A 72,089-nucleotide genomic window follows, 5' to 3' on the forward strand; every position below is an offset into this window, starting at 1 on the left:
GAGCATCGCAAATCAAGGCAGACTGAGACGGGAACACATCGCAACACAATACTTTGGAAGGTACGTGTCAACTTCAACCATACTCACCTAATGACCAAAAACTCCATTTGTTAAGTGGGACAAAAAAACTATTTAATATGAGCAGAAATTGAACTATTTACAATGACAAACTGTTCAGGGACTTAAAAAAGCCAACCGTTCATGGGGCACATTGCCGTCATGTGCCCCAACATCAGGGACAGGGTTTAGTCTATGACCTACGGCGGCCTCTGCCAGCCTGGCTGGTCCCAGGTTGTTCTGCAGTGCTCTGCCTGGTACTCCCACTCCGGAGCACCCTAGTGTCACCAGCAGAGACACTGCTCACAGTGGAGCCCTCTTCGCTGTCCTGGGGGGTGTCCCCTGTACCCCTGGACACATGCCGTGCCTCCATTAGATCGATCACATGGGTGATCCGGCCCAGGCCTCTTGCCACATCCCCTGCAAAGTGGCCCATTTCCACTTGGAGGCCGACTGTCCTTCTTGACAGGCCAGTGGTGTTGACTGCCAGTCTGCCAATTGATGAGGCCATCCTGTCCAGCCTCTAGAGCAGCTTGCGGTCCCGGCGCCTCCCACCCACGCTCTGTGACAGTAGTCCAGCCACCAGTTCCCGCATGGACAGGGCTAGGTCCCCAGTGTTTGTGCCTATGACGTTCAATTGTGCATGGAGCTGCTGCATGCTGGTCTCATTGCTCCTTACAAAGCGGTGCAGAACCACACTAATTCTCCCTAACATTTGGTTCTGCAGGCGCTGACCACGTAGCAGTTGTGCCTCGGTCATGGTGGTCGATGGACGCCCGGACTCAGCCTGCAGCCCTGCTCTCCTCAACCTGCGTCACCTGCGCAGCGGTGGATGCCCTGTGAGCTGTACCGTGGCACTCCTGGCTGTTGCTGGCGCAGCCTCCGGAACCACTGTTGCAGCAGGTGTAGTCATCAAGGGGATGGTGTTGGTGGTGCAGGTGGGAGTGGTAGCAGCTCCTGTGCTTTCCTCATGGGGCTGGCTGACTGTTGGCACCTGGCTGCTGTGGCTTGTGGTGGTGTCTTGTGGGAGACCTGTGGGACATGGGGAACAGACTGTCAGTGTCTACTATCTGTTGCACACTTCCTAATAAACATTTGCCTATTGACTGCCTACTTGACTACATTGCCCATAATGCATCATTCTGGTGTTTGCTACCATGAAATGGAGCTATCTTGGTTATACATGCCCCTGTGTACATGTTGGGTGGGGGTATGGCATTGATGGGGGTACAGGCATATCACATGGTACTCACCGGTTGATATTGTGGGCTCAGAGGTGTCCAGATCTCCGAATCCTGTAATTGACTCCTGCTCCAGGGTCTCCTCCATATTTCCTCCAGGGGTGTGGGTGGTGGTACGGATGATGGTCCCCCTCCTGTGCCTCTCATCTCCCGGAGCCTTTCTGCCACCCTCTCCTTGGTCCGGGAGCAGAGGTCATACCACCTCTTCTTGATCTCATCCACACTCCTGTGGCTGACCCCCAGGGAGTTCACTTTTTCCTGAATTTCCAGCCAGAGTTGTTTTTTTGTTGAGTCTGGCACATTGAGGGCTGCCTTCCCAAAAAGATCATCATAGTGCTGACATCATTCTTCTGTCAGCACCTCCAGCTCCTTCTCAGAAAATTGTAATTTCCTCTTTCTGGGTGTTTCTGCCATTGTAGCTGCTGTTCCTCCTGTTGGCTGTTCAGCAGTTTAAAATGGGTGTGGTCCTCCTCCTCCCAGGTGTATTAGTAAACTTCCTGGCTGTGATGTCATCATCATGTGCCAGGAAGTGTTTCCAGAGTTTTCTGGAGTGGTTTCTGGAGTGTTCTGCAGCACCTGCAATCAATTTACATGGTACTCGCAATTTGCGACACCCACTCGCAAATTGCGAGTCCGTTTTTTGCGCGGTCGCAAACAGCGACCTCGCAGACAGCGGACTCGCTATCTGCATTGCGACTCCAGGTGCGAGTCGCAATTTGTCCATGAAAATTGTACCTGCATTCCTATTAGCGACACGCAATTTGCGAGTCGCACATGCTCGCAAATTGCGAGTCGCTAATTTATTTGTAACTACATCTGGCCCTTAGTTTGAACTGGTGTCTTTTAGAGTAGCGTATTATTTTTAATCTGCTCAAATAAGTGTATGCCATTTACTCAGACCCTTGCTCTATTGCCCTCTGCAACTATTATTGACCACTAGAGAATGATTGCCCTTGCCTATTTTGCCTACCAAATCCCAGTACACACAGACATCATCTTCTTCAGGTGGAGTTAAATACTAACTAAATAAGTTCACTTCAATCCATAGTTCTTCTCCTACCTGAATAGATGAAGAAAGGGACTTTTCTTCTTACTGCAGGGTTTTCCCAAGATGGCATCTTAAAGGGGGGATAGGTAGGTAGTAGTAGTAGCAGCAGGCTAGCACATTAACAGGGAAGACATAACTTGACAGAAAGTGCCACTCCCATCTATGCAAACTCCAACTAAAGGGTTAATCCAAGGGTTATTCATTACAGTCAACTCAATTGAAAGAAGACTTAGTGGGTCATCATCATATATCATAACTGTAGGAAGACTGAGACCAGACTACCAAAATGACAGAATTGACACAGAGCAAAGAGGACCTGATATGAAAATAAAATATAGGAATATCAATTTCTTCTGAGCAATGGTGGAGAGCCATAGTATAAAACTAAACTTAGGAAATGAGCTCATGGAGTCAGAAGTGGGCTCAGACTCAAGAGTGTTTGAACCAGGTTAAGCATTTACGGAACACACACACACACACAAGGCATGCATGATGATGTTGATGGGGCCAGTGTGGAATATAGCTCAGGTAATAGAAGGTAGAAGGTCATGCAATGAGCTGGTGTTGCTTTCACCACATCCGCCCTATCAAGTGTGTGATTCATTTATGGTGTAAAATTAGGTCACACCGCAATAAATCACACAGTCTGGGGGAAGAGGGTTAGGGGCTCAATGAATGGATGGGAAAGGGGGTTTGGGGAAAGGTGTGACAAAGACAAACACTACACAAAAGAAACCATGACAATATTTGTTGGGGCATTGAGCAGCACACCATCATCAACATGTTGTGGAAGGAAACAAAGGGATAAGTAAGAAAGTATGACACAGTTCAGTAAATTAATTGGAAACAGTCATTCTGCCCCAAGACATCCAGATAGTATATCCTAAGTGTTATGTCTTCTAGTTTTAAAATATGGAAAATTGAATGTGACTCACCCAGTTCTAAAAATTATGATTGTTAAAAGGAAAATTATACTGTATTGCCAATTTTGGTGATGCATCTCCATTCTTCTTGGAATGCCCATCACTCTGGTGCGTGTCTGAACCTGTCGGGTAGGTAAGCTAGAGTCTTGAACTTTTTACGTTTTGTTTGTGCAGGAGAAGATTAGGAGAAGGCCTGTGCATTGAAAGAAATAGTAGCTGTATTATAGAGTGAAGGAAAAAGACAAAATAAAGCAAGATAAGCTTTATGAGGAGTCAGAACTCAGTAGTGTACCAAGAAGACTCAGGCAGAGCAAGAACATAAGAGAAGTTTCATGTTTGAGCTACCAATGCAGCAACCACATACTCAGCAGCATTTCTGAATCAATGCACCTTTCTCCACTTCACAGAGCTGATTGAGTACTAGGCCTCAGAGTTTCACCATCATCATGGGTTCTCTTTGAAGTCGAAAACGTTCTCCTTTCTAGCTGTTGAGGTAGTCCTGCCCTGAGTCCTTCCATCTTCCTCCTCCAGATTCAGAGTAACTCTATCCCAGTCCCGAACTGAGCAAGGTAGACTTGTGAAGTGCACTACTGTTAAAGAACAAATAGAGAAACAGAAGCACTACTGTTGAAGAACAAATAGAGAAACAGAACTGAGTATATTTGGGTGTAGATTTGTGTTTGGTAACTAACATGGCTGGCTTGTTACAAGGATCCAGAAAAAAGGAGTAGATCCTGCGAGTAAATTTCACTACTTTTGAAAGGCCATTCACTTTCAGGAAAAATGATCACCCATCAGCCCTCAAACATTGCAAATCATTGGAAACAAGTTTACAATACTGTTGAACTCGCTCCTTCACTGTCAGCCACCACTAACATCAGTCATCACTCACAAATTCACAATCAATCAATATATCACCACTCATTGGTGCAATAGCTACTTAGTTATCTTTTCCAATCCAAACATGGTGGTTGAACAAAATAATACCTCCTCTTTGATGGTATCCACACACTGGAATTAGACATTGGCACTGGCAGTCTTTTAATCAATGATCTTCTAGGACAGCCCTGCTAGGTAATGTAAAAATAGGATAGGCAATGGCATGTGAGGGAAGCAAGCAGCATTTCCAATGTCCGGAAGGGTATGTGGGGGCTTCTTCACTGCACATGAGTCCAACTCCAATCTGGACTTGTAAGTGACTATAAAATAAATGGTGGGGCAGCATAAATCTAACACAAACATAATGTTGCACTAGAACCTTTTGCAAACAAAGAAAGAGGAAAAGAAGCGGAGTGAGAAATACTGAAAAAGTTCTATGGTGGCACTGGCATACTCAATCCGGGAAGTAGAGTTCATCCTCAGACGCTGGTGGTTCACCCAGACCTTGGTCAGCTAACACGCTTGATTTGGACCAGTCATCCTCTTCCTCCTCCTGTGGTGTTTCAGGAATGTTATAATCAGGTGGTATAAAATGCTGGTTCATTTTGATTATGGTCAATCTCTCTCTATGAGACTAGTCCTTCTCACTGTAACAACTGCACCAGCTGCACTGACCACACGTTCAGAAGACACAGTGGCTAAAGGACAAGCCAGAAACTTTATTGCCAGCCTGCTCAGCTCTGGCCATTGGCATATCTTCCCATACTAAAACACAAATACACAAATGGGTTTTGATCCACATACACCTCTTTCGTGTCATTCAGATACTACTGGAACATTCTCTGAATGCTCATTGTGCTGCCACCTGCTTGACTGCTTTTTCCTTCACCTCTTCACTGGAACTGCCACTTGAAACCAAGCCAATGAAGAGGTTGGATCCGATTTGTCTGTTGCTGTTGTCGCTGGTTTTATTGTTGGTGGGGTTGGCAGATGTGAGACAAGACTGCCCTCTCTGGAAGTTGAAGGCGGCACTCCAGAACTGTGGAGTGGGACTCTAAGTTCCAAATGTTCTTCTTCCAGTTCTCCTGCTTGCTCAACAATCCACCTCTTGTATTGTGAAACATCCCCTTCAGAAAAAGGAATAATAGCAGGAAGATTTGTTTTGAACTGTAGATCAAGTAAGCTGGCACAGATGTACTCTTTGGACGGGGTGATGTCATTTTGCAGCCTTGCATTACAAGTCAAGTGATAGCTTAGGTTAGTAACCAAGCCATGCGCTTCTGGGTTTAAGTTTGTACCCCCCCAAATGCAATCCTTTCAGACACCTTCTTTAGCTGCTCCTGTAGCAAATGCAATAAAGGGACAGTATGGCCCATTGTACTGTCCTCCTTGCTAACTTCCCACGTGAAAACTTCAAAAGGGAGCAGCATCTGTGTGAGGCATTTGACTAGGCCCCATTTGTCTGCATCCATGGTCATAGCTCTCCCAATTGTATCAGCTCCTCTTTCAATGACCTAGTCACTGATCGGTTTATACTGCTCAAACAGATGTTTCAACATATAATAGGTTGAATTCCAACATGTTGGCATCTCCTGTATCAGGGCTTTAACTGGTACTCCGTTATGACACAGAATAATCTACAACTCTTTCCAGGCTTTAAAAGAATGGCTGTAATGAGTTCAAATGCAAATGCAGGTGGTCGGCATGTTGCAGTCGGTATGTTGCTGACTATGTCTTCTTTTTTAAGAAAGTCTTGCACAACTAGGTTGATGCAGTGCGCCAAACACAGGACCCTGAAATAGCCATCGTCTGCCATGACCTTGATTATGTTACTGCCATTGTCCGTGCCAACAAATCCAACTTGAAGACCTCTGGGTCACAGGTATTTACACACCTTGCTATTAAATTACCCCAAGATGTTTGCAGCTGTGTGTGACTTCCTCATGGTAAACATGCTACTGTTGCATGCAGCTGAATGCTCTTAAAAATTTCTTCAGGTCCAAGACCTGTAGATAGCTTTTGCTTTACCCCAGCAAAGAGATCCAGTGTGCAATGATGCACATGTAATTAGTCGCCTGACAACTGGCCCACATGTCTGTAGTCAGGTGGATAGTGTGGACAACACTTTGCTGCAAAGCTTGTACAACCAATTGCAGCACATCATGATGCAGTGCTAGAACAGCAACTCTGGCAAAATAGGTCCGGCTTGGAACCTTCCACTTCGGGCTGAGGGCTGCCACATACTCTAAGAATCCCACTCTTTCCACAAAATAAAAAGGGAGGAGGTCCAATGCTAAAATTTTTGCGAGCTTGACATTGTATAAATGTGCCATTGGGTGGTTGCAGTCGTATCCCCCTCCTGCCTAAACATGCCTGTAATTTTAGCCTTGATTTTCTTCTTTTGTGGGGCCACTGACGCAGGCGACTTTTTGGATGTAGTTGATGGTAGACTCAATGCCCGTCATGGTGGTGAAGCCACCGGATGCTGTGGTGTCTCCATCTGACACGGAGTCTTCCTGTGCCATTGTGAGGTCACTGAGGTGGGTGATTCTGGTGCTTTGCAAGAGGATGATGTCACCCTCTTCTTTCTCACCTTCCATTGTGATTCGACCAGGTGTAGCTGATGTTTCCTGGCTCTCCTCACCTTCACCACTGCGACCACATTGAGCTGTTTGTTTAAGGTGTGCTCCCACCAGATTGCGTGAAGTTTTTGTATATGGGTCATCTCACTCCAGTACCATAATGTGAACCAGTCTTACCTAGACTAACACTTGCGTGGCAAATGGAGCATATGGCAATGTTCTCCTCTTCTTTGCTAATCCTGAAAAAAGCCTAAACTGGGGAGGAGTACTTTCTTATTGAGCCACTGCCAATGCCTGAAGAAGAACTGGATTTAGGTGGTCGTGGGTGTGTATATTGCCTCTCTGCAGTGCATACTTGTACTGAGGGAGGGATTGGTGCAGGTCTCTTCTGCAGATTTACAAATATGGGAGCTGGTGCTGCTGTCTGTGCCACATCCCTCAGAGCTGTTTGGATAGTAATGTTGGACTCCTCTATGCAAGCTTCTACAATGACTGTGTCATCGTCATCATCCTTGTCATCATCCCCTTTCATGATTCAAAGGCAGTCTGGAACGTTTCTTTTCCCTTGCCTCTCCTGGCATCTCCCAGACTCTGCCGGGGTCCCTCCATGTCCCTATCATCCTTATCAGAAGTGGTGCTTGGAGAAGATGGTGGGGTAGTAGTACCCTTACTTTTTCTTGCTGGAGATCTGGTAGTCCTTGATTCTAAAAGAGGAGGTTCTTGCTTGACAGAAAACTCAACCTCCTGTTCTGCTCCAACTTCAGGAAGATCTGTCTGTGGCTGCTGTCCATTTTGCTCAGTTTCCTGAACCGATTGGGTACAACTCTAATTCAACATTACTGCTCATTTGGGTCGCCATGATTGCAGTGGCTGCCTCACTGACAGACATCATCTTGGGCTTGGGTTGGGGTGGTGCTGTTGTAAAACACACCAGTACATGTCCTACCTTTTAAATACACTTTACCCTGCTTATGGGGCTGCCTTGGGCCTGCCTTAGGGGTGAGTTACAGCTGCAGAAAGGGAATGTTTGGGCCTGGCAAGTGGGTGCACTTGTCAGGTCGACATGGCGGTTTAAACTGCACACAGAGACACTGTAATGGCTGGCCTCAGACGTGTTTGCAGGGCTACTCATGTGGGTGGCACAATCAGTGCAGCAGGCCCTCTAGTAGCATTTGATTTACAGGCCCTGGGTACACCTGGTTCACTATACTAGGGACTTACTAGTAAATTAAATGTGCCAGTATTGATAAAGCAATAACCAATATATTTTAGAAAGAGAGCATAGGCACTTTAGCACTGGTTAGCAGTGGTAAAGTGCCCAGAGTCCTAAGGCCAACCAAAAAAGGTAAGTAAAAAATAGGCGGAAGAAGGCAAAGGTTTGGGGAGAACCCTGCAAAAAGGGTCAGGTGCAACACTATGTATATGTATTTTTTTATTAAGTGACGTTATGGTTAGGTATGGTAATAAGATCTTAGCTTATGTTAAATAGGCCCCAGAAATTCACTCAAAGTTTTTTTGGGGGGAAATGAGATAAGGATTACATTTTAAAAAACAAAAACACTCTGAAATTCACCAGTTATAGTTTACTGAACCAACAAGAGTTGTGCTCCCATCATGCACTGCTTATGACCTTACCTATTACATCACTCATGACATATTAAATTACATCAACCCACCACAGTACGGCCAACCTCCTCTGCAAATGACCTACAGCCAACCCCCTGGTAGCAGCCAAACCTGGCTATGTACACACTTCGGCTGTGCCCATTAGTGTTGGCCACAGGACTTACCTGCAGTTAGTCCCTGTGCCGAACCTGCAGCAGAACACCCACTGCAGAAGGCCAAAGCCTTGCAAAGCGAGGGTTGGCTGAAAGGCCTAGACTTTAGACTTACCTTTAGCCAACATATGGGAGTGGACATTCCCTGCATGTACAGCCAAAGGCAGCCCACCCACCCTGGGACGGCCACCCCTACTACAAACGGCCCACTTAAAATGTTTTGATCATTTTTGGGGGGGCGAAGTACCACAGGGGGTGATGATCTGGGTACTAAAATACTGGGTATTGGTATCTGCACCCTAACATATATTTTTTAATTTGACTTTCTAATTTGATTTGATAATCTATCTATCTATCTATCTATCTATCTATCTATCTATCTATCTATCTATCAATCTATCTATCTATCTATCTATCGATCTATCTATCGATCTATCTATCTATCTATCTTTCTATCTGTCTAGTAGTCTGTTTGTTGTATATTAAACTATCCATCTATCTTGCTATCTGGAATAAATTTAAAAAGAAACTTCATAATGATATCGTTCACACTGAAATGTTGTCCAGAAAAGGAATAGAAAACTCTTACACATCAGGAATAATATGTGGCTGTACTGGAGAGACAGACGCCTGGGCTGCAGAAACAAAACTCAATCAGACTCTAAACATAGAGCAGAGCAAAGGTCTGGCACGCTCAGCTGTTTCCTATTTTGCAGCATTGCTTGTCCTAATTCTTCTAAGAACTGATTATATTAATGTGAACATGCACATCACATATTCTTTTCAAAGCTTATGGTTCAACACTAACAAGTATGCTCTTTGTTTTTAATATGCTTTTAGTCGATGGCAGTAATTTAAGGTCAGAATGGTATGAAAAGACATATGTGGATTACACTTCTAATATCTGCAATCGCGAGATAGTTTAGTAAACAATACTTAGGTCACAATATTTATGTCAGACAATATTGTGTCAACGATCTTCTGGAACAACACTCAATGGACGTTTGGCACTAGGGTTGAAGGTCATTGTTTCCTTCATCATATCACAAGTATTCAATATTTATATCTCACTGTACATGTCCTATCCTCACTACAGACCCTGAGCAAACCTTTTACCTTTCCGTGAAAATGGTGTTTTTTGACTGATTTAGCCATATTTTGGCAGATTATGGGTTTTAGATTGAATCATCTTTTGGTGGAAGAGCAATGCCTCATGCCTTGCCTGCATCATTTCATAGTCTATGTATTTATTCTGATATTTAAATAGCGCAGGCAGCACCACATCGGAAGTCGACAGCTTTACATAAAACAACATACTACATGGAAGTAGCTAAAAACGGCAATACGGTTTATAAGCATAATAATAAGTAAATCACAATTTCAAGAAGAATAAAATCAATTACACAGATACAATTGTAGCCCCCTAGCTGACTACATCGAAGCCAGCTCTAACCACAGAAAAGAACTATTCAACATCGCAAGAGAGTTCTCTAATTCCTCAGCCCTTAAGACATCATCACCCCTTCTCAGGACCTCTGTGACACCATTGCGAACTTCTTCCATGACAAGATCTCCACATCTACAAAAACTTTGAACCCCAACCCACACTGCCGACACCCTCAGCCTCCTCACTCCCATGGATTCAAACCCTGATGCTATCTCTATCCACCTGCTCACCGCCTGGGACCAGCTCACCACACAAAACACCACAACCATCACGAACTCTGTCCATTCAGGAGCACCCATGGACCCCTGTCCCCACCACATTTTCATCAGCAGTGAGCTCACCGCCAGCTTCAACTCATCCATAATCAAGGTCACCTTCCCTGAAGTATGGAAACATGAAGAAGTCAACCTTCTTCCCAAGAAATCTTCCTCCGACTCCAGCAAACTCAAACACTACCATCTCATCTCTCTGCTCTCCTTTCCTGCCAAAGTCCTCATAAAATCCATCAATCTCCAACTTACAGAACAGCTGGAGATCAACAATCTTCTGGTGCACTCCCAGCATGGATTCCGAACCAACCATAGGACCGAAAACACCTTGATCGGTGCTACTGATGTCATCAGATCCCTCCTCGACAGGGAGAAATGGCGGCCCGATCCTCCTTGACCTCTCAGCACCATTCAACACTGTATCCCACCACACACTTAATGAGAGGCTACACCACATCAGCATTCAAGGAACCACCCTCAAATGGATCACATCCTTCCTCAATGAAAGAACCTAGAAAATCCACCTACCACCTTTCAACTCAGAACCCAAGAACATCACATGCAACGTCCCCCAAAGCTCATCCGTCAGCACTACACTGTTTAACATCTACATGACTCACTTGACCAACATTGGCAGAACATACGGAATGAACGTCATATATAACTTACGGAGAGGACACCACGTTCATCTTCTCACTCTCAGAAGACCTCTCCATCACAAAGGCCAACTTCCACAGGTGCATTACGGGCATCGCCGACTGGATGAATAACAAATGACTAAAACTCAACACAAAGAAAATTGAAGTGCTGATCTTTGGGAACAACACCTCTCCATGGAATGACTCATGGTGGCCTACTGAACTAGGACCAGCACCAACTCTGACAGACCGTGCTCGCAACCTTGGCATCATGCAACAGTGGAGGACGCTCCTTATCCTACTTAACTTAACGGAAAAATCCTAGAACAACCTCCTCCTTCACCTACGGATCTCATCCTCTATTCTGGAATTCACAAAAGGACTCAAGACCTGGCTGTTCAACTGAACCCCTTAGCAGTATATTCTCAGTGAATGGACACCCTCGCAGGTGATTAGCCGCGCTACATAAATTCTGTTTGTTTGATTGATTGATTGAGGTGTCCCAACGTTATCTGGTTTCAGATAATGTGACTAATTGAGCTTTTTCAGCCCTGCCAGTGGCTCAGAAGTTTGAAGTACTTCTGAGTTCTTCAGAAAGCTTGTTTGAGAGTTTTAGATTACTTTTCTGTCAGTGGAATTGCAAGAAGCTATGCCTATTTGCCTCTGGTGGCCCTCTGGCTTTTTGTGATTTTAAGTTTATTTCTTACATAGGATGGGAGACCAAAGTGAATCGACTTGTGCATGAGGCAAGACATTTTTAAATCACTTCTGGACCACAAGTGGCATCCATTCAAAGACTCTTAATATGGATGCAATAAGGTCTGATTCGTTTGCCCTTTTGACCAGGCATGCAGCGGAGTATAAGGTGGCTCTATGAGGTGCAACTAAAGTTTTGGGTAGACCCGTTAGCAGGGCATTACTACCATCTGTGTGAGATAGATTGAGAGATTGGACTGCTTTTCTGAAGGCTGATGGAGGGATAGTGTGCTTAACCTTTTGGAGGCGCTAACGTTGGAAACAGGCAGTTTTTACCACATTTGATTTGTGGAATTGCATAGTTAATTTCTGTTGATAGAAAAATCTAATCACTTTGCTGATGGGACGAAATGTGTGGAGATGCCAAGAGAGGAGAGTGTAAAAGTGTAAGCCAAGCTTGTACTGCGGGAAGAGGTTGTCTTGAAAATAGGAGTAGGAAGCATAATTGATGTTTCAAACCAAGGGACTAAAATAAGGTGTGGAAGTGATAATGTTGATCTTTCATTGTGGGGTGCTTAGTTGGCCTTAGAGGAGGATGAAAAAGGGCAGGAGTGTGTTCGCATTTTGGGTGAACAGCATCTGATGTGGAATGTCTGCAATGAATAATTGCTCATTTTACCATGGTGTGCTCTCTCTCTCTCACTTTCTGTCTCTTGCTCTCTTGTTCTCTCTCTCTCTTTGTCTCTCTCTCCCTCTCTCTCTCTCATTCTTTGTCTCTCCTATGCCATTTATTTCTTGCTGTCTTAGTCTCCTAAAATGTTGGTAAGAAAAAGACTCAGTAACAAGCTTAGGAAAAACCTAGGGATGCATTATTTCATTCACCAACCGAGCCAAAAAATAAGAATCAGGGCAGCCAAGCATACCAGGTGAAAGGTTTCCTATTATATACTACTCTCCTGTTTCACACTTACACATGTTCTTTAATTAAAGTAAATTGCATCAGGTAAACATGAATTCCAGATATACACACACATATATATATATATATATATATATATATATATATATATATATATATATATATATATATATATATATATATATATATAGTTGACACTGAGACCTAGAGCCAGTGGCAAGATCACGAAACCGTTGTTGTAGATATACATCATAAAGAAGAACTACTTCTAATCTACCATAACCAAAATGGAGATCTTGATCATGGCTTACACCAAAAATTCATTTCTCCCTGGTGTATGTAGTTTTATAGAAAAACGGTTTCAAAAATATTAACTCAGAGAACCTTTTCACATAAATTGTATCAGCAACATTTTTAAGATTAATGTTTTCTACTATTTGATAGAAAATGTACAGAATGCTTTAAAAATGTATTTTAAAATGTTTGTACCATATAATAGCCATTTATCTTGAACATTTATTCACGCTATTGATTTTTCTATTTCATTTCCCTACTTTTTCCACTTCCTGTGACACTTCATTTTTTTAATTTGCTGTTACAGGGGTTTAGCCCTCAAACTCCTCTTTTCTCTTTACACTGTTTTCTTACGCTCCCATGCTACTGCTCTCTCCATCCTTGTCCTTCTACTTTCTTTATCCCCCTTTTTAGGTCAAGCATTGTAGCTTCTCAACATGTTGTATTCTATTCTGTGGGCTTTAACCACGCCCGTCTTACACCCATCAATTTAATTTATTCCTGGGCCTGCCTTTCAAAACTCCCTTGATGTTGTTGGTAAATGCTTTTGTTTGTCGCACCATGAGGCAGTTTTGTTACCGCCTTGGAGACTGACCATGTTATATGGATTATTGCAGGATCAACGAGATACCTTAGGTTGGAGCACTATTTTTTTATTTTGGCTGGCTGCTTTGTGCTCATGGTGGTAGGTTGTTTCTTCCTTTTCCTTGGCTTCGGGCATCTCGCTGTTTCTTTGAAACGTCTGTGGGTCTTTTTTTATGTAGCGCAAACTTGACACAAGGGAATTGGAGTGCTTTATTTATGTATTTTAGTTTTGCACTTTTATATAACATGAACCTGAACTTGATACAAAGGTATTACAGTGCTTTACATGAGCACCACTTACATTACAGAAGAACACTTTCATTTTTGGTAGCAAGGGGAGAATAAGTGATTTCCCAAGAATCATAGGATGTTGAGCCGGCACTGAGACTCAAACCATGTTCCCCAACTCCAAAGTCAGCAGCTCCAGCCCTTACGCCACATCCTCTCCCCTAGCTTTCTTTGTCTGGTGAGTGTTGTGGCAGGCTGGGAATAACTTTTTTTTTTATATAGCGCTTTGTAATACAGGTTCTGCCATGTCATCGCGTTACAAAGCAGGTGCCATTTGTGATGTCTGGGGGCTCTTTTTTATTTGTTTTATTTTTGCTTTTATGTAGCACAAACTCAACATGAAGGTTTTGGAGTGCTTTATTTACTTATTTTTTTGTAGTTTTATATAGCGTGAACTTGATACAAAGGTATTACAGCACTTTACATGAGCACTACTTACATTACACAAGAACACATTCATTTTTGGTGGCAAGGGGAGATTAAGTGATTTCTCCAGAATCACAGGATGTTGAGTCTGCGCCGAGATTCAAACCGTGTTCCCCAGCTCCATAGTCAGCAACTCTGGCCTTTATGCCACATCCTCTCCCCTAGGGTTCTTTATTTGCTGCGTGTTGGGGCAGTCTTGGAATAAATTGTATTTTTTTGTATAGTGCTTCGTAATGCAGGTTCTGCCATTTCATAGAGTTGCAAAGCATATGCCATTCTTAAAAAAAGTTGCTATGATTCATTTGCATCGACCTTGCAGAGATGAAGAGGTAAAAAAGCTATATCAGGATTGTAATCTGTGACATACTCTCCTCTAGGGTTCTTTGTATTGTGCATATTGGGGTAGTCTAGGAATAACTTTTTTTATATAGTGCTTGGTAATACAGTTTCTGCCATTTCATAGCGCTGCAAAGCAGGTGCCATTCTTAACAAAAACACTGCAATTCATTTGCGGTTAAGATGCCTCCTCTGTTATTCTCTTTGTATACAGTGAATGTTCTTAAAAGTTAGGCTGGCATTGCCAATGTAGAGGAATAATTCATTTCAAAGTTTAACACAGAGTAATATATGGCTGCCCCCTTTTCTTTGCTCCTAACTCCTTTGACCCCCTAATTCTCTGGGTTAAATGCCACAAAGATGCCTCTTTGTGGCTTGTTTGCTGCTTTAAAAGTTTAGGTAACCACACTAGAAAGGGTTGCATCTCTAGGGTATCACAGCCAGTCTGTAGGAATGAGGAAAAAACACTCCCAAGATGGCGGCCTTATTGTGTCCTCTCTCCTGCAACAACAGGCCTGGGAGGGTTGCTGTGGCACCTGACATACATCCACTATACTCCAAACCAAAGCACATAGGTAAAAGACATTGGGCCATATGTACAAACACATTTTCCCATAGACACAGAATGGGTAAAACCCTTTGATACATCTGGCCCATTGTCATTTACAGCGCCAATAGATCTAACTCTCACAAATGCGAGACCTATTGCAAATTTGCAAATACTTGTTGATATATTATTATTTTCAAGGAGGACACCTGACAGGCTGCTCCTTTTCTCCACTTTTATTTGTGAGGCATACCTTCCATCCCCTCAATTCTACTCTTAACTTTCACTATCCTATTTCTCTGTACCTTTGCCTCCTTACCTTTTTTCTGTTTTAATGTTAAAAATAAGGTTCTCTTTAGACCCCAGGAGAGGGGACTTTTGTCAAGTTGGTGGAGCACCCTTTGCCCTATACAATGATCCCCACTTGCCTGTCAGTGATCTGTGTGTTGCAAGGGGAGCCACCACAATTCTCCCTTCAATGAGCAATAGGTTTTCCCAGCCTGCCATTTTTAAAGAACCCGCTCAGAAACATTTTTGTTTAGAGAAAACTAACTTGCAAAGCGTGGATTTGTTTTTACTAGATTAAAAAAACTAATGCAGGGGGCTGTCTTGCACTGTATGGGAACCATTCTGCATTTTCCTTGTGTGTATCCACCATACACCACATAGTGGATGTGTGTGGGAAAAATGAGTGATGGTTGGCATATTCTCAATAGGGCAGAGGACGTCACTGTTACCTGACATCCCATTTGTGGACTGCTGGCCAGCCAGAGATTTACAATGGTGGGGCCAGTGCATTCCTGCCTGTGTAGGTCTGGTGCTTTCCCTGACTGTAAATTAAGTGGGAGGGAGTATACTCAATCTACTGTGGTGCTCCTGCTCCACAAATTATAATTCAAATCCTATGTTCCCTAACCCACATTAGCTATGAGAGTCCATTTTGTTTTTACTTTTTTCAGCAACTTTATATTACATTTTTTAACTGATCTTAAGGAAGCTCTATCATTTACTACCTAACTATATTTTATCTGGGGCTGCCCGGCTTGTAACCCCACCCTGGTGACTTTCCAACCTGGAGCTTCCCCACTCTGGGTGATTATTAGCATGTGGTGGTAGAGACATTCAGATGGGCAAGGGGGACAAAACCCGAACATACACCTAGACACTGCCTCCTCTGATTGATACCACCACCGAAGGTCAACATGAGAATCCATACCGCTCATAGCCCTAGGGCTCCTACTGGTGAGGAAACGCATCGCTATATACTGGGCCGCACCCACTCCCAGTCACGCAAATGGAGGGAGGACATACAGGAATGAGCGAAAAAACGGATCAAAATGCACATTGAGACCTGGAAATGTAGAGCAGGATGGATGACAGGCTAGTACGCCCTAAGAGTGGCTGCGACTCCTTCTCTCCAGAGGGAGTTGAGTTCTCTGGTGACTCCCACAATAACTCACTGAGACCCCAACCGTGGGTAGAACAAGAGGGGGGGTAAATGGGGGATAGAGATACGGAGGGGACAGCAGAGAAACATGAACACCACAAAATCCAAGCCCAGCAGCCCCCTAGGCACCCCACCCCAGCTAGAATGAGACAACTGTGTGCTCTGAAGTGCCCTCATTGCACAATTGAGGGGCATAACCACTATTTGTCTTATAACAAATTGCCATACATGTCAATACTACAAAGTTTAAGATTGGAAGATCTGTATTTCTACTATTTTCATTTTTTGTAACTGGATTGCAAATTAATTGCTTTGGTGTCTCAGAGCTCTTTTCTCTTGTTCTATGAATTAACCTACTAAATATGTTCCCATTCTCCTGCCCTTCTAGACAGACATTTCCACAAAAGGGGAAATGCATGAGTTTCATTTTTGATCCATAGCATTTATTCATACATCAACTAAACACAGTGGTTGATATCTCTAAAGCTAATCTTACCATACTTTAAAGAATTTGACTACCTTTCAAGCAGATCATTGAGCTGACCTAACTAGAGCTTTGGTGGTGAGGTGGCTGGATTATTGGAATATTCAATGGAAAGGCCACCCAAAAGTGAATATTAAAATGCAAGTGCGATGCTGAAAATCTTCCTAAAAAACTTTAGGTTGCACCAGCCTTAAAATCCCTCCTTTGGTATTGTAGAAATTAGCTTCCCCCATTACAGAAGTCCAAGAACAGGCATCGGGTAACCATCATGCAATAAGGGCTTGGATGGGCATGTTCTTCAACTCTTCATGAGGGTCTCTGTTGCTGTGAGACAGCTGATGGTGGTGGTAGTGTTAGTAATGATATTGGCCAACCTGTAAATCTCCCTTGTGGTTTTCCCTCTGCTGCAGGTGAAATATATCGGTGTTGCCTTGCCTGCATGCCCCATCTTTCTTTCTTTTATGGTGTTGGCTGGCCTGCACTTCTGAAATAAGGGAAAACAGAAATTAAGAAAGAAAATAAAGTGAAAGAAACAAAACTAAAACAAAAAAGACAAAAGGACTGGGGTAATAAAAATGGAGACACCACAGAGGAACATGGAGGAAAAAGAGCGGAAATAATGAAAAGAGGAGAACAATGAGTAAAGACTGTGAAACAATTCAGAAAAGGAGATACAATAGAAGAATACAGGCCCATATTGATACTTTTTGACGCAGACCAGCGGCGGCGCTGGTTTGCGTAAAACTTTTTACCGAGGGCTAACGCCATTCCTACGCACCATGCGGGCGCCTTATTTAAGGAATGACGTTAGCCGGCGCTGCAGACTGTTCAGACTAAAAAAAATGACTCAATCAGGCAGCGCCGGCGTAGGGGAAAATGGGGGTTGTGCGTCAAAAAATGGTGCAAGTCTGGTTTGAGGCAAAAATCATGCCTCAAACCGGACTTGTGCCATTTTTGACGCACAACCCTAATTGAAATGACTCCTGTCTTAGCAAAGACAGGAGTCATGCCCCCTTGCCCAATGGCCATGCCCAGGGGACTTCTGTCCCCTGGGCATGGCCATTGGGCACAGTGGCATGTAGGGGGGCCCACATTAGGCCCCCCATGCCACTTTAAAAAAAAAAAAAATACTTACCTCAACTAACCTGTACTTACCTGGGATGGGTCCCCCATCCATGGGTGTCCTCCAGGGGTGGGCGAGGGTGGCAGGGGGTGTCCCTGGGGGCAGGGAAGGGCACCTCTGGACTCCTTCCATGGTCAGAGACCATGGAAGTGAGCCCACAGGTCCCTTAACGCCTGCCCTGACCCAGGCGTTAAAAAACGGCGCACATCAGGCTGTGCGCTGTTTTTTAAGGCCCACCCTCTCCTGTGCGTCAAAATGACGCAGGAGTATAAATAGGGCGCACAGGCCTTAGAGTCATTTTTTGGGGCGGGAACGCCTACCTTGCATGTCATTAACGCAAGGCAGTTTCCCGCATACAAAAAATGACTCACACGGAGGAATTGTGACGTCCACAGGCTCGGGCATCAAAGTTTAAATATGGTGCACGGTTTGCACCGAATGTGCGTCAAAATATTTGATGCACATTCGGCGCAAACAGAGTATAAATATGCCCCACAGTGTTTGGTGGGATATCTTCTTTACTGCTGTGCTAGCAAAATCTTCCTCAGTCTTGTCTACTGCTGTGTCATTTACTAGTGGTGGCTTCTCTCGCTTCCTTTGTCAACTTTGCAAGGGGTGATAGTTCAAATATACATTTCGGGCAAAGTTCTTCTGCTTTCCTTATTTCCATCAAACATTCGGCAGTGATGGTATGGAACTAGTAAGACATTAAAACGCCATCCTATTTGTTTAAGCCAAACGTGCAAAACAAACAGCCATAGACCATGTTTAAAGATGACGCCGGTTGTGTCTGGCACATTAGCCACACCCCAGTGGATGTGAAACATCCGTGTGTGGACAGAAATCTTGCTACAAACATCCGAACCTTGCAGTGAATAGTTACCATTCCACCTCTACTTACAGGTAAGAATCAAAAGCACTGGTCATATCCATGGAGGCCAGAGGTAGGAAGCCTTGTTTAGCAACAGTGCATTTGCAAATTAGCTAATGGGGATTTAATTACTGTTCCACAGTGTCCCGTCTTTTCCTAAATCCATATTGGACTTCTGACATGATGATATTGTCCTGCTACAACGATTCCAATCTAACTGTTAGTGAAATGATTGCGTTTCTCACTCTAAACTTTGGCCAGCCATGTGAAGCCTAGGTGCCTGCGAAAACTGTACTCTAATCCATTTGCGAGGGTGAAGTTTGGCCAGAATACTGAATGTTCCAATTATTTCAAGCTAAGAAGAGGTGTGAGACAGAGGTATTGTGTTAGCCAATTCAGTTCTATTCAATCTATACAATAATGCTCTCAAATCACATCTTGTAAAAAAAGGTCTCAGTATACCTAAAGTAGGTGCTTGTGCTAACCCATTCCTATTTTAAGCAAATGATCTGATGCTGATGTCCAGAAACGCACATGGTTTACTAAAGTTGCTAGATTCCTTTGCAAGTTTAATGGACAATTGTGACTTAAAAGGAAATCTGGGTACAACTTTTTCTATGATTTGTGGGCCACGGAGTGCCAAGTCACATGCTCATTCAGTATTCGGCACCAAGATAGAAAGGGTCATACCATTCCTTGTGAACAGATATGTTCTCAGTTGAAATACAAAAGAAAGCAACAATTTGTTAGTGCCATTGAGTAAAGTTTTAGATATGATAATAGACGCAACCAAGAGCCCGTAAAGGACATGTGTTTGCTCTATTAATCAAAATGAGTCGGGGCTATTCTGACTATGGGATCCTCCAAATAGCAGAAAATATTTTGAAGAGACTTTTGGTGTTGCCACCAAGTTGCTATAATTTTATATGTCATTTAGAATTGGGTGTAAACTAGTGAGGAAATCTTATTAGGTTACGCACTCTCTTGTTGTGGTACACTGTTTTGTCTAAAATGGAAGACACTTAAATGATTGGTTTTACAGAACTATTGAATTCTCGATCATATTACACTAGCTAGTCTATATTGAAATTAAGTGCTTGAGACTAGGTAAATCCGAGTTTTTTTTTATGGATCCTGATTCTTTGTGTCATATCTCTAAAAGTGAAAGTACGCCCTTTTATTGGATGAGTATTGTAAGAAGCTGTGTCAATTGAAAGCATCTACAGCTACTAATGTTGCTCACTCTTTACTTCTAGCTTCAGAGGGTATGCAATTTTAATTTCCTGCAGTCACACATTTTGTATACAGGTACTCACTGACAGGTGTTTGGCTTTATGAATATATTTCAAGGTACTGTTCCAAAAAAATGGGTGGTCACGTGATCTTCCTCTTTGTACTTGTTACTAGAGTTCCACTCAAACTACTTTACCTTATGTGTTATTTGGTCAATTTTATAAAGAGGGACAAGCATGTTAAACACAACCATTATTGAGAATATTTGGCTTTGGACAATGCAGACCCCTCTGATGTTCCTGCATCAACTGCAAGAGATTCATCTGCTTTTCCAGGACCTCCATTTTTTAATTATACTTTAAGGGTTAGGAGATTAATACATTTTATATAATTTTATGTACTTGAAGTAACACTTGCTTTATGTTTTGATATTGTAATACTATCTATGAACTTTTGTAAATACACAATGTTTTTTTTTTTAATTTATGGTTGTGTTTACCGAATAAAGAACAATTTGACTTTGACTAACTGCTACCTTTTTCAACAGCTGAACGACATAACACCATGACATGTTATCGCGCCTACTTTCGTGTTTGTTTATAGATCCTTAAGTTGTGCATCACACAAGCACAGTATTTTGTATCAAATATTAAATGATAAACAATCCCAGCAATGTGCAAACAGGCAGTTGGATCAGGTTTTTCTTGACAAAACTCATTATAGCATCTGGACTAACACTTCTAGCTAGATTTATTTTTGTCAGCTAACACCTTATAGTATGTCCTTGCAAATATTCTATAGTCTTCTCTAAGAGAACCCTCAGTCAAACTCCCTCCAGCTGCAGTCTCATATTTTATGATGCAACCTTATTAACATTTCACATCTGGAGTTACACAATTTCATCACAAAACCCCCTTTGCAGTAAACATTTTGTGAAATTACATTGTTTTATGCAGATCCCACACAAAGTTGGCCGAGAATTGTGTTTAAATTTGCTAAAAGCTTTACTTTGGAGGTAACGTTCTGGGACAATTACACCTTTTCCGAAACACCACATTGATCGATGGCAAACAGTGGAATCAAATCTGGAGCGTGGAGAAATGTGCGAATATATCATGTCATCTGGCGCTTAGCAGCGGTCACTAGCACAGTGCTTTCGCCTCTCTGTGGGTGGCTGGGAAGGCTGTTTGTTATAATACTTAAATGCAAAGCTGGACAAAGAGAGTCACGGGTTTGGCACCCTTCCAGGGAAACCCTTGTAACCAAAAGTGGATTCTTGATACAAATATGGTCTGCATCTCGCGATTCATGTTTTTTAGAGGTTGGGTCTGATGCAATAAAAGCTGGAATCGTGCAAGGTAATGCAAGACAAGACAGAAACCCCCATAAATAAGGGCGAATTACAAATTATATCAAGTTCCTCTCTGCCACAGTTTCTGGGTGGCGGAGTCTCACTCGGGCCATCAGCTTGTGAAGGGGAATTTAGCGCACTAATACCCTCCAGATGCTGCTCAACTCCCAGATGAGTACTCTGTCATCATTTGCTGTTAACATGTTTATTTCAGCAGCAACCCCTTACAACGTTATCCATGTTACATGACTGACGCACTGAACATCCCCCACGTTTCACAACAATAAGTCAGCGTGGGGTCAAATTGTTCGCGTTTCGTCATATTCTGCATAATAAACAGTATTTTAGTGACTAGCGCTGTCTATTTTGCTAGCACAACACTGTTCAGATTAGGCGAAAAATATAAACTCCAAGCATTTGCAAAAGCAATGATACTGCAGAACCTGGCTTTATATGGGAACGTTTCTGCTGAAATGAAAACAAAGAGCTTTGCTTGGAAAACAAACTGAAATCTGATCACAGAGATGGCCGTGACCTTGAGAAAACATGTATAATTTGAGAACTGGAATAGCAAAACTCAGACCAGCAAATGTTTGTATAGACAGCTAAACAAGTTCCGTGTGACCAGTCCTGTTGCATTCCAAAAGAAAATAGCATTTCTTTTAAGGACGTCATTTTAGAGTGAGATATTTCAGTAATGCAAACTTTGGGCAAAGGTACTACTGGTTTATATTGAATGATTGGCTCACAGTCTGGGCGAGGAAAGTTTGCCAGTTTAAAACTAGTTATAGACCAATCTAGTAGTAGTTGAAGGACCAGACAACGAATGCCACTCGAGGGATGTACGAACTTCCTTCCGTGATACGTAATTCCTTCCGTGATGTACGTCTTTCCTTCCTCAAACAGCACAAACTAAACAAAGAAACTAAACAAACGCTTCCTCCTACAGCGCCGTAGACAATGTATCTTGGATTGTGTTAGGTCATGAAAGGTTTGATCAGTGATGTAAGTCTACTTTTTTCCTATTCACAAAGTAGGAGTTAATAGTAAATTCTCCGCATTCGAGGCTGAAAACCCGCACATAAAATGATAGAACAGGTCAATCTTTTCATGTGCAGTTCTCAACCTATACTTCCTCTTGGTCATTCTCTTGTGGGTTCCTTTTTAACCTCTGCTTTATCCATTTGTCACTATTTTCCTATCTCTCTTTTTGCCTTTTACATTTATGTTCCGTGTCAAACTTCCATGATAAAAATTAATCCCCTGTCTTCAAAATTGAATAACAAAACTTAGGTTCCTTGCTCTCTTGTGGTTGTGATATGATCCGAATACAATTGCAGAGTAAGGTGCTTTACAAAAAATAACATCGGGCCATGTGTCCAATGTTGTCCTATGAGTAAGGGTTCAAGCGGCTCTGCAGTCTTTGGGTTTAACTTGGATTATGTTTGCTAATGCCAATAAATGAGGCACAGCTGCTAGCGTGGATTCTAAAAAGAAAGAGAATTGCCGCATTATGACTCCTCTCTGCCCCAGTTTGTCATCAGCAGTGGAAACAAGGCTGGACAACTCAGTGGATTTAAGTCCATCGAGGTCGAGAAAGCAGCAAGAATAGTCCAAACTCCAGAATAGCCTAGACCTGTTGCCCTCACAGGTCCCACAAAAGTCAATTATGATGCTTTAGGATGCAGAACGCCTGTTTGTAAAGTCTCTGTGCCCAGTCAATGGCTCTAACTACTTAGATTAAACCAGTTAAATGTCAAAATATTTCTAAGTTAGTTAGTTGCAGGGTAGGTACTGAAACTGGTACCGGCGTTGGCACCTGACTTATACCCTTTGGGGTACCAGAACATCAAGGGCCATTATTTCATAATTGTTCAGTTGTACTCAATGTTTTTTGTTGACAAGGCCTCTGGAAGGGCTGGGATACATCCACTGGACCAGCCAGAAAGCCAGCCTTAACAGGAGAACTATGCTTATGGTCCAATCACATCTTCAGAGATAAGGTTCTGGAAAACATGAGTTTCAGAATGAGTGTGACTAGTTACTTCAAATGTCATCATGAAGCCTACAGTGAGGACTGCAAACCTCCCAGTGCCTCTTGTAAAGGTTCAGGCATATATGGGCTCACATAAAATCATGGATGGTACATGGCACATCAGGGACAGTTATGCCCACCACACACATGATCCTGGAACACATCCCAACTCCTCTGGTCACTAAAGATATTGTAGGGTTGGTTCTCACCAGCCAAGCTGAAAAGTCCTGAAAAATCTCGTGTGAGTCACTTTCTTGAGATGACCACTCTGCAGGCTTCATTTAGATTCATCTCGCTTCTTGTCCTCTTGTTGAGTGGATAGCTTCCTCTTGACACATCACCAAATAGTGTCCTCTTCTTTTGGGACTGCCTGCAGCAGTAGTGCTTTTCAAGTTCCTAGGCCACACCTTGAGAGGATACTACAATAAACAGATTCCTGATCATGATAAAGATGTGCTCTGAGCCTGTGCATAGATCCTCCTTCTGTATCACGTTGGATTATTAAGTTATCAGTCAGTAAGGTCAGTATGTTTCCTACTTTGAGAGCATTAACAGGAGCCAGGGCAGGAAACGTCCAAGTAATCTTCACAATATGAAGAGTGTGTATCTTCCTTGGCTTACTCCTTCCTTTCTATGCTTTTACAGAGCAAGAGAAGAGACTGGGGCCAAATAGTTAATGTCATGGTGGTGGTAAGAAAGATGTATTTTGTTTCTCTATGTTTTTATACTTAAAACTTGCATGAGACACATTCTCTACTGTTCACATGTTTTACTGAATTTGTTTACAACACAAGTGTTGGTGGTAAATATCCCTCTAGTGCCCTACTCCAGCACACCAATCTGTAGAATACGTGTAACTTGGAAGCCAATTTGGCTACATACGTAAGAGTTCTAGCACATCAATTAAATATGTGTCCAAATAGCAGCCAATGAATAAGCAAGATTTTTACCTTTGGACAACTGTGCCAATGGGGTTCCCTAGTGTTAACCTGAGCTATCATAGAATGGACAAAACCGTGTGTTTCCCTATACCAGTGCAGGCCTGGCAAGCTTCACTGTTGGGACCCTATATCACAGCCCTGGTAGCTGATCTCTTTTAGTCTGATATGGAACTTTCAGGTCCAAACCTCTGTGAGCTTCTTATAACAATTTCGGCTAAGGGCTTTAGTTTGTCATCCTGACTAAGATCAAAATCTTATGCATAGTTCAATGGAGTGATTGTCATTGCCCGACAGGCTAGTGTTGGTATCTCAGAATGATGCCAGTGCAAAGATATTCAGCAAAGTGATCTTTACCACCTATTGGTAGGTGCCATGCCAATTTAGTAATTTCCCTAGCTTGTGCATGGTTTCCCCAGCACAAGTAAGAGAGTGGTAACACTGGAAAAATGCCTGTGGTTGTACTTTTTATGATAATATATCTTCCATTAAGGAAGACTATTAAAAAACGTTGCAGATAAATGTGATTACGTCAAAAGGCCCCCTTCCCAGATCATTGCCACTTAGTAGTAGAGTGGATCCAGCACCACCAGGCTACTAGCCTGTGGCATGGTGATAGCATGCCTCAATCACTACTATGTTGGGCATTTTAGGCCACTTAAGAAACGTATTGAAAAACTGTACAGGGCGTAGAATCAGACAATGAGATTACCTTTGAGAGAGATCACATTATAATAATACATTAGTGGCATAGAAGTTAGCATATGGTGATGAATTAGCCTACATATAATGCCTGACAGAGAAAATAACATGAGTTGTAAAATGTGCAGGTTTGAAATATGGTGAACCATGTGGCCACCATTCATATTAAACACAACAGGGCATATTTAAGAGTCCCTAATGCCTCCTTGCACCACATTAGCGTAATATTTTTACACTAATGTGGCCCAACGATACCAAAACACCACGCCAAATTTACAAAGTGGCGCAATGCATTGCACCACTTTGTAACCCCTTGCGCCACATTATGCCTGCGCCAAATGGCACAAAAAAATCTAAAAGACTTCTTTGTGTCATTTTCTAAGCTTTTTTAATGCCTGCTCAGAGCAGGGGCTCAAAGGGGGCATGCCATTGTTTTCAATGGGTCTCTGTGTACTGTTCAGGGCTAGAGCCAACATTTTGGAGCTAACCCTGAACAGTACATCAACAGCATCAGAAATTCTGACGCTTTCACCCCCTACCCTGCTCCATGGTGCACTGTATTTTAAATATGGTGCACATATGGTGGTGGTAGGGGGCGCAAGGGGCCGCAAGAAAAGTGTCTCTACATGGAATGTAGCGCCACTTTTCTTAAATCTGGCCCTACGTTTTAACAGGAGAGTTGTGCATACTTATATTAAATGAAAGTACTAAAATGAGCTAACGTAAAGAACGGTTTATTAAATGTAGAATAATAATTGAAATATTAAAATGAGTATGAATTAGACATTTATATTTAATTAATGAGTTTTATTATTCAGAGTTACATGCGTAAAGAAAAATAAATGCATGTTTAAATTAGCTCTAACTTGTTATAAATGATGTTTGAAATTAAGTAATTTGCTTTGTATATTTGATATAAATTGTAAGGTGCGCAATAGGTTTGTTAATGTATTAAATGTATTAATGTGTCTAAGGCTTCTTAGCTTGACTAGGCCTGAAAGAGATTTATTTTGCAGCAGTATTGGAAAATCACTTGTTTATTCTGTCCCCTCTGACCTGAATTCTTTCCCTAAGCTGTTAATATGAATGTTGAATGTCCTATTGTATTGGCAAGAGACATGTTTTAGAAATACCAATGTAACACTATTTGTTCTAGCTGTTGAACAGGACAGGAAATTTGTAGTTTGCATGTGAAAAGTATTGGTTTAGTTTATTGTGCGCCGTGAGAAAAGATCTCAAGTAACAAATAACTAGAGAATGTAATATTGTGTTAGAAACGTGTGAAATTATTCAATGACAATGCCATTATGCTGAGAAGATTTAGAATAGTAACGGAATTTGATGGTGCCATTTGGAGTGATTGGAAGAGGAAATTGATGTCTGAAGTGCCCCCACCTGGAGAACCTATGAAAGGATCCTGCATATTTCTAATTAGTGAGGAACTTTCAAATTGAAGTTAGTTTGCCTTAAGAGAGTCCATAGTTAGCTCTTCTCCTGCCTCAAAGCTGTTTAGAACCCTGTCTGAGTTTGCTGTCACACTCCTGTTCTCTAAGTCCCCTGATGAGGTTTCTCATCATAGTCTTAATTGCCCTATTCTGTTATGTAGTTCAGTACTAACATGGCCAACTAATCCTGAACTGCTGATTTGTCTTATGTGCACCCCGTGTTCTGCACTGTCCTGATGCTGCTGTTAACTGGCGCCGGAAGAAGGTGACCACCTTCCAGCGAACTACTCTTGTATGCGTTCCATGAGAACAGGTATAATTAAATATGGATTCTTGTTTCATTTTAGTTAGTTACTTACACCAACATATTTTTATAGTGAGTTATTTTAGTTAGATGTTTTTCCAAATTAATTTTGTCTTTCTTTTATTTTTGCTTTTGCCCGCATGTGTTAAACCATTCCCACACAAGTCCAAATTCGTGTTAGTGTTAGGAATGGCCCAGCTCTGAAATCTGAAATTGAATGTTAAACTGTATTTTGATGATTTACTGATGCCACCATCATCTGATTTGAATTCTAACAATAATGTGCATATTTTATTGTTGTTAATATACATTATTCTTTTGGGGTGTTTAACAGTGTTGATGTTTAGTAGGCTAAAAAAATTTCAGATGCTTTGGTCAGCCTATGGTTTTCATGTATGTTTACAACTTAGTTTTGTTCGCCATTTATGTGACATTAATTTTGGGATTGTAATAAAGCTTTGAAACTTTATTCAGTTTGGAGTTTGATTTAGTGTTAAATGGTGTCTAGTATTGTTTATGGTATAATGTAGTTGATTGAATGATTCTGACTACTAAACTCTTCGCCAAGTCAAAGGTCAGTCGACCTCTATAGGTGAGATTGGTAATGGTGTCTCATCCAAGTTTTGGTGGTTGTTGAACCCAGAACCGGGGAGAAGCAATTCTTCTCCGGGGCCCCAGAATTCTCTTGCACCTTTAAACATCCATAAATAGGACCATGTTAAAGCTAGTAGGCCTTGTTTATGGTACATAAAATCATTAATTTATTCCCTGGTTACAAGCTCTTTTGATAGTCAATAGCTAAATTCAGGATTTTATGTACCATCCATAAAGCCTTCTGGTTCAGAGCCTTGGCTACAGAACTATGCTCCATAAATGAACTAGGCCTGCACTCTCCAATGAGAAAACACTAACCTGGTTATACACATGACTGAAATGCAGAGGTAGTTTTGTGGGAATACTGGATCTTAGGGCCTGATTTAGAATTTAGCAGATGGCTACTGTGTAACAAACGTGATGAATATCCTGTCAGCCTAAATACAAATTAATTAGGATATATAATGTGCTTGTAATAAGGTGACATTCATCAGGTTTGTGATGGAGTGCCGCTCCACCAAACTCTAAATCAGGCCCTTAAATTCTGGAATGCTCTGGAGGGTTAAAATCAGCTTGATACAATTCATGAAACTCTTGAAAATGTAACTTTTCAAGCTAGCATTCACCTAGAACCTGTGTGGTTGTATGCATGTAAGTATGTGCTTAAATGAGCTATCCAGTTAAGAAGAGAACAGTTCTTTACCCAGTCCTTCCTTTCTAACAACAATATGCACTCTAGAATATTTATTTGTTTCATGATGTCTGCTCTGGTTTTGAAACATATTGTGGCAACATTCACAGGATTAGTTCCTGATGAAAATGTACTAATATTCAGAAACCTTTTAAATAATACTGATTTCAAAATGCCTTGCAGAGGAGTTATTCAACGGTTTTCACTATGAACATGCTTGTGAATAAGGAATATTTATGATATTAAAAACATAATTTTGCTGTAATAAAGGAAGCTAAAGATTAAGAGTGAAAGTGGTCATGTACATGAACACAGTTTATTGGAATTTTTTATACTAAACATTACTCCATTTTCACCAGTGTATGCGTGAGAAATTTCTTGCACTGTTTGTTGATGAGACGCTCCTTCACCATTCACAACTGTATTGACTGAAAGCTCACTGGGTTCCTGCTAATCAGGTCTCCAATGCCATATCTCTTTCCCCAAAACTGTGCAATTGTTCCCCAATTGGCAATACGTTTGCCCCCCCTATAAGTCCCTAGTAAATGGTGTACCTAGTTACCAGGGCATGGGTACCAAGGAAGGTCCCCAAGGGCTGCGGCATGTATTGTGCCACCCTCAGGGTCTCCTCACCTAGCACACACAGACTGCCATTGCAGGCTGCGTGTTTTGGTGCAGCTAAGAGTGAAAACATGACGTGGCCAACAGCCTGTGTGCCATGTCTCCTAACACTGCATGCAATATAATATAATGTAAGTCACCCCACCACAGGCTTTAGAGCCCTAAGGCAGGGTGCATTATATTACATGCATGGACATATCTGCACAAGCAGATATGCCCTACTATGTCTTTATTGATTCTTAAGCACCTTGTTCACAGCATAGTGAGTGAACAAGGTGCTGGACACTGGTCGATTTGAGTTATCCAGCTACATGATCGCTTCATTGAATATAGGGATGTTGGTTCCCTGAAATGCCCTTAAAGGCAGTATTTAGGGGAGCCCCTGGCATCAGGAAAGCAGATTACTGCTGACCTACAAAGAAGGAAACCCAAGAGTCACTATAGCAGAGCCCAAGAAGTAGCACCTGACCTGGCCCCAGCCCTGTCGGCCTGTCTGCTGTTCCCGCTGATTTGTACCAAAGTCAGTTTGTCCTGCAAGCTGCTGTTCCTCCAAAAGCCTGGGAGGCCGGCCTTCCTTTAACAAAGACCCAGAGCTGCTTCCCTGCAACTTGCAGAAACCCCAAGACATCTGTGAGAACTCCAGACTACAGGAAACAAGACACAGGAAAGCACCTCTGCACCCGTGCCACCTAGTCCAAGTTGAAGTGGACCAACGGTGCCAGCATGGCCCCCCAGCCTTCTAGAGACAAAGCCCACCTTGGGCTTGCCCACTGTGGATTCACCGTCGCCTGCAGCCTCTGCCCGCAAGGCCCCTCAACCGTGAGTGCCCCCGGTGTAGAAAACCCAACACTTCAGGGCACCTCTGTACCGGTCAAAACTGGCCTGTGGAGAAGAAGACCAAAGGTGTACCTCTGTCACTGGACATCTCAAGATCAGAACCCACCAGTTGGTTTTTCCCGACTGGACTCCCTGACCAGACCTGCAGCCTCTTTTTAACCAGACTGAGCCCCATTAACTAACATTGGGAACCTGACACCATACTACACCATTGCACCCGGCCGCCCCTGTGCCACCCGGTGTGTCCTGTTGGTGTGGTCTTGACACTTACCCAATACAACATCCTGCGGACATCCTCCACCCAACAGCAGGCCTCATCAGTAGTCAGTCAGTCAACACCACTGCCCCCCAACATCAGCACCTGCTACTCGAATGGAGGCCCAGCAGGAGATTAGAGAATAAAATGTTGTCCAGGTAACTGAAGAGGGAGCGAGAGAGAGAATCTTTGAAATAAGAATAATCTTTACACTTTAAAAAAAGTCTGCACACACAGAGAATATGAAGACCATTGGTAGAGACGGAATAGGGATTGGGATAACAAAGCTAAATGAGACACTAGACTCCACTACTATAACTTGTCAGTTCTATTGATCAGTGATATCTGCTGAATGTAGTGGATATCTAGAAGGCAAAGGAATGTCTTAAATAACTTGTTGTAGAATGTTCTGTGCTTAATTATAATAGTGAATTGATATATCCTAACAATATCACTGTCTAACTAACTCTCAGTACTGTGATGTACCACTTGTAATTCCTGAAAATAAAGGATACAAAGAATGAGTGCCCACAGTAATTGTTGATCAAGACTTACACTGCTCCCTATGATTTGAATAGCTACCTCAAGCTTTGTCACTGTGCACTGTCTGTGAAAGATGGATTGTGGCTTCTGCTTGACTCTTACACAGCTGCAAGACAAGTAACATTTTTGGTATTCTGCTATTCCCTAATCTTAGCAATTTATATATAAATACTAGAATTCTAACACCTTACACTTCAACATTCATGCATATCATGAGCAGCATAGTCCAGGCTTAGAATCCTTCCTGTTCCATCACAGAATAACCCTTAATAAATGTAACAACCAGCTGTCTTAAATAATTAATCTAAATGTTCAAATACAAGTTTAAAGTTTACTTCTGTGTATTTTTTATATCATTCAGTATAAATCTTTAGAAGGCAAGTGCCTCTTAGCAAAGGACATGTGAGATCTGAGTATTAAGCCCTACCTGAAGGAGGATTGTATCACGTTTGCCTAAAAACAGGAGAGGTGTCGATAAGCAACCTGGCTGTCAGGGATGATGGGAGTACAATAGTGGGGCCTGCTCTTGCACCGTTGAAATGAGTGATTACAAAAGCTTCAAGGAGAGGCAGTGTCTGAATCAGCGAGCACAGTCTCCCAGCTGAAGTTACAATGACGTGCAGACTGCAACCAATGAGAGCTTTGCTTTGATCATGCTGGAGCATTTACATTCTTCCATAAACAAAGTTAAGGGATTTGTTACAAACCAATCTCAAAGTCATATAGACAATTTGCAAGACTAAGTTATGAAGATACATAATCATCAAGTATTGCCCAAGTTGATGAAATAAATTCAGGCAGACTAACATTATCAAAATTAAGAATTCAAGAAGGACAATGCATATCATCAAAAGAAATATCTGTGATAAATAAATTAAGCATTGCTCAGAATTAGCAATCAATTCAATTTAGCAGTAATAATTTAGCTGGGCATGGATAAACCCTACAACTAACCAAATCAGAAAAATACATGTGTGAGGTGGAACACAGATGGGCAAAAGACAAAAAGCACAAAAAAGTCAAAAATAATTTGGAAAAAGATAATCTCGGATTGCAGGCTACTAGCTAAGGTGGACAAAAGATAGGTATAAGGAGGAAGCGCCAGCATGTCAAAAGCTTGATTAAGAGACTCCTGAGGGAGATTGTAAAAGGTTTCTAAATCTCAAAGGTGTATCTCAAAGGTACTAAGCAAGAGAGGAAGATACCGCTCAAAAGGGTCACAACCCAAAGGGTTCAGCATTGCATTTTGGGGCATCTGGATGTCGGGCGCGCCGAGCTCACAGCTGTCTGAATGAGAGTTTCCTTTAATGGGTGGAGCATGAAGCCTTTAACGCTGCACGCTGTACCACAGGTCAGTAGAAATCCTGTCTGTGTCTCTACTGACAAAAATCAAGAATACACTGTTCCTAAAGGGGAAAAAGAGAAAAGTAAGACACAGGGCAACCCTTAGGTTAGAAGCTAGTGCCCTCACACATCCCTTCGGATGTGTCTCTACTGACCAACTCTTGTGGAGTTCTCGGTGTTCTCTGCTCTTCGTGGGTGTCGTCGAGTTGGTGTATTTTCCTGTGTCGGGTTCCGTTGGGGCTTTATTTCTTGCTGCTGCATTCCTGGATGTCGAAAACAAAAATGGAAAGAAACTTTTGGCAAAGCCTGAAACTCTTCAATTTGGGTAACGCACTTGAGGCGCTATTGAACAGTTAAAAAATACTTATCTTATTGATGCCTTGTGAAATGACGCCTTGATATGTTCTCTCTTCTGGATGCCTGAAGAAACAAAACAAAAGTTGTTTGAATAATTTCCCCTCAGTGAAAACTGTTTAAAGACAAGTAAGAGATACCAGACTGCTAATGTTTTGAAACTGACATAATTTAATGGAACATGAGTGTTGAAGGCTTCTAACCAATGATTTATGTTGTTTAGTATTCACTTACATATACATATACATATGTATTCGCATTAGACTCAAGACTGAGGTTGTTTTAGTTAATTTGTTTCGTTGTCAATCCACAAGTCTCTGAAAGCAGATATTAGTCTGCACATAAAAAGTCAAATAGATGCTCTGAATGTATGTTCAGAACTATTATTACATCCGACAGACGTAGGAAGGGACATTAGATGCTGGAGGAGTCAAGGAAACTCAGAAGTACCTAAGGTGGCAGTCTGGTGATGATGTCAGCTTGCTTCCGTCTGTCCTTTGAAGTGGGCCAGGCTGGACCTTAATCTAGTTGGACTGCTTGACCTGCAGTGAAGTTGGTAACTTTGATCATGCTCATTTTACTTCTGTGAGATGTTTACAGCTGAGAGCCTGACACTGGATCTCTCGGTAATCTGACCAAAATCCAACTAGTCATCGATAAATCAAAGTTCATAAAACATTCTGACTCAACAAAGGTATCAGTCCAATTTATGTTGAAGAGGCATCATTGAATAGAAATCGATCGCATTACTCCAAACTGCAACATATACATCCTTTCCCAGGTCTTTCATGGGAACATCTTCCATCTGTGTGACTCAACTTAAGTTTGAAACAATTGTATACAATGGCAGTCCATGTTCCACAATGTTCTGGACTCAAGGACAATACAATACATTCTCTCTATGTCTAAACTGTAGGGCATATTACCGAAATCTAGTCTTCTCATGGGAACAAAATCTGAAAGAAAACTCACATTAAGGAATGAATCAGCATTTCCTGCAAAGTCATGAAATCCAAACTTTAAAAGGCCTCACTTAGGCTACCGCAAGAAAATTCAGCAATACTTTCAATTAATTTGTTTTAATAAAACACATACATTATACAAACTCATGAACTCACAAATAATAATACTTCATTAATATTGACAATATGTTTAATTTTAAACCGGAAAACGTTGTTAATGCATTTCATTAGATATAACAGAGAAGTACATTTCTCTTAATTTATGCATGATTTTTAATTCATTAATCATTAGAATTTCAGTATCATTTCAATACATGCTATTAGTCTAGAGTCTAATTTACATGATAATATCAGTTTAATCCTTCTAGCATCTGACTTAATTCAAATACCACCTATGTTGTAATCTACAATATAAGCGAATGCACATTTAAATTGCATGTCAGTGCAGCTTCTACATTCAAACCATTAGTGCTTTGAATAACATAAGACTTAAACTGTCACATATTGATGACTTTTGTGACATGAGGGATTCTACAGAATTTTCAGATTACATCAATCTTTTTGCAAATGCTGCGGATCCCCTCAGAGACAAGGGATTGTGGACATAATGAGCACAAACTTAGCCCTTCTTGAGGGCGAGCCATCTGTATGCAGGTAGGTTAATTTGGATGGCTCTAGGCAGTGGGCAGAAGAGGAGAAGCAGGGACCTGGTGCTTCTCTGTCACCCGCCTCCACATAAATGCCCAATCTGTTATTGTGCTGTGAGCCGTGGGGCCAGACACACTGGGACTTGTTGTTAGAAGCTTAAATGTGTTCCCTGCTGCCTCCCTCCCATTGACAAAAGGTATGCTGTGGAATTCCTAGACATGCTTCCTTCGAACTTGCATACAATTGATTTTGGTGACGATCCTCCCCTTCTCTGTTTTTAGTCGGGGACAACAGCACCCCAAAATGCAGGGTGCAACTTGATAGCATGGGTAAACCAAAACTTTTCAGAGGTACAGAGTTAAGAGCTACACAACAGGTAACAGGGCATCAAACATTATCCCACAGAGAGAGCCTCATACAGGCTCCTTTTTATTCTTATCTCAAGCTATAAAATAACCAAGAGATTCTTCCTTCTATCGCTGATATGGATCCATCTGTACCAACATGGGTTTACATCGAAATGTGATACACCATTGAACAGTAGGTGCTCATTACTTGAAGAAAGATGACGTGGATAGACCTAGAGAAGACAATTGACATGCTTACCTGATAAAATTTGTGGGTGGTCCTCGATCGACAGTGCCTTGGGATGACATTCTGCAGTGTGTATCCTTATTATACTCAGACCCTAGAGCTAAGGTACGAATGAGTAAGGAACCTCCACCCAATTTAGAGTACATAAGGTAACTCAACAGTGATGTCATTTATCCCAAAGGTTATTTGCTTTGGTAACGGAGCCTTTGACTGCCAACATGCTAATATATTGGGAGAGACATAACACCGGGGGTTGGCATGTACGTTATCTTGCTTTATGAGGATGACTTTCTCTTTTTCCCACAAGATGGATAGGCCTGGTTTTAAGACATGGTTGACGTCCTGAGGCCTTGGGTGGATTGGGGAAAATCCTGTACATTCAATGCTGTCTGGATAAGACACAAGGGGCCAGATGTAGCAAAACGCCAATTTGCGAGTTGCAAATTACGAGTCCCAGCGACTCGCAATTTGCAACTCGCAAATTGGTATCCAGTACGGTGTCTCAGACACCGACTGCGACTCGCTATGGGGTCGCAATGACCCACCTCATTAATATTCATGAGGTGGGTCGCTAATTCCGGCCCCATAGCGAGTCTAGGCACTCGCAAACATGGAGGCCTGCTGTCGTCAGCAGACCTCCATGTTCGTGACTGCTTTAAATAAAGCAGTTTTTTTTTTTTAAGTGTAGGCCGTTTTCCTTAAAGGAAAACGAGCTGCACTTAAAAAAAAAAAAAAACCTTTAGTTTCGGTATTTTTTCAGGGCAGGGAGTGGTCCTTTGGACCACTCCCTGCCCTGAAAAAATATTTGTGGCTCCATTCACAAAGTGGAATGGGTCCCATGGGGACCCCTTCCAATTTGCGAGTGGGTTACCATCCACTTCAAGTGGATGGTAACTGCGACTCCATTTGCGACCGCATATGCGGTCGCAAATGGAATTGCATTCCACTCCGAATCGCAAATAGGAAGGGAACACCCCTTCCTATTTGCGATTCTGAAATGCATATTGCGAGTCGGTCCCGACTCGCAATATGAATTTCTGAATAGCAAAGAGGCTTTTGCGCCTCGCAAACGTCAATTTTCGCCGTTTGCGAGGCGCAAACCCTTTGCTACATCTGGCCCTACGTGTCTGTGTGCACATGAAACATAACCTTGGACACAGGAATGTTAGGGTCCCTGGGGATTCAGGCCACTCATACAGTATCAGATTTGCCTGGAGGGACAGTAAAGGCTCTGAGGTCTAGTGTGGTTTTGGAAAACATCCTGTTAGTTATGGGCTACATAGCTCTCGTCAAAATGGTAATGCTCCCTTGCTTGCTATATTACTTTATCAACATCTTCATATGGTTGCTGAGTCCCTTTCTAGGGACATAGATGTATTGCTGTCTGACCTGATCTAGGGCACGGGAAGACAGAGGTGGTGCTGCCTAAGCTGAACTTTAGTGGGACTTGTACGTCTGAGTTTGAATTGTATTACCTGACTGTGCAGATTCAATTAGTGGCATGATGGTCAGCCAGTGGGTGGGAGCTTCCCTGAAGGGATGCTCAGTAGCCTTGTAATTGAAGGGGGCAGAAGACTGGGCATGGCCAAAGAGGTGTAAGTTGCATTAAAATAATACTGGAATAGAAGTTTACAGAAGTCCCATCCTGGTCCACTTATGTGCCGTTTCTGTGCTGGTAGGTCTGCCAGGACATATGGCAGACTGAAATTTAGCATCTGTATTGACTGTCAGGCTCTGATACTCCTTGGGCACCTTGAGATCCATTCATGACTAGACAGGGAGACATGAGTTACTTGGGGGACAATTCCTTCAATATGGGGCATTTTTCATAAACTGTGCAGTGTGAATGAGGATGAACCACACACCAACAAGATGGCACAGTTAAGGTATTCAACCAGGGACAGCACTTTGAAGATAACTGGTTTTATAAATTGCTTCTCAGTACAACTAAAATGAACTTGGAGGGACTAAAGTCAGACTAGGAAACAGACATACAAAGGAAATTTGACAGTAATAAATGGCAGAGGGTGTTAGTTCATTCATGCAAATATCAAGAAATTCTACTTTAAATATACCCAATTCAACATTACACATTAGGCATACCTAACATCTAGAAAGAAAAAGAAAAAAGTATTCAGAGGCATCTTTCACAGGCACTAGGTGTTGGGTTTTCCCGTATGGTTTTACTGTGTCGAATGCTAAGCGGTTTGTGGGTTGGGAACACCTCCTGACTGACTTTATCCACAGGTAGGGTGGGGCTGTATTCCTCTGCAGTTTGTTTCCCTGGGCCCTTCTCTCAACCATTAGTAAAGAAAGTATGCACTACATTTATAGATCTAATCAGGCTTCTGGCAAATAGAATGATTACAATGGTCTTGAAATCCCCAGTAGCACTTCCTCTCAGTAGGTGGTTGCCATGATTTTTCAAAAGTGTTTGGAGGGTGAGAGCATAGCTTTACAAAGGGAGGAAAATAAGGCACTTATATAAGTGCCTGACTGATATGCTGAATGCTCGAGCCTCCAGATTGTAGAAAATAACTTTTTGAGAAGGCTATTAGCAGCCCCGCAATCAACTTCAGTAACGTTCTGCCATGAAGAAGTAGGCCTGAGATGTATATCCAGCTATATAAAGCTCCAACCCATATTACTTTGGATACAAATTTGGTCAAAACCGGAAGCTTTTTTATGTAAAAGGGTGATACAGGATTGCCTTTTATTATCAAGACCATTGGACATACCTTAGCTCAGATATGTCCACTCCTCTTTTCTTTTTTTAGGACTAAGGGAGTTCTTTTTTAAGCCGGACCTTCTGACAAAGCGGGATATCAAAAAGGTAAAGGAAATATATTGGCAGAAAATGAATGATTTGAAGCCGACCTTGGCTATAGATAGAACCCAGACGAGGAACCAGATACAGCAATCGCACCCAATGCTATACTTGACTTCTATCAGCCTTGAGCGACATAGGTTCTTACTAGGCTACACCTGAATACATTGCATTACTTGGTAGCATTTCCTACATATGGAACTTGATTCAAGAATCTTCCACCATGCTGCTGCGATGGAAAGACATCCCAAAGTACCTTGCACGTTATACTCTTTTGCACTTTTCATGATACCCCAAGAAAAAGGTTTTTACGTCCGTTATTTTTATCTAAAAGTATTAGAACTACACAGCTTGCTTACCTTTATTTACATAACTTGGGAAATGTAGATATAATACAGGCTGTGCTAAATTTTATATATGCTGCTTTTGGAATTCAAAATATGTACCAATAATGTTTTTATTAACTTAATGACTATGAAATCTGTATGTTTGTATTTATTGGATATCTTTTATGGTTGATTTTGTACCGAATAAAGTAAATTGATGATGATGATGATGACTGACTGCTGTTGTTTCTCTCAAATTATATTACTAAAGACATTCCTTTAAGCCAGGTCACTATACATTCCCTTCGGCCTGCACCCTAGCCCTAATAATGTAGGAGAATGGTAAGGATATGACTTTTACTTTTACTCTAAGAATAAACTGTGCCACAAGCAGACTTTCTTATACTAGCTTGTCATTGCTTAATGGACGTGCATGCAGGATGAAAGGAATTGGTCCTTTTGTTTAGGGAATGTCGGGATGAAGTAGCAGGTTTTGGGATGCTACAGCACTCTCACACAAAGCTACTTGGCAGGTTGGATACGTGGTTGCCCCCTACCCCTACATGCAACATTATCTAACTGCAGCAGCCACATCCATCAATGTGATGCTTATTCTAATTTGATGATTGGGCTAGATATGATACCTCATGACTTCAATGGCAGAGATTTCTAATGTCACAAACTCACCTGGTTCCAATGGCAGAGACGGTGCTGGACCTCCAACCCCACTCGAGGTGGGAACTGAACAAATGTAAGGTCAACCCTCATTCACCCATCTCCTTCAGGGATAGGGAGAGAATGGGATTAAACAAGAAAAGAAGGACTTGCATCACTGAGGGAACTGCTTGTCTGTTTTGTGCACCGTCTAGTAGATTCAGGGCTCTCTGGACCTCGTAATCATCAATGCAGGTGCCATACACTAAAAATAAAAAGAGGCAATGTTAACCATAGGTTTCCAACACAAAATGGTCTATCAATAGTTTATACCATTTGTACACTTACAGACTTCATCATAGTTATCATGCGAGAGAAAGCAGAACCCATTTCAAGAAAGAAATAGTGAATTTTCTGGCACATCAAAACACGCTGGATTCCCATTTGACCCAAATACAACCTCAAACTCTAGAAGATTCTCCCAAAATACTGGATACAACTTGCCAATAAACATAATGGAAAACTTTCAGTTCGGGTACAAAAGAGTTCAGACCTCTGCAATGAAAGAATCCAGAGCGCTGGGTTCCTGGGGGGTCAATACCCAAACAATGTCCAAAATCCAAAAACCGTGCTCAAAGGAATAAATCTTTGGATTATTACTAACCTATGGATGAGTGCCCAGTAATTTGATGGGAGGGTACTTGAACTGGAATCCGAAGAATACAGTAGACTAGGTGCAAGAAGCTCAAGAGGAGGTGGAATTGTAGCTCATGAAGGAAGACACTGGGAGCATTGCAGACACCTGGATCCCAGAATCATCAGGAAGGCTTGGAAGACTACAGCACTAGAAGTTCCAGGTCACTCAGGAGGTGAGTGCAGGGACGTTGCTTGTGCAGGACAGGAATGAGACCATGCGTCGATGCAGACTCAGAGGGGGTATTTATACAGGAAGCAAAAAGTTTTCCAGAAATGCTTGTGTCCCACGTGACAGCATGGAACATTCCAATGAACCTGAGGAAGATCATGTGTTTCTTACAATGAAACCCAAGTGCATAGTGGTACAATTCAGTGGTTCACAGTGGAAATGAAACTTTCTTGAATAGACACGTGACATCTGCAGGTGCACAATAGACTAAACTTGCATAGCAACAGAACTGGAGGTTCATTGGTTCAGGCTTCCTGGGATGGAAGTCGTGGAGTGCTCAAGACTGGAAAGCGCTACAAGGCAGTGGTGACCCACTGCATATAGGGCACGAAGTTTATTAGCATTTCTCTCCATGTTCCCTTTAGCCTGTTGTAAGTGTTGTAACACCTCTTGTTGGGAGTCAGAGAGGTGCTTTACTAAGTTTTGTATTGCAGGTACCTTTTTATGATCCCTGGTAACACCTTCCGGGGATAGGAAATATCCCACAAATTCAACAGATTGAGTATGAAAGGTACATTTGTCTATTTTAACAAAAAGGTTATGTTCCCAGAGCCATTGCAGCTCCTTTCTGACATGCTCTATGTGCTCCGTCATATTTTGAGGATAAATGATGTATACAACTACACAGACATCCCGTAGATTCTGCAACACCTTGTTTATAAAAAACTGGAATGCTCTGGGGCATTTACATAACCAAAAAGGCTTGGCTGCATACTCAAATATCCCAAATTTGGTTTGGAAGGCTGTTTTCCACTTATTTCCTTCTTTTACACAGATGAGGTGGTATGCGCCTTGTAGATTTAGTTTAGTGTACACTGTGGACTTCTGGATCTGATCAAGTAAGACTGGTATTGGGGCAATTAAAATCTATTCTTGACAGTAACCTTGGTCAAAGCCCTATAGTCAATGCAAGCCCTTAATCATCATTCTTCTCGGAATAAAAAAGAGTGATGACAAGGCAGGGGAGGTAGAATGACGGATGAATTCCAGGGCTAGTAACTCATCCAGGTATTTTGTCACTGGTTTTGAGAAAGCGTAGATGCAGCTGCATGAAGCACTGCACCTGGAATCAAATCTGTGCGGTAATCATATTCCCTGTGGGGAGGAAATTGCGTAGCCTTTTATTAATCAAAAACACCATTCAAGTTCTGATATTCTACAGGAATTTGAGCTGTGCGTCCTTGTGATAATGCCAAGGATGTCAATGGAGACACTCCTTCCTGTGGCTCTTTATAACAATAGTTTCAACAAAAATGGAAACACAGTGTGACAAGGTGACGGGACCAATCAATGAGTGGATTATGAAGCAGGGGACCCCTAAAATATTGCCAAAGTTGGTTGTGTCTATGAGGTCAAAGGTCAAGGTCTCCAAATTCCCATTCTTACATACTAAAGTAATAGGAACAGTTTCATCAATAATCATTCCAGAAGAAAACTAGGAGACATCCCCAGCTCAAACTGGTTCTGGTTCTTTTTCTTAACACAAGGTATATGCAATGACCTTGGCAAAGCAAGATCAAAAAAGTTTCCTGTAGCCCCAGAATCTAAAAGTACAGGTAATACATTCTACTGTTGATTTGAAAGTATTAAAGTATAAAATGTCATGGGACCTTATGTGAAGTGTTTACCAAAAATTGGGAGGTCTGCACTAGGACCTTATCTGACTGGTTGACCCCTATGTCAGCCGGGTTTGTAGTTTTCCTGCATTGTGTTGGACCTTACAGCAACATGCTTTTGACTCCCTTCAAGTTTGACAGTACACTCACGGCCAAACTGCCCAGCTTTACCATAATACAAACATAGATTAAACTTTCTTCTTTGATCTTTTTCTACTGTAGTCAATGGGCCTCGTAAACCGCCAATCTGCATGGGCTCTACATTATCCTGATTCTTGGTCTCTATCTCTCTACGCTCTGGATATATCACTAATATTCTAGATTCCCCTTGAGGAGTTCTCCCTTACGTTCAGTCAACCTATGGTCTAATTGGACAACTAAGTCAATAAACGCAGAACAATCTGATGGGAGACTCACAATGTGTGCTAAAGAGTTTTTCAAGACATCTCTCAGACCTCTATAAAAGAGGGAAGTAAGCTTCTCTTCTGGCCATTTGGTTTCAGTATCCAGTCTAAACAAGGTTGTAATATAAGTCAACAAATGCTTATCACCCCAGTGTAAATTCAGTAACTCATTATCACTAGCCTGAACAAATCTGTGCTTGGCAAAGAGACAACACATTGCCTCTTTGAATCTTGCATAGCTCGCCCAGCTAGCCGCGGTGCCCCCCAAATGGGATAAAAAAATGCTATCTTAGCTGTGTCGGAAGAGAAAGCTCCGGATTTTACCAAAAAATTGCAACTGGCAAAGACTGCAAAAGGTATAAAATGTAATAGTATCTGAAAAAAATCTTTCAGGCGGGCCAGTGACACAGGAGTGGGAGTTGCTACAGTGACATGCACATGATTAATATTACCAATGGAAGGCGTACTAGTGGTATTTTTAGTTTTGCCAAAGTCTGCTGGTTGTAGAACAGGTCTTGTGTTTTTAGGAATTGGCCCAGCCCCTGCATAAGCTAACTAGGGTGGCTGGGAGGGTGATGCCTAACTAACCTATCTATAAGCAATAGATTTTCCCGTCACAAGGATTGAACTTCACCTTGTACATCAGACAATGCCTGAGCTAAATTGTCTTCATGTCATGGGTCATCCATATCGTCTGAGCTGTGGAAAGTGAGAGGCTTGGCCTTCTGTCATGCACACACCTTGTTCCAACCATAGAGACGATGCTGCACCTCTAAACCCACCTGAGGAAGGGACTGAGCAAAGGTAAGGTCAACCCTCCTACACCTGCCGCCTCCAGGTGGAAGGAGGGAATGGAATAAAACAAAAAAGAAGAACTTGCATTAATGAGGGAACTGCCCAGCTGTCTTGTGCACTGCTTAGTAGAATGAGGGCTCTCTGGAACTTATCAATAATCAATGCAGGTGTGATACACTAAAAACACCAAGAGGCAATGTTAACCATAGGTCCCCAACTCAAAATGATCTATCAAAAGTTTAGACTGTTTGTACCCTTACGGACTTCATCATAGTTATCATGCAAGAAAAAGCAGAACCCATTTCAGGAAATAAATGGTGAATTTCATGGCACACCAAAACACACAGGATTCTGATTCGAACCCAAATACAACTCCAAACGCTAGAAGATTCTCCCAAAGTAAGTATACAACTTGTCAATAAACACACTGGCAAACTTTCAGTTTGGCTACAAAAGAGTTCAGAGTCCTGCAATGAAAGGGTTCAGAGCCCTGGGTTTCCTGGGAGTCAATACTCAAACAATGTCCAAAATCCGAAAAACGTGCTCATGCCTTCAAAGAGTGTAAGTCTTTGGATTATTACTCACCTATGGATTAGTGTGCACTTACCTGAGGGAAGGGTACCTAGCCATGACAGAACTAGAACTGGAATCCCAAGACAACAGGAGACACAGTGCAAGAAGTTCAAGAGGAGGCTGAATTGTAGCTCATGAAGGAAGTCACTGGAAGCGTCACAGATGCCTGGATCACAGAATCATCAGGAAGGCTTGGAAGACTAGAGTGCTAGAAGTTCCAGAAGAATCAGGAGGTGAGTGCAGGGATGTTGCTTGCTCAGGACAGGAACAAGGCCAAGGACTGATGCAGGTTAAAAGGGGGTATTTAAAGGGAAGCAGAGTGTTCCAGAAAGGCATGTGTCCCACATGGCAGCATGGAATAATCTAATGAACCAGAGGAAGTGCATCATGGAACAATTTAATAGTTTACAGTGGAAATGCAACTTTCCTAAATAGACATGTGACGCCTACAGGTGCACCATAGGCGAAACCTGCATAGCAACAGAACAAGAGATTCAATGGTTCAGGCTTCCTGTGAGGAGAATTGTGGAGTGCTAGTGACTAGAAGGCACCGCAAGGGAAGGATGACTCGTAGTACTCAGGGCAGGGTGACGCCACAAGGGAAGGGTGACATGAGCCCGGTGAGTAAAACCCACCGCACATAGGGCACAAGATGGAGTTGTGACTTCTAATGCATTGAATTAATGGAGTAACTAACAAACTAAAAGTAGATTGTGGCACATATGGTTTATGATGAATTGGCTCAGTACCTTCCCACCATGGTAACACCTTGTTCCGTATAGAAGTGGGGAGAGTGGTAGGTACTAATAAGAATCCCACCATGCTGATCCACCTGTACCATTGAAAGCTTGAGAGGTAAATGTCTCTTGGCACTCTGTCCCTCTTCCACACCAGGAAGAAGTACCTACGGTAACCTGTATCCCTCATTGAATTGAGCTCCAGCCATGTTTTTACAATAAAGATGGCTTCTTGTAAAACGAAATGCCAACCTATATGTAAAAATAAATAAATAACTATGTGCAGGTATCCAAAGTTTTTCTTAGGAACCTGCCTGCAGCATTGTCGAATGCAGGTATGGCCGAATACTAGAACTGCTTAATCTTGTGTTCACCTCTGTTTCTTTCCTCCCCCACTATACACTTACTGCCTTTTTATGTGACTCTTTCAGGATCCATTTCATCCAGGCTTTCTCCCTTTCATCAATGTATTGCTCTATTTTGCTTCCTCCTTCTTTCTCCCTTTCTGCTTTTCTACATCTTCCTAGGGGTCAAGATTTAATGATGAAAAATAAGTCTGAGTCCTCAAAATAAATGCCAGTGTTCATCACCTACAACCACTCGCACAATTTAAGTACTGTGGCTGTCAACATTTTTATATGCAATTTTACAGAACAAACAGTGGCAACCTGCTAATAACAGTGAAGGGACCTTTCCCTCCCACGCCTTTTCTAAGGCGTGATGAGTGTCTGTCAGGCTGAGCAAAGGTCAGCCTGACAGACACTCACCATGTTAGGGTCATGGAGCCATGCATTTGAAATGAGCACATTGTGCAGATGCCTGGCAGAATGAGCCTAGCTTTGCAGGGCTGAAGTTTTCACACCCCTGAGGGTATGATCTCATCAGCTTGGCAGAGTTTTTTGAGAGTCTCCACCTCATGATGAGAGGGGCATCACTGATAGATTCAGACAGGGCGCTTCTGTTTTAAGCCCTGAAGTGCCACACCTGACTGACTATCATGATGCCTCGTCACAGTGCGGGGTGGGGTCAGCAACTCTCACAACCTCATCCCACTCTGTGAGGAGGTAGGGAAGGTCCCCTTCTCTTCGGCTGACCAATAACAAAGTCAGCCAATGAAAGGAGGTGGCTGGATATTACAGTTTTCTTTTCTTTCCTGAAGCTTCCAGTTCCTTCCACTATCTTCTGTTTCCCCTCCCGCCACCTGCTAGAGCTGGTGCCACTGCCATGGGCAGGTAAAACGTTTTTTTTAAATGTTTGGGTGTATGCCTGCATGTATGAATGTATTTGTAAGTTCACATTCATACGGTAAACTGGTGTGTCTATGTGTATGTGCTTGTGAATGGTGGGTGTATAGGTGCACTTGTGAATGGATGGGTGTGTGTGAGTGCGCGTGTAGATGAGTGTGAATATGTATGTGCTTTTGTGGAAGAGAGTGTGTTTGCATGTGCCTCCCCCACCACTACTGCACATTACGGACTGCCACTGAGAATGAATACATTATCTTATATTTTAACGGATCACAATGTCAACAACCAAACGTTTCATCAGGGAACAGCAATTTGATTAGTCAGTACTGACCCCTATTACATAACACAGGCTGAACTCTAATTCTTGCACTTTACCTGTGCTATTTCAGTATTATTCCTTGAAGTTCCAATGAAAAACGTGTCATTTTCTCCTTAAAGCTTACAACCAATCACCAGACAGCGACGGCGTTTGTGACTCACAGCACAAATACAAATATTTTCATGACGAATTAAGACTGAGGTCTGAACTTAGAGCGAAAAACCCAGGAGGGTCGTACCTCATGAGGGGAGCCACACCACTTGACCATCATGTGTTCAGGACGTGGGACATGATGTACAATTGTGTTTTTACATGACATTTTGGTGCCCATCAACCATTTAACAACCTTGCTATCAACAGATGTCAGTAGCTCTTTAGTGGCAAGGGCTGAAATAAAAAAAGTATCTAAAGACAGAAAATACGTGGAGGAGGGAGAAGCTTTGATTGAATTACGTTTGAGTTTTGAAACTCAATTCAATGTGAATCCGCAGTGATATAGAATCCATTCATCATGAAATTCTGTAAGAAAGCATTATAGGTATTTCTTGATGCCCTGGATGACTTCTTCAGTTTGGAGATTAGTAGGAGGGTGGGAAGGGAAAATCAGTTTTGATATATGTGCCCTCAATAGGCGGGGCATCATTGCAATCTGATGGACCAGTGGAAGACAGGACACATGATCAAGGCTTTCCACTAGTGCGTCTTGCTGAGACCAACAACGAAGCTGTGCAGTTCTCCTAACTCTAAATGAGGCCATGAGTTTGGCAGCACAGTAGCTCTACCATTTTTTCAGTAGCCCAATCCTGCCAAACTCCAAATGGTCCCTTATCTCCTTTGAATTTATACTTTTCATGCTGCTCACGCTCCTCGGGCAGCATACCATGACCTTTGCTGACTACTGTGACACCTGATTATTGTTATTTGTACACATTTGTGGTGACAATCCTAAACACGTACACATGTTTAACTGTTCATTATATTTTTATATAGAACAGGTATTGTCTGAAGGCATTAGAGAACTTTCCATAAGAAGTGAATGAATTACATGATGAATTCTAAAAAGAGCTATTGTCATTCTTAAAATAACTCAGAGTGTAGCATTCATGTCAAGTGGGCTCTTAAGTGGGAGTGTCGGGCTTGATAGTCTTCCCAGAAAGGAATACATGGTCAGGGTATCGTCTTCATCATGTTCGTGGTCATTAAAACATGCTGTTCACCATTCCTTGGGTGCTGGCAGAACTGCCTGGCACTGTTTCCTGGCTGCAATCTTGCTATTTGAGAACGTTGGGATGAGGGTAATGCAGCAACTTTAGCTTGCAAAGTCGTTCCACAACTACAGTATGCCTATCGTTTGCTGACCTTACAATCCTCAATTGTTATGAAATATTTAATTTGGATGCAGCATGTTACCTGTTTGAACAAGATGACATCACCCTGGTCAGTGAGGTGAACAATGCCTCTGTCTGAAAAGGGCTAGGGACAAAGACTCCACAGAAGGAGACAGGTCACTGGATTGGGGTGAGATCTTGGATGAGATGAGAGCCGAGATCCACATTTTCGATTCTTGCCTAAAGAAAACATCATCGATGTCAAGTATATGGAGACACTAAATCAAACACTGTGCTTACCATCAAAAGAGCCAGAAGAGGGCTGCACATCAGAGCAAGACTTTGAGGAAAGAATAAAATCTATTTCCTGTGTTTTGGAAAACATCACTTAAAAGCAAATGTAGGAGCATTTTGAATTGAAAGTATGGAACACTGAGGCTACATTCCATGTCAATGAGAACAGTACTAAGGTCATAGCTGGATGTGCAGCCATGAAGAATATTTAAACTGTTTCAGAGGTCACCATCTGCCCAGGCTCCAGTACAATCCTCAGATCCCAACAAAAGTCTTGAAAATGTTTAACGAGATCACAGCGTCCGTGGGGAGAAAGCAGAGATGTTTTATTACATACATTAAATATTTACATGTGCGTATATTGAAAATTAGAAACACATGGCTCAAGCCCTAAACAAAACACTTTTTAAGTACACTTCAGGACGCTTTATATCCTGCGTAGATTCTCCTTCACTTTCTATTTCGCACGAACATCATGTTTCTCCTACTCTTACAACGTTTGGTGAGCCTACTTGTAGGTTTTTTTACCCCACCCATTTCAGCTCCACTCTGCCCAGAATGGTGTAGTGACTGTCCCTTGCTTTGAAAGTACTGACTACCCTGACCATAATAAGCATGTTGTTTACTATAAATATCTATTGCATTGAATTATGTGAGTCCTGGCCCTCTGGAATGAAAAGTTATTGCAATACTAACCCACATCGCAATATCTACCAAACCTAAATCGACATCCATCCTCTAGGTAGTGGTTTGGGGTGGGGAAACCTAACCATTGCACAATATCAAGATTGTGCAATTGATGCTCCCTCAATGTCTCCATAAGTCAGACTTGTTTGGGGTTAGAGCTGTTAGTCAGCCCGTGAAAATATGTACATGACATACAAGCAGTCATTAGTGCCATTTTTAATTTAGATTATAGCCAATCCTTAATTATTCCGCAATTATTTTTAAGTCTGTCAGAGGAACACAGCTTTGGCTTTCTCCAACCAATTTGATTGAAATGAAAGTTTGCCACATCCGTGTGTTTTTTGACATCCATACACATGCCCATTTAAAGCAGGGATCTGTATCACAAGATGGATGTTCATTGCAGGTATAAATATATCAGTTCCGCCAAACACACCACTAGAATTCTGTCTATCCTATCAAGTACTGACTAATGCGACTGGTACAAAAAGTTCTCCCAAACTACAGGCTCATAAGACGGCTTTGGACAGAAGGACTCTGACCATCGCAGGGTCTGCCATCAGGGATGCAGTAAAAGGCCTCGCCTGGACACAGTCAGCCCTGGCAAAACTGTTCATGCCAGTCCCACACTGAAGGAGACAGCATCCAGAATGTAGCCGTGCGTCAGCATAGAGTGATGGTGGCCCATCCTGCTCTGAGACAAAACCTCTTCACTTGGAGTATGCCAGAGTGGCATAATATCCTGTCCAGTTCTGTTCGACAATGCCCATTACAGGGATACTTCTAGAGACCTTTATAAATAAATTATACTGAATTAGACCTTACCATGATGCCCATGACCTTGAGAAAGCAATTGTATATACTTATACCCCATGCTAATCAAGCACCAGCCTAATCTATACCATGAAATATACACATCTCCGCAAAACAACTGGAGTCATAAGGTCTGTGCAGCAATATAAACACAGCCAGCAACAAGAATGCGCACTTGAAATTGCCTGATCAGAGAGTTCAATTATTCATTGGGCAGCGAAGCCAATCCCAGTTGAGGGTCAATCAGCGCATCAATCAAACGAGAGAGCAGTCGAAGACAAGGCTGCTCAAGGGCCTATGAATCTCAAGATGCAACTTCTTTGACTGACCACCCTGAGATGGCAGTGGATTGGGTAAAGAGATCTCTAATCTATCCGATTTTAGTGGATGATCACAGTATTGTACCATTTTTCTTGACATAACTCTAAACATTTTTCGCACACTTACACTGCATGAAGGCGTACTGTTTTATTCAGCACTTTGATTACATGTGACATTTAGCTCATTCGCACAGGCATTACTTTTGGGGCCAGAATGTTTTGTCTTTGAGTTCAAGCACATGGGCATGTTGAGTCAGTGCATGCTGGTGGAGTAGTTGAAGGCAGGATATGGGAAAGGTAAATAAGCATCAGCCTGGGAAAGTTTTAATGTTCTAAATGGAAGGGTTGAAGAGTCCTACGTGGTGAATGTCAGCAGTAAGCAGGATCTTGAGATGTCCTTGTCATTGTATTATAGACAGGCCACACAGTATAAAGGGGGATTGAAGCAGGTGGTGTGAGTCATCTTCATCCTTGGTCAGGGTCAGCTTTACATAAGGGTGGAGATTGGCGCTACTGCAAATGTTGCTACGTAGGCAACCAAAGACTTTAAGGTTTTCATGACTTGGCAAATGTCCATGGTGTAGGAGGCTGAACCTGGCTTATAGTGGGTACTTTGTGGTACTTACACTTTGTGCCAGGTCCAGTTATCCCTTATTAGTAGAACAGAGGTGTTCTAGCAGCATAGGCTCATAGAGGTAGCTATAGCAGAGCAGCTTAAGCTGAACTAGGAGACATGCAAAGCTCCTACCATACCACTTATATCATATAGCACTATATCATAAGAAAACACAATACTCAGAGTTACTAAAAATAAAAGTACTTTATTTTAGTGACAATATACGAAAAGTATCTCAGAGGATATACTCCCTTAGGAGGTAAGTAATATACACCAAATATATATATACACAAACCAAAATCAGGTATGTAACAGTTAGAAAAGTAGAGAAAACAATGTAGAACACAATAGAATGAAATAGGAGACAATAAGCCTAGGGGCAACACAAACCATATACTCCAAAAGTGGAATGTGAACCACGAATGGACCCCAGGCCTAGTGTAGTGTGTAGAGGGTCGCTGGGAGTGTAAGAAAACACTAAGGGTGTCCAAGATACCCCACCCCAAGACCCTGAAAAGTAGGAGTAAAGTTACCCTACTACCCCAGAAAGACAGTAAAGTCGAGATGGGGGATTCTGCAAGAACAACAACTGACTTTAAAACACTGAAGAAGGATTCCCGGACCAGAGGACCTTTAAAGAAAGGGGACCAAGTCCAAGAGTCACGCAAGCATCCAGTGGGGTCAGGAGCCCACTAAACCCCGGATGAAGTTGCAAAAGGGATGCCTCTGGGTGGATGCAGAGTTGTTTCCACACAGAAAGACCACAAACAAGCCTTGCTAGCTGCAAGAGTTGTTGTTGAGGATTTTGGGTGCTGCCATGGCCCAGGAAGAACCATGAAGTCGCCCCTTGGAGGAGGAGACAGAGGGAGCACTCAGCAACACAGAGAGCCCCCACAGAAGCAGGCAGCACCCACAGAAGCACCTGAATGGGCACTTAGAAGATCTGAGGACAACGGTCAACTCAGAGCCAATAAAGAGGGTCCCACGACATCGGAGTCCAACTCAGCGAGTTGGGCAATGCAGGACTGAGTGCTGGGGACCTGGGCTAGGCTGTCCACAAAGGAAGTCTTGCAAAAGTGCACATAAGCCCGAGCAGCTGCAGTTCACACAGTACACAGGATCACTGTCTGGCGTGGGGAGGCAAGGACTTACCTCCACCAAATTTGGACAGAAGGGCCAATGGACCATCAAAGACACTTGGACCCAGCTCCTGTGTTCCAGGGACCAGGCTTGTCAGGATGAGGGGGAACCCAGAGGACCGGTGATGCAGAAGTTTAGTGCCTGTGTTAGCAGGGGGAAGATTCCATCGACCCACAGGAGATGTCTTCTTGGCTTCCAGTGCAGGGTGAAGGCAGACAGCCCTCAGAGCATGCACCACCAGGAAACAGTCGAGGAAGCCAGCAGGATGAGGCGCTACAATGTTGCTGGTAGTCTTCTTGCTACTTTGTTGCGGTTATGCAGGCGTCCTGGAGCAGTCAGCAGTTAATCCTTGGCAGACGTCGAAGAGGGAAGTGCAGAGGAACTCTGGTGAGCTCTTGCATTTGTTATCTGGTGAGATGCCCGCAGGAGAGACCCTAAATAGCCCTCAGAGGAGGATTGACTACAGAGAAACGTAAGCACCTATCAGAAGGGGTCTCTGACGTCACCTGCTGGCACTGGCCACTCAGAGCTGTCCATTGTGCCCTCACATCTCTGCATCCAAGATGGCAGAGGTCTGGGACACACTGGAGGAGCTCTGGGCATCTCCCCTGAGAGGTGCTGGTCAGGGGAGTGGTCACTCCCCTTTCCTTTGTCCAGTTTCATGCCAGAGCAGGGCTGGGGGGCTCCCTGAACCGGTGTAGACTGGCTTATGGAAGGAGGGCACCATCTGTGGCCTTCAAAGCATTTCCAGAGGCCAGGAGAGGCTACTCCTCCCAGGCCCTTCACACCTATTTCCAAAGGGAGAGGGTGTAACAACCTCTCTCATAGGAAATCCTTTGTTCTGCCTTCCTGGGACCAGGCTGCCCAGGCCCCAGGGGGGCAGAACCCTGTCTGCGGGGTTTGCAGCAGCAGTAGCTGCAGTGGAGACCCCGGAAAGTTAGTTTGGCAGTACCCGGGCTCTATGCTGGAGACCCGGGGATGCATGGAATTGTCCTCCCAATACCAGAATGGTATTGGGGTGACAATTCCATGATCCTAGACTTGTTACATGGCCATGTTCGGAGTTACCATTGTGACGCAGTGCATGCTAGTAATGGTGTCCCCGCACTCACAAAGTCCAAGGAATTTGCCCTGAACAATGTGGGGGCACCTTGGCTAGTGCCAGGGTGCCCACACACTAAGTAACTTTGCACCTAACCTTCACCAAGTGAGGGTTAGACATATAGGTGACTTATAAGTTACTTAAGTGCAGTGTAAAAAGGCTGTGAAATAACGTGGACGTTATTTCACTCAGGCTGCAGTGGCAGTCCTTTGTAAGAATTGTCTGAGCTCCCTATGGATGGCAAAAGAAATGCTGCAGCCCATAGGGATCTCCTGGAACCCCAATACCCTGGGTACCTAGGTACCATATACAAGGGAATTATAAGGGCGTTCCAGTGTACCAATGAGAATTGGTAAAATGAGTCACTAGCCCACAGTGACAATTTTAAAAGCGGAGAGAGCATAAACACTGAGGTTCTGGTTAGCAGAGCCTCAGTGATACAGTAAGGCACCACACAGGGAACACATAGAGGCCACAAACGTATGAGCACTGGGTTCCTGGCTAGCAGGATCCCAGTGACACATATCAAACATACTGACAACATAGGGTTTTCACTATGAGCACTGGGCCCTGGCTAGAAGGATCCCAGTGAGACAGTAAAAACACCCTAACATATACTCACAAACAGGCCAAAAGTGGGGGTAACAAGGCTATAAAGAGGCTACCTGCCTACACATGTTACAAACCAATTCCTCATTTAACATGTTCTTATGTTCCATGAATTTATGCTGCTGCTGCTGGGGTAATTTATTTACAGTACATTATGCCCAATATACTGCTTCGCATCAAGTCAAAACAACCTCAGTGTAGTCACTGTACTTTTTCCTCGTCGTTTTAAAATGTACTGTATATTTTCCTCAGTTTTATGATTGGCCTAGACAAGTTCTACCAGTCGTGCCACGTTTCAGAAAAACATAATAAAACTTCATACATGTATATACAAAGAGCTGCTTTGGGCAACTCTCTTCATCTATTAGTTTGTTCAACCTTCATTCACATTTTGATTCTTCCCACCAGAACCCTACAACATGCGGATGTGGGACAGCCAACTTCAGTCACTGGTTAGCTTCATTTCACTCTTGCCCTTGTGTTTATCCACCTAAAAGGTAGTTCACTACCATTCTAGGTCTGGTAGGTACATCTCTGCTTTCACTTCATATTTTTTAAAGTTATTTTTGTATTTGGTCATTTTTTACTTTGGTTTTGCATGCACATGCATGCCACCTTTACACGGTACTAGCTTTACACTTTTCATTTCTATTGGGTATGTGTGATAAAAAGAAATACCTTAAAACTGTGGAAGGCTTGCCAAGACCTGATGTACAGGTTTTGCCAATGCTTATTTATTAATTTCTGTGGGATAGGATTTTTGACTGTGTGCCACTGTAAATAGGCACTTACTCCACATCGTGAATGCATGAATGAATTTAAGTAATATTTACGAAGAGTGGACTTTCGCCAATAAAGCTTCATGGTGCTGACATTGAAAAGCCAATTAAGGAAGAAGGCAAAAGCTGAACTAATAAAATACATACGTTTTCAAAGCCTCTCTATTGTACAAAAGGTTCCCCTTCAACCAAACAGGTAGTGGGAATGAGTTCTGCAAGAAGGAAACTAGAAAGGTAAAAGCTTTATTTCTTGCACAAATACTGCAAATTGGTTTTGTCTGCATACTGTTGGCTAAAGAAGGTAGAGGATTTATCTCTCAGACCATACACAGGGTCTAGGGTATTCCCAGCCACAGCTCACCAGCCCTTCACCCCAGGGCTAAGGGCCAGATGTACTAATAATACATTTGCAAAAAGTACTCACAAGTTCCGCACCAATAGTTCTGATTTTGCAAACCGACTTAGGTACTTATAGGTCAGTTTGCAAAATCACCAGATCGAGTGAGTTGCAATTCAACCTACCTAATCATTATTCATGAAGTAGGTTGCAAATTAAAACTCACTTTGATTAAAGGCCATCACAGGGATGGTGGCCAGAAGTGGTTACGTCTGTGATTCAATTTTAATAGAGTGCACTTAATTTGAAATGCAGCACACTTTCCCTCTTTCCCTAAAGGAAACTGGCCTACAAGTAAGAAAAAAATTTACTTTAAAAAAAAAAAAAGTTTAAGAGCTGACAGTCAATCAATCAGTCAATCAATCAGGATTTGTAAAGCACAGCTAATCACCTGACAGAGTATCAAGGCGCTTACAGGTCCTGGAGGCTAATTCGAACAGCCAGGTCTTGACGGCCCTTCAGAATTCCAGAAGTGAGGCGATGGTCTGGATTTGTGTGAGGAAGCTGCACAAAAGAATGGGAGGAAGCAAAGAAAAAGCAATGAAAATCAGGGAAAGACAAAGAGAAAGCACACAAAAATGGGGAAAAAAGCAAGGAGAAGAGCAACATAGCAGCATGGGGAGAGCTGGTCCTGGGACCTGCTCAATGGGGTCGTGCTGTGGCCTCCATTAAGTAGGTCCTGGAAAGAGTGATGGCATCTTGGAGGTGGTGTGCAGGGCTAGGCTGGAGGCATGAAATAATGGGTGGGTTGTGGGAGTGCCAAGAAGTAAAAAAGCAAGGAGGAAACAGTGAAAAGGAGGGAAAATCAAGTAGAAAACATACAAAAAAGGGGAAAAAGAAAGAAGAAAACTGTGAAATGAGGGAAAAAGCAAGGAGAAGGCACACAAAAAATAGAGGGGCGCAAGGAGAAAGCAGTGAAAACGAGGGGAAAGCAAGGAGAAGGCATTCAAATGACAGGGAAAAAGGCAAAGAGAAAGCAGTGAAAATGAGGGCAAAGCAAGGTGAAGGCACACAAAAAGTAGAAGAAAAAGCAAGGAGGAGACATGAGCAAGAGCTCTGCAGCAACACTGTGAGAGCTGGGCCTAGAACAGTGGTCCGGGAACACTGCTCACTCCAAAATAAAAACATTTTTCAGTCACATAGGGGAACTGATCCAATGTGGACTGATTCCCCTTTGAGAATGGGTTACCACCTAATTTGAGGAGTAGGTAGCCTATCAATGGTGTGTGACCAAAACTGTGATTGCAAATCACTGATCCCTAGCAATCTAAGAACAATTTGCAACACACCCTTTCCAATTGCAATTTGGAAACCATTTCTATACCCATTTTAGAAATAGGTAAGCTGTAACCTGTTACTGAATCACAAAATAGATTTAGTACATTTTAAATGAATTTAGCTGTCTGAAAACCTGCTAGTTGAGTATCAAAGACTTTGAAACCACTACATGGCTTTGTACATCTGACCCTAAGTTCTGCTTAAAATTCAGCTGACTCACCTCAGCTGCAGGAGGGTTGAAGGATGGATGGATAGAGCTGTGCTGTTGCTGTAGCATTTTCATCATTTGACAGAATCAATGCTCAATGAGGCCAATGGACTTTAGGACCCAGACACAAGGTGTAGTACTCAGGAATACAATTAACGGGTTTATTACAAACTCAAAGTAATGTAAAAAAAAAAATCATAACAAAATAATAAAGATACAGTATTACCAAGTGTTGCCCTAGGCGACAAAATAGATTCAGGTGAACTAACATCAATAAGACTAAGAATTCAATAATGAATACACAAAAGTTTAACAGAATCAATTGGAATTTACAAAGCTCAAGCTTAGCAAGCACCAGTTAGTTTCAAATCAGTAAAGTTATAGTTTCAACTGAGTACAAGGGAGAATCCTAACATGGCCGAATTAAGGATTTACACGTGTGGGGTGGAACACATGTAGGCTAAAGACAAAAGGGGGCAAAAACAATTGGGAAAAAGGAAAACCTGGGCAGCAACGGTCTAACTAAAATGGGCAGAAGATAGGTGAAAAGGAAAAGTGCCAGGATGTCAGAAGCTCGGTCAAGAGCCTGGTGAAACGGGGTTCAGGCAAAAATCTCTAAGTCTTAGCGGGGTCAAGGAGAGAGAGGAGAGAGGAAGATACTTCTCCAAGATACTCAGCATGCAGGATACAGGAACAGGGGATCAGCTTCTCATCATCAGGAATTTAGAGAGATCTCTGACAGCATCTGACCAGGTGACAATCCATTTCACTTTATCCAATAAAAATTGATCTCACAACTCCAGTTTGCTACCCCAAGGAATCTTCCCAGCTCTGTCATGGGAACATCTTCCATCTGTGTGACTCCACGCAGGTTTGAAACAATTGTATCATTTGTTATTCCATCTTCTCAGGATGTTCCAGTTTCAAGGATACAGTTACTTTTTCTCTATATGTCTAAAAAATAGGGCCTTTTACCCAAAGCTAGTCTTTTCATGGGAAAGAAGTCTGCAAAAAACTGATGTTATGAAAAATTCATCACCTTTTCCTGCAAAGTCACAAAATATAATCTTAGTAGGCCTTGTTGCATAGGTTCTCATCATCCTAAAGAGACTACTGGATTCGGGTGACAGAATAACTTGTACTGCGGGAGACTGATCTGATCCTGCACCATGTGACACCTGTCGGCCAAATCCGGGTTTGTTCCGGCTAACTAGCGGTGCCTCATCTCCATCCAAGAGCAGGAATGATTGGGGAACCGGCCCATTACATACATGACTGCTCAGGGGAATCGTGGTCACTCAGATCTCATCCGTTTCTCTCAGGCACATTAGTCTCACATATGCAAGGACATTCAGAGGCAGAGTAAAGTTCAATAGGGTTTTATTGAAGTAACTGCATCTTAGATAATAAAACATGTATAGCAATAACTACGATGATGAAGCACAATAAGATTAAATTGTGACAAGGAGACTAAAACACAAGAATAACGCTAGCATATTGTCACCAATTCCTGCCTAGGCTATGTTTGAGCACAACATGTTAAGCTCTAATTCAGCATTTCAGGTACCCCGTGGGAAGACATAATCCCTCATACCTGAGCAAAAGGCCGCAATCAGTCGTTGTCACCTGGCTGGAATCTCCCCGTAACGTACATGGGTCAAAGTAGTGTTTTTATAATAAAACATCTGATGTTCCAAGATCCCCATGTAAGAGTGTGTATGTTTCTGTGAACATTAGAGACAAAACGTACTACTTTTGCCGGCAGCCTATCTTCCTGCAGCCTTGAGAAAAGCACAGAGTGAAAGAAATGTATTGTTTAAGAATGCAGTGCTGACCTAGGCAAACAACAGCTAGATAGAGAAAATAAAACAAGACTGCAAACGTGGCTTAAGTTAAAATAATATAACAAAGCTAAATGAAATATATCTGAGTTAACATGCACAGCGGCAGGCATAGTTTGCTAAAATAACGTTTGCACAATTTTAGCCAAAATGAGTACACAACACCCTCCCCTTGCTGGTTCAAAGGTGGTTTGAGGCCTAATTTAATATATAAAAGCTACTAAAATTCATCTGAAAGCATATATACAGGAATGTCAATGATGACATGTTAAAAGATACTTGAGCATGTATGAAAAAGACAATTTAAAGTATCCACTGTGGCATTGAGAAAGCCGAATTTCAAAAGTAAGAGTCAGATTTAAAGTCGCCAATTGAATCCGGGATCATTGATGATAAAAACAAATCTTCCTCTTCAGCAGGTGGTAAAGTAGGAAGTTCATCGCCAAGGAAAACCAAGGAACATTTGTGTTCCAAAACCTGAGCTCCAGCCGAGGCAGCAGCATTCCGTGGTGTGCCCAACAGTGAGTCTAGAGCTGCTTGATCCACAAAGAGCAACTCATAAACAGCTTCCCGTAGCAAACGCACCCTCAACGCGCATGTCTGGTAATGGGCCCTCAGGGAGATTATCAACAGATCAGCGTCCAATGTTAGCAAGTGCTGCGTAGAAAGACAAACTTTCAGTGCACATATAAAAGGACACCAAAGGCACCGAATCACGGGCTGCACACAATGCAAAACTGGTCTGAATGACAGAGGCCAGTCACACTCCAATCGCTCCAGTAGTGGTGCTCCAAAGTACTGCATCATGCATTCATGACACAGCTGCGCTGGTGGAAGCACTTTCAGTCCTCCTTGTTGTAACAGGACAGCCATTGCACAGAAAAAGTAGCAACAGCAAAATGCCACCTATCTTAGCCAAAGTTATCGGAAACCCCCCCAAAATACTGGAAAATATTAAGTGTATGGCTGAAAGTATTAAGCCAAATATAGAGAAAAAGGTGTGAACGAAAGGCGAACCAACAGCCTTAAAGAAATGTGCGATTCCAGTAGTACTGGACACATTAAATATCCGTCTCACAAGTTCACCAAAGTGTCCCGGAAAGTTAGTACTTAAAAGGGACTGTATCTCTGCGGATGAACTCGCAACATGAAGCTCATAGGTCTCGCGTGGCGATGTAAGCATCACATGTTTTTGAAACAATAAAGCCTTGAGTCTGCCCAACTTATCAAAATTCACATTTGAAGTCGCTATATAAGGCCAAATCTCAGCTACGTCCCTCTGTTGGGTAGGAGGAAAAAGTACATGTAACAATTTGGAGACCGAAACAACATAAACTATTCTGGCTTGCATCCCACAACAGCTCTCACTATTAAGGAGCACATAGTTGCCATTCGAGAGCACCTGGAACGAAGGTCTAATCAAGGGGACTGGGATTCCTTCCAGATAACAATACAAGTTTGCTGCCGAAGCGTTACACGCCCCATGCAAGGACAGCTTTTTACAAACCATCGAATGGCTGACAGAAGTCTCAACTACCGCTATGAAAGACTTCTTTCATGCCACTGACATATTTGTACGGGCAGTGTAGCTCCCACACCTTGTGTATGTAACTATCTCGTAGCCTTTCATATCTGCCCAATGGAATGTGTTTTAAGGAGGATGGTGAATTGAATTGCTGATTGATGGTAAATTGAAGTGTTGAAGTAGGCAGATTGATGACCCCATGTATTAACCACTCAACAGATGGTATTTCAGCCACAGAAAAAGGCAACTTTTCTAATTTCTCAATATTTAACACCACATAAGTTGCTTCTTTTTTAGCCATTAGTTGTTGTCGCGTTAAATTAAATGTGGAAAATATGTCCCTCGCGCTAATGTGTTGCCAGGGAACGTGACCTGTTTTCAGTATTTGTAGTGTCCAACCTAACTGAATAATGGATCTTAGTTGACTCCGGCCATGGGGTAAAGAGGACTTGTTGCTCTGTACTATGCCTATTGCAGAGGAAACAATGTTGTTTGAGGAGTATATCCGGTCGGACAGGATATACTGTTATCTACAACAGCTAATGCCTTCTGTACATTTTCCTGATCTATGTGCCTTAACCGGGCAGTCATGCTGTAAATGAAGCTTCCTTTCTCCTTATTTGCCAATGTTATGTTCCCCACACACTTTTTAAGTCAATCGACTTCAACCAATATTCATAGCCTTCCATAGCCAACCGGGAAACAAAAGAATCAGAATAAATTAATTTTGTATGTCAATAATATATGTAAAATTTTCATCAATGGCAATTTGAAATAATATGACTGAGCATTTTATACATTGTGCCCAGAAAAATACGCACATTTTTCAGAATATGTTTTAGAACTCCTTTGTGGTGGAGTCAGGCAATGCCCCCATTGTGTGTAATTAAAAATAGTCTTTGGGGTACTTGCTCTATGAATGAAATGGTGCCCATAATAATTATAACAGAACATGTCTCCATAATTTTCTTTGAATTAATAAACATCCTAACTTTCAAATACAGTAAAATACTGCAATTCAGACATCATAGAATATTCTGTTTTCACAAAGTAGTGTTTTTATAATAAAACATCTGATGTTCCAAGGAAAGATCCCCACATAAGAGTGTGTATATTTCTGTGAACATAGGAGACAAAACGTACCACTTTTGGCGGCAACCTATCTTACTGCAGCCTTGAGAAAAGCACAGGGTGAAAGAAATGTGTTGTTTAAGAAGCAAGTGCTGACCTAGGCGAAGAACAGCTAGATAGGGAAAATAAAACAAGACCGCAAATGTGGCTAATGTTAAAATAATATAACAATGCTAAATAAAATATATCTGAGTTAACATGCACAGCGGCAGGCCTGGTTTACTAAAATAACATGTGTACAATTATAGCCAAAATGGCTACACAACAGCCTCACGTAGGCTAACGTAAGAGAATCATAACAATACATTGAATTGATACATATTAATTAAACACATTTAATATGCAAACTTAATTGTTTAACATTAACAATGCTTCAATAATATGCATGTTACATTCATTTTAAATGGGTAAAGGATTCTTTTAATACTTAATACATTTCAATAGGTATAATGGAGAACTATACTTCTCCTATTTATGCACATATTTAAATCAATAATCATTACAAATTCAAGGTTGTTTCAATATATTCTGTTAGTCTAGAGATAAAATTACATTTTTATATTAGTTTAATCATTTTAAAATATGATTTAATTCACATACCACTTATGTCAAACGCTACATTATAAACGAAAGCACATTAATAAAATGTGTTAGTGCATCTTCTACATTCAAACCATTAGTACTTTGATTAACATAAGGCATAAATTGTCGCATATTGATGACTTTTGTGACATAAGGGACACCTCTAAAATCTCAGCAAAATCACTGTAGTTATTGTTTTTGAACACCACAGTGTGTAGATGAGGATATCCCGGAATAGGGGATAGGGAAATAAACTAGAGAAAGTTGCAAGATCTAACAGAAGAAAGTATGATTATAGAGGAAAAGTAAGTTGTATGAAAGAGTCCCTCCTAGAAGGAGGAGCGCACAAGTGTGTGAATTAATGAGAAAGTGGGATGGGAAGGCTAGTAAGATTTATTTTGAGATAGAATAGGAAACTATAACCATAGAGAAAAAAAAGATATTGAGAAAGTGAAGACTAGGAAAGAAGGCATGGATGTGGGAATTAATTGTGTATAACAGTGAGAGATGAAGGGAAAAAGCAGAATAAGGGAAAAAAGTAAACAAATAAAAAAGGAGGACACAAGACAGATGGGAAAAGCATGAGAGCAGTTTAAGGAAAGCAAGTGACTATCAAGTGAGAGAGGAAAAAACTAAACTGAGCTTTAAAAAGTGGAATTGAACAACAAAGGAGAAGTATCAAGAATGAAGAAAATGAAAATTATGAATGAACAAGAGAAACTGATCAAGAAAAAAGGAATCAGTTTAGTCAGTTGAGTGGGTGGCAGAGGATGCTGTCAATGCTATCACATGCAGAAGAGAAGTTCACTCTGTGTTAGAACTCCAAAGGGTAACTACGGGAGCTTGGTCAGGTGGCTGTTGGTAGTGAGGGGTGATTGCAGGTTCAGACAGAGGGCCTGCTTCTCAAACCTTACTTTGTACTACAATTTCTACAGAACTTTCTACAAAATGCTATTTACAAACTGCACTTCTGTAGCAACGTACACTTTTGTAGTGCCTTACACTTTTAAAGTAAGTTCTGACCTCCATTATTTTCTATGGGAGGGTGTTGCAGTACCAGTGGTTGGCCATGTGCAGTTCTGGACTTACTACAAGAGTGTAAGTTACTACCAAAGTGCAGTTTATGAATATCGAAAAGTAGTAAACGTACTCAAAAGTGTAAACGCACGCAAATTCGTAAGTTACCCGAAGGGGTGTAGCTTTAGAGGGGGTGTTTGGGGTGTTCCACCCCCATTAAAAATGTATTCTGTACTGAATAGTTGGGCACAAGTGCGTTTAGTCGGGTATGGTTTCGGATTTCACCAGAGAGGATTACTTAAAATAGACAAAAAAAATACACACTTTTACTCTAATCTCTGTTTAGAAGGCTAAAAAGCTGTTGGTTGTGAGAAAGGACCTCTTTTGACATGGTTAGCCCCCACTTTTTGACTGGTATTTGATGTGATTTCAAAGTTGTTAGTGCCCAGGGCCCTTGCTAACCAAGTTCCCTGTGCCAGACCTATTTCCCCAATACTGTTTTGATGCATTGCCACAATTGGAAACACCTTTAGGTGCCACTATAAATCTCTAGTAACTGGTACTAAGGTACCCAAGGCATGCTGTACCTGGGACATAGTAAGTGAACAGAGCAGCCATTTTACATGCATGTGCTGGACACTGGTCAGTATGAGTTTCACAGTTACATGAATGCCACTCTGCACCCTGGTTTGTTTGGTAACAGTGATATATCCTGGATTTATTGCAAGATGTACACAGGGGCCACCTTAGAGATGCCGCCTGCAAAAGCTTATTACCCTGGCATGATTGTTGACTGGTCACAACTAGACTGCCACCACCAGAAAATATTCTGGAACCCTGGGGTGACAGTCTGTGCTCTCTGACTCAAGAGAACAAAGCCCTTCCTGGGCAAAGGTGTTACATTTCCTCCCTCAGGAATGTGCACAGCCCTGCCTTTTAGCTTTAAAGGGCTTACTGCCTTCAAACTTGACCCCCAAACCTACTGCTAGCAGCAGATGGCCACCCCTGTTGCAAACCCCCACTTTTGGTGGAAGCAATGGTGGGAAAATGCACATGGGACAGGAGGAGTGGCCACCCCTAGCTTGTACCATGCCTAAGGTGTTACATGCGAGGTGACCCCTCCATTTCATTTTCCTCCATCTTGCATGGTAGGAAAATAGCCTATCAGGGATATGGAAGTGACCTCTGCCCCACAGGAAGGGGTCACATGGTGGGTGTAGCCATCCCTAAGGTAGATGACCCATTGGCCACTACTAGGTACTCCCCCAAACACCCACTAAATGCTGTATTTAGTGGGCACGCTTTGACCTTCAGATCAGATTCAAAGGACACAAGAAGGCCTGCGACAAAGAAGACCCAAGGCTCAAGAACTGCATTGCTGCTGCAAAAGGAAAAGGTGCCAAATCCTGCCTGCTGCCCCCAGGACTCAACAGCCTCCGCTAAGGGGTTGCACAGACTTAAGACAGACACTACAAAACCCCAGAGGACCTCCACCCTTCTGAAAATCGCCAAAGATCTCCCTCCAGAGTGAAGGCATCACTCTCTGCAGCAAAAAAGCAAAAGACAAGTGAAGTCCAGTTCACTGAGTGGCCACTGACCAAGGAACTGGAATTAGCCACCAAACCAAATTCCACTTAAAGGACAAATCCTGCAAGTGTGCCAAGTTTGGTCGCACTGCGACCTCCAGTGGCTGAACTGTGCAATAGCCTGGGGTACTGGTCACTCAATATCAGACACCAAGAAGAAAAGTCCACTCTGGAGTCCGAAAGGACCAGCAGCAAGCCCCAGTCGAGGAACTTCAGGACACATAAGAACCCCCCCCCCAGAGTGGCCCAGCTGACCTGCAATGCACCCTCAAAGTGACCAGCCCCCTGCTTCCAAGGGCACCTTTGCGCTCAGCTCCTGGCTCACCTATCTGCTGTGCACCTGGCCTCGCTGGGCCCTGCACTGGACAACCAGCCGTCCTCTAAGGGTCCCCCACCCCTTGTGACCTCTACACTCCAAGGGGATCCACCAGACTCACCTTGAAGTCCTCCTGTGCATTGCTTTTCCAAGTGGTCCCCGCAGTGGTCCTGCACCAGCTACAAGGACTTTTCAGCAGCTCTTCCCACCAAAACCGGGAACTACCCAAACTCCTTCAGCTAGCCCACAGGACTTCTTGACAACCTCCTTGAGTGTGTGTCTTCATTTATTGATATTGTGAGTACAACAAATGCTTTGCAATTCTCCAATATTGTCCTACACTGCTCGACCAAGCTACCATAAAAATTAGAGATTTAGGTGGTCTAGGTTTTAGCTCTGTAAACCAACGTGTGGTTTCCCAGACTTTCTGCACAGTGTGCCTGGTTTTGCACACTACAGAGAGCTAGCCTCCTACATTGATTCATTTGAAAAATACATACTATGTTTTAAGTACTCCTAACAATATGCACTGCCACTTAAGCTTAACTCATACTGCACCCTTAAGCTCAGTTCAACTCAATCATATAATGTATTTTCGCGAGCTATAGCAGCGTGACTGTTCAGAAATTTGATGTTCACACCCCCAATCTTACTGGAGGTAAGATCAAACTACTCCCTTGGTTATCTTTGTGAGTGAGGCCCAAAGTGTTTAACCCCTTCGGTGCTCATGACGGGACTGTTCCTTCATGAGCACCGGTGATTGTGTGCACAGAATGTCACAGGTACATCTTCTGCATATAACAACCAAATCCTGCTGCTGTAAACAGCAGAGGAATTAGCTTTTTCTAGAAACAGCCTCAAGAGCTGGGAAGGAGCTTTTCCAGTTCCCAAGGCTATTTGTAGTTTTCACTGAAATGACGATCATTGCGCAGGGCGCGCTCATGTAATTTCAGTGAAAATGAAAGTGAAATGAGACGACCAGCTCATTTCACTTTCACTATCACAGTGCTCAGAGCACTATCTCAGCCCCCCAAGCACTGAGGCAGATGGGAGGGATATCATTGGAAAGGGAAGAATCTCTCCTTTCCAGTGGTAACAACAGTGTGTACTGACTGCAAGAACTGAGGTGCTCTGGCAGACTGCTTGTGTGGGGTTCTGGCACTGGGACAGTTGAGGGCTTGGAGTGTGTGAATTGAGGTGCACTCATGGAGCTGTGAGCAGGAACCCAGTATGGAGCAAAAGTGGGCACTGTCTTTAAGGATTGTGGAGCTCTGGTAGAGCTGGGTGCCTATGCTATAAGGAAATACAAGTGATCCTCCAGGCAGGCACACTTGGTAAAGAAAATCCAAGCCAAGGAAGGGTAGGAACCAGGCGGCTGAGAGTTAGCGCAGAGAGCCCATAAAAAACAAATGTGACTAAGATAACAGCCTGATTTATAGCCGTGTTTACAGCTAAGCTCAGAGCAAAAATTACTCTGCAAATGAAAAGGGAAGCTTCCCTGGACAGGAGAAGGAAACTAAGTAAAAAAAAAAAAAGTCCCCTACAGACCTGATAATGAGGACAAAGAGTTTTTATACAGTAGTTGGTCCCTTCTCCCTCACAGAAGAAGGAGAGACAAAGAGGCATGTCTGACCACTAGCAAGCAAGGATTTTTAAATGACACTGAAATTAACAAATGAAACAGCTGGAATCCCACAGAAGGAGTATGCTTAAAAGTATACAAGAGGTTGTATGCTTACGCTTGACCTAAAAAAGACAAAGCAGGCAGAAATTGCTTGAAAGTAAAGAAATCATGTCATATTACACAATGTTGGAAAATAGCCGTCTCTGAAGGGTCACCGCAACCCTTTTGCCTTCCTCCTCCTTTACTGACCTAATTTTTTATGGCTTTAGAACTCTGGACACTTTACCACTGCTAACCAGTGCTAAAGTGCATGTGCTCTCTCCCTAAAAACATGGAAACATTGGCTCAGACCCAATTGGCATATTTAATTTACTTGTAAGTCGTTAGTAAAGTGCACTACATGTGCCCAGGGCCTGTGAATTAGATGCTACTAGTGGGCCTTCAGCACTGATTTTGCCACCCACATAAGTAGCCCCTTAACCATGTCTCAGGTCTGCCATTGCTAGGCCTGTGTGTGCTGTTTCACTGACATTTCCACTTTCCTAATGGTTCCCTGCTTGGGGGTTGCCACAGAAGGGCGATCCCCAAACAGAGATCCACCCACTAGACACCAGGGGGGAGGAGCGGCCCCTTGGGTGAGGGCTTCAGCTCCCTCCATTCTTTTGTGCCAATTCAGTCTTCCTGTCCACCCCCTGTGGGGTGGGGGGGCAGAAAGCCCACTTGGCACCAGGCCTTCTTTCATATGTAAGGGGGGGGCTGCCCATAATGGGCATGCCAATGCCCCCACCTACCCCAGACATAAAGAGGAATAGTCTTTCTTCCCATCTGGGGGCAGATCGGGATTATTACCCCCGATCTGCCACCCAAGGGGGCAGAAAAGTCATTAGACACCAAGGATTTTTTTTAGAAAAGTCTAGGGGCGGGTCTGCCCAGAATGGGCAGGGCAATACCTCCACCCCTCCTCCCCCCAAAATAGGCATAGTCTTTCTGTCCCCCTGAGGAGCATATTGGGTGTTATTACCTCCAATCAGCCCCAAAGAGGGAGGGAGGGGGACAGAAAGCCCACTAGTCACCAGGGATTTGTTTTTATAAAAGAGGAGTGGGGGCTGCCCCCTTTGGGCATGGCCATGTCGCCACCCCACATAAATGGGGACCACAGCCTTTCTGCCCCTCAAGGGCAGATAGGATAATTACCCCCAATCTATCCCCCAGGTGGGTAGAAAGTTCCCTAGATGCCAGGGACTATTTTATTTTATGGTCATGCCCCCACCCTAATTAAATAGAGACATAGGCCCTCATTACAACATTGCCGCCCGCCAAGTTGTAACCGCCGTGCGGCCGCCAATACGGCCGCACTCCTGCGGTGCCCATTATGAAATCCCCGCCGGCCCAGCGGGGATGTGGGCCGCAACATGGGAGCCGGCTCCAAATGGAGCCGGCGGTGTTGCGGCCGTGCGACGGGTGCAGTTATACCCGTCGCGCTTTTCACTGTCTGCCCCCAGGGGCCCCGCGACTCCCCAAACTGCCAGCTTTTTCCTGGCGGTTCAAACTGCCAGGAAAAGGCTGGCTGTAGGGGGACTCGTAATCCCCTGGGCAGCGCTGGTAGCAGCGCTGCCCTGGCGGATTACTACAGCCGGGGCCATTGTGGCGGGAAACCGCCGGCCCCAGCGGTGCGACCGCCGGCCCCGGCGGTGCGACCGCGGTCGTAATGACCAGGGGAACACCGCCAGCCTGTTGGCGGTGCTTCTGTCATTTCAGCCCTGGCGGTCCTGTAACGCCAGGGTTGTAATGACCCCCATAGTATTTCTGCCCCCCAAGGCGACAGATGGATGTAATTCCCCCCATCAGCCCCCCCGGGATGGCAGACAGCCCACCAGATGCTTGAAAATAAAAAAAACAAAATAGAGGTGTGGGGGCTGCTCACCACCATGGGCATAGTTATGCCCCACCCCCAACTGAAGGGGCAACAGTCTTTCTTCATTCCCTATGAAGTAAATCATCTTATCCCAAAGGCAAGCAAGAGGACATTTGACTCTTTTGGGATTTGATTTTACATCAGAACTTGACTAACTTCCAATATCATCCCACTTGCACTGGTGAGAGGCTGCACTTTTTTAACTTGGTTACGCTGCCACCTGGAAAAATCTACCAGACCCAGACAATACTGAAACTAAACCTCTGGGGGAGTTCAGGATGATGTGCTTCACATGCACCCCACACCATTTTCTTTCCACAATGCCCTACAAACCATCAACTTTGCCTGATATCCTGCATTTTCCCCACATTTCTGTGATGGAAACTTCTGGAATCCTACCATCCAGCATTGTCCTATATGTACTGATAGAAACTCTGCCCCACTTGTGTAGGTGCCCAAAGCAGAGTCAGCCTAAAAACGTATGAAAAAACTGACCTATTGGACCCGCTTTGGTTCTCCCTCAATTTCTACACATTTTTGGCCCTTCCCTGTCGCAGGCACTTGGCCCAAATACACAAGGATTGCATCATTTTTATCGGGAGACCGAGGGAAATGCTGGGTCGTAGGAAATTTGTCCCGGCATAGTGATTCCACACAGATATGTGAGGAAAATGATATATTTAAGCTAAATGTGAGGTTTGCAGAGCATTCTGGGAAAATAAAATGTTGGGGGATCGACACAAGAAACACCTCACTGGACTGCCCTGGGTGCCTAGTTTTCAGAAATGTCTGGTTTGGTGGGTTTCTAGATAGCCTCCAAGGCCGAGACCAAAAATACAAGTGCCCCCCTTGCAAAAACAGTTTGTTTTGTCATAGATAACTTTGATGTGTCCACAATAAATGTTGGGCCCTTCCCTGTTGTAGGCACTTAGCCCACCCACACAAGTAGAGTAGCATTTTTTTTGGCAGACCTGGGAGAACGCTGGGTGGTAGGACATTTGTGACTGCCCTCATATTCCAGAACATTCAATCACAGGAATGTGAGGAAAATGTGTTTTTAGACACATTTTGAGGTTTGCAAGAGATTCTGGGTAACAGAACCTGGTGAGAGCCACACAAGTCACCCCATCCTGAATTCCCCTGGGTGTCTAGTTTTAAAAAATGTACAGGTTTGCAAGGTTTCTTTAGGTGCCCACCATGCTAAGGCCCATAATCCACAGCTGGACACATTCCAAGAAAAGGGCCAGTTTTGGGTGGCAAAATATGATGTGTCCACGTTGCGTTTGGGGCTGTTTCCTGTCATGGGCACCAGGCCTACCCAAACAAGTGAGGCACCATTTTTATAGGGAGACATGGAGAATGCTGGGTGGAAGGAAGTTTGTGGCTGCCCTCATATTCCAGAACTTTCCCTCACAGAAATTTGAGAGAAATGTATTTCTTAGACAAATTTAGAGGTTAACAAGGGATTTGGGGCAACAGAACCTGGTGAGAGCTACACAAGTCACCCCGTCCTGGATTTCCCTGTGTGTCTAGTTTTCAGAAATGTATAGGTGTGCCAGCTGAGCTACAGCCCAAAATCCAAAGCTAGGCACATTGCAAAAAAGGATCAGTTTTAGTGGACAAATTTGCTCTGTCCTCATTGGTTTTTGCACTGTTCCCTGTCACTGGCACTGTGAGGTATCATTTTTATCTGGAGACTTTGGGGAACAAAGAATAGTAGAATAATTGTTATTACCAATTGTCTTTCTCTGCATTTGTATCTTGTGCCCATATCAGAAATACATAGAATTCCTTGATACCTATTTTTCATTCTTTAAGTTTTACCAAATGAATTGGTAACTTGTTAAACCATTCCAAGGTGCAGCTCAGTTATTGTCTCTGCGTACCTAGGGTTCTTGGTGAACCTACTAGCCCTATATCTCCCCACAACCAGAAAGGTCCAGCAGATGTAACGGTATATTGCTTTAAAAAAATTCCTGTAGTTAGGAGAAGTTACAGATGAAAGAGTAGACGCAAATGGCTGATTTTTCAACTCAATGCCAATATTTTTTTATTTCACATGTTATCATCTTTGGGAAAACCTTGAAGGATCTATACAAATTACCCTTTGCTGAATTCAGAATGTTGTCTATGTTTCAGAAATGTATTGATTTCTGGGATCCACCATTTATTTCATATGAATTCCTACCACTAACTGGAAGGAGGTTGAAAGCACAAAACTGGCTATATTCCAGTAAAATGCCAAAACTGTGTTACAAAATGTGTTGAACTGTGTTCAAGTCTGCCTTTTCCTGGAAGCTGGGGGGATGGTGATTTTGGCACGGCAGACCTTTTGTTGATTCCAGCTGCAGTGAAAAACCAAACACTTTCTTCTGCAGTTTTGTTTTTCCATTTTTCCCCCAAAGAACAAATTTAGTTGTATTTTGGCTAATTTCTCAGTCCCATCCAGGGGAATCCACAAACCCTGGGTACCTTTAATATCCCCAGGATGTCTGAAAAAAATACGCACATTTGACATGGATACGTTATGTGGATAAAATGTTATGGGGGCCTAATCTTGAACTACCCCAAATAGCCAAGCTTAGTACTGGGGGGAAAAAAGGCCTAGCCCCTGTTAGCACGTCAGACCTTAACAAGTAAACTTACAAGGGGATGCAAATAGGTCTTTGAACCTTTTGACTCGTTTAAGATGTTCTCGCTATCGCTCCAATATAATGAACAATAATCAATACACAATAATCAATAATCATTAGTCAAAATCGATAATCAATGGAGCCATTAAATATCACACACCATGACCTTTCAGCCATGAATAACTGCACCTTTAGTATGAGTTTAGTTAGTTTATTTCCCTTATATTAACAACGCTAAAGTCATGTAGTTTAATCTCAATATAAAAAAAAACACATATAGGAACAATACTGGTTGACTAAAGCAGTGGAAGAAACGCAATCTATTCAAAGCTTGCATCACAACACATTCTAAGGCAATGGTGCAAAACATAAGCAAAGTCAGCTGCAATAAAGATAAGACGTACATAGAATTTAGCAAGATATTTTGTCAAAACATTGGTCCTTGTAATTCATCAGTCGTCATGTTTATACCCTCATCTAACCCAGATTAGATTCAGCATGTTGGGCTTCATGCAAAACAATTTAGAACCCAAATTTAGAAAAACATCTAGCTATGGAAACTATCAAAACAGTGCAGTTGGTACCTAGGAAGGAAAGGCATAAAAATGCAATTCAGTCACATTGTCATATCTACCTATCCACGGTCAGCAAGCAGAATCAGTCTTCGTCCTCAGGTCATCAATCGATCAGGGAAGCATCAGGCTCTCAGTCAGTGAGTATGAGCCCAGTGACAAAATCTCGAGTCTCTTCTTCTCTCTAAAGCAGTAATTCTCTAAAATCTGAATAATGGTCTGAAAACTTCTCCCTCTGTCGCGTTGTTATATCAAAGTCACCTAAGCTATCCCCTACCTCCCCATTGGTCAGTCAATCGTACCTTTAAACACTATTCAATAATTTTTCTATACCAAATCTATGAATTCTAATGTTTCGCTCTTCACACGAAGTTGATTGGTCCACTTTACGATGTCCTCATCATCCGGCTCATCAGGTAACAAATTTGTTGCATCTTCATCTCCAGTCAGTGTCTTCATTGTTCGCGTCCTGGGAATGTACATCTCACACACATTACACACAAATCGATACATTACTAGAGAGATTGGTGGTCATTTGGAACTTGCTGGTGTGGCCCCCCCTGCCGGCGGTGGTGGGTAAACCCGCCAGCTGGCATGGCGGGCCAGGCCGCCACATAAACAACACCATGAGGATCGCCATCGGCAACCCTCACTCACTGCCAAACTGCCTCCGTCAGGCAGCCTGGCGGCGGTAGGAATCATTGTCCGACAGGGCAGCGGTGCTGCCCCCCGGATAATGATTCCTCATCCTCCAGCCTAAACCTGCCAGGGAAAGGCTGGCGGAAGGGGTGCACCGGGGCACCCCTGGGGGCCCCTGCACTGCCCATGCACTTGGCAAGGGCAGTGCAGGGGCCCCTGTGCAGTGCCCCATCGCACAGGTCATCTGCGCCGCCACACAGAGGCATTGGCGGCGGCTGCATGTGGAGCCGCCGTCAATGTCCCGGCCAGGCATTCCTGTGGTCCGGCGGGTGGAAACAATGTTTCTGCCCGCTGGTCCACAGGAATGTACATTTTACAGCCGGTGGGGATCCGGGGACGCTGGCGGTCAGTGGTTTGACCGCCAGAATGAACACGGCGGTTTCCACCACTGTTTTTATAATGAGGGCCATTGTCTCTTGTCCGTCGATTCCCACGGAAAGCTTTGGTTAAGCACTTTTAATAAGAAAATTGACTTTTCACAGTTTAATTCACTCCATCAGCATTTTGTTAAATGCTAAGAAATACAGCTTCTGCATGAGGCCTGGCAAAACTAGGCCAAGACACTCGTTAAGTTAAGGCCTACAATTATTAGGCTGGAGCATACTTCATACCCCTAAATATGAAATATTACTACATTAATCTAATCCATTTTCAATATTTCATCAGTATTAATCACTAATTAGTACATTTCGTGAACACTGGTGGCCATTCTCCAAGGTCACATTTTCAAACGTGTGCATTATTTTTCTATGTTATTTCATTTTCTACATAATTCAATTATTCAAACACATAAGCATTCGTTAATAATTTTTAATTAAGACACCTGTTTCAGCAATCCCTACTGTGATGACACCAATTACCGCCCACAAACGTTTAGAATTCTATTTCTTCAAAATTTAGTTTTCCTTGAATTTTCCCTCAAAATTACTTCCCTTTTCTTTTCTTTCCTCCTCTGATTATTCTTAGACTTTTTCAATGTAATCTTTTTACATAATTCGCATAATCCCTATAGCCCTAATAGACAACCCACGACAATTAAAATTTCCTATATTATTTTCAATAGTATCCCATTCCAAATGCTACTATACCAATTTCCCACTGAAGCAAACCCCTTAGCAACCTTTTCCCAAACACCTGGTTCTTTCAATTCCTTCAAATCACTACTTGCATTAGTCAGATTAGTAAGTAAGTCTCTTATCTCTTTACTATTGTTAGGAATGTATGAGCAGCAATGCCTAGAATTAATCATTTTCCAAACTCCGCCATCCTTCGCTAAAAGAATGTCTAAAGCAAGATTATTTTGAACAGTCATAGCTCTATCCGGAGCTAATCCTGTATCTATCAGGAGTATAGCTCTTGAAAAATATTTCAGCATGTTATCCACAATAGTAGACAACTTTCGAATCTTGATCAAATTCAGGATGACTCCCACTGAAGGAATCACTGCACCAAATATATCTCCCACTATCGCAGAAGAAGACTCCCTCCTCTGTCTCTTATGATGTAATTCAGTCACTTTCGGAAACATTTTCAAATCCTCCATCTGGTAAATCTTAGGGAAAACTATCCCCAAATAACATGTCCCATACCATCCTTTTGGAAGACTGTAATAAGCATTAAGTTCACAAATATAATAGATCCCCGTAATCGCAGGGTCCAGCGCATTCAACATAAATGTCCATTTGCTCTGAAACAAACACACGTCTGCATTCACTCTACCCACAAATAAAGTGTCAGTGCGCAATTTTGGCCTATATATACAAAGCTTCCCTACTTGTAGTGCATCTAAAGCTAATTTCCCTTGCATTTTAATTGCAGTGTAAGCATAACCATTCTTGTAAATCCTTTTTTCTAAGCCTTTTTCTAATTTCTCTTTTAGCGCCTTTCTCCTGTCATCAGTATGACCTAGGAAGCTCTTCTCTAAAGATTTAGGCAAGCATGTTAGGTTGTTTTTATGCGCATAAGCTGTGCCAAACATCAATGTAGGTTCAAAGAATCCTCTAACTAACAATATGTCATTATCCTTAGCTACTCTACTCAAATACCTAATGATAGGAACAAATGAAAACACAACATCATGATTAGAATATTAATATTGAATATAATCCTGCTTATAGAATCTTATTAGTAGCAAACTATAACTTATCCCATAAGTGAACTGCAAGCTTTCATAGGAGACTCCTTCCTCGACTGATGAAAGAATTTGCGTGCACACAAGACAATCCTTTGCATCACCGTCTCAATATATTCACTCAATAAGCGATAGAAAATAATCATGCAAATACTTCTCATCCAGTTTTAATTTCTCTATAGCCATTAGTGTA

This window comes from Pleurodeles waltl, chromosome 10, assembly GCF_031143425.1.
Source record: "Pleurodeles waltl isolate 20211129_DDA chromosome 10, aPleWal1.hap1.20221129, whole genome shotgun sequence".
NCBI lineage: Eukaryota > Metazoa > Chordata > Amphibia > Caudata > Salamandridae > Pleurodeles > Pleurodeles waltl.